Source organism: Ranitomeya imitator, chromosome 2 (genome assembly GCF_032444005.1).
Source record: "Ranitomeya imitator isolate aRanImi1 chromosome 2, aRanImi1.pri, whole genome shotgun sequence".
Lineage (NCBI taxonomy): Eukaryota > Metazoa > Chordata > Amphibia > Anura > Dendrobatidae > Ranitomeya > Ranitomeya imitator.
The window spans coordinates 565,163,040-565,235,128 of record NC_091283.1 but is presented as its reverse complement, the minus strand read 5'-3'; positions in this window follow the sequence as shown (position 1 = coordinate 565,235,128).

Sequence of the window (72,089 nt, the reverse complement as noted above, 5' to 3'; positions counted from 1 at the left end):
TACCGTGCACTTGGGGGTTAAAGGGCCAGCAGCTGGCAAAATACGGCTGCTGCCCGAGCATTGCGGATTCGGGGGACCTGCCCACAGGCCGCATGAAAAGTAAATACATTTGAACATCGGAAGGGAGTGGAGTGTGTGTGGCAGCAGACCTGACTTGCGTGCCCACAGATAGGGCTCAGCGTGCCATATGTTCGCCATTACTGGACTATAATGTGAGGTGTAACCTGACACCTCACTATGCTGGTAGTCTGTCTTTTCTAAAGCAAGACGATGTTAAAGGGAACCTGTCATGTCTCCAAACAATATTAATCTGCAGATATGGCATTATTCTGCAGGTAATGTCATTCTAAGGTTATGTTCCCACGGTCAATGAACGCTGCGGGTTGGATGCTGCGTACATCTGCAGCATCCAACCACAGCGGCCAGATGTTACAGCATAATGGATGGGATTTCAAGAAATCCCATCTCCACTATGCATGTATGAATGCCTCTGGCTTCCCCGTGGAGACGGACATGCGATGTATCTTTCCAGACCACAGCATGTCTATTTATTATTATTATTATTTATTTATACAGCACCATTGATTTCTTGGTGCTGAACATGAGAAGGGGTTACATAAAAATTACAGACATCACTCACAGTAAGCAAACTAGCAATGACAGATTGATACAGAAGGGTGAGGACCCTGCCCTTGCGAGCTTGCATTCTACAGAGGGGAAGGAGGCTTTCTTGAAGAGGTGGGTTTTCAGGTTCCGTCTGAAGGATCTGAATGTGGTTGATAGTCAGACTTGTTGGGGCACAGAATTTCAGAGGATGGGGGATATTCGGGAGAAGTCTTGGAGGCAATTAGGTGAGGAGCGAATAAGTGTGGAGGGGAGAAGGAGGTCTTGGAGGACCGGAGATTACGTGAGGGAAGATATCAGGGGATTAGGTCAGAGATATATGTCAGAGACAGGTTGTGGATGGCTTTGTAGGTCATTATTAGTAATTTGAACTGGATACGCTGAGGGATTTGCAGAGGGGAAAAGGGGTGGAGCAGCGAGGTGAAAGATAAATTAGTCGGGCAGCAGAATTGAGGATGGACTGGAGAGGTGCGAGAGTGTTAGCAGGGAGGCCACATAAAAGGATATTGCAGTAGTCAAGTCAGGAGATGATGAGGCTATGCACAAGCATTTTAGTAGATTGAGGGTTGAGGAAAGGATGGATTCTGGAGATATTTTTGAGCTGGAGGCGACAGGACGTGGAAAGAGCTTGGATGTGCGGTTAGAAGGACAGGGCTCAAGGGTTACTCTGAGGCAGCGGACTTCCGGTATGGGGGAAAGCGTGATGTTATTAATGGTGATAGATAGATCAGGTAAGGAAGATCTGTGAGATGGAGGAAGGAAGATGAGTTCAGATTTGTCCACTTTAAGTTGAGGAAGCGAGAGGAGAAGAAGGAGGATATGGCTGATAGACACTCTGGGATTCTGGACAGCAGAGAGGTGATGTCTGGGCCAGAGAGGTAGATCTGAATGTCATCAGCATACAGGTAGTACTCGAATCCATGGAACTTTATGAGTTGTCTCAGGCCAAGTGTATAGATTGAGAAGAGTAAGGGACCTAGAACAGAGCCTTGGGGGACTCCAACAGAGAGAGGGCTGGATAAGGAGGTAGTGTGGGAGTGGGAGACGCTGTATGTGCGGTTAGAAAAGCATGAGGAGATCCAGGATAGGGCGAGGTCTTTGATGCCAGGGGGATGGGATCTGTTGTAGGAGCGGAGGCAGTGGTCAACTGTGTCAAAAGCAGAGGACAGGTCTAGAAGGGGGTGTATAGAGTATTGTCAGTTAGCTTTGGCTGTAAGTAGGTCATTAGTAATTTTGGTCAGGGCAGTCTCAGTGGAATGAGAGGGACGGAAACCAGATTGTAGATTGTCAAAGAGCAAGTTAGAAGAGCGGTGGGAGGAAAGTTTAGTGTGGACATGCTGCTCCAGGAGTTTGAAAGCGAAAGGGAGCAGCGATATTTGGCGATAGCTGGACGTAGAGGTTGGGTCTAGGGTTGGCTTTTTAAGGATAGGCGGTGTGACTGTGGCATGTTTGAAAGCAGAAGGGAAGGTACCGAAGTTAATGATAGTTTGAAGAGATGTGTAAGTGATGGGATAAGTGTGGTGGTGAGGTTGGGGAGGGGGTGGGATGAGATGGAGTGTAGTGCACAAGTGGTGAGGTGTGATTTGGAGAGGAGACAATTAAACTCCCATTCAGTGATGTTCGACAGGCAAGTTATGGGGTTTGGGCATTGGTCTGGTATACAAAGGGGTTGTGGAGGTTGAACAATAAAAACTTGCCTTGTTTGGAGCGAGCGCCGTGGGAAAATTTGTCATGGGGCTTGTGCTGACGACACATAGGTGAAGTGAGTTTACTGGCCGTGAACTTGCGGGACCTGTCAGACGGCACCGTGAGCAGGAGAACTTTCTCATGCTCGCAGTGCCCTCAGACAGGGAATAGCAGTTCACACAGAGACACTGAGCACACGGTGTTCAGTGTGTTTGCTGGATGACAGGCTGCATGGTCGCATCATGCAGCCTGCCATCTAGATGTAGCAGAGCTGGACCTGTCGAGGGACAAATGAATTAAAAGCATCTCTGCAGAAAGGTGAGGAATACTGTTGTATGCTTTTTTACTGCTTATGCAGATGACGAGGGCATTGGGGCAATGGGCGAGCGTCTTATTGAAGCCTCACCATTACTAACCTCTGGGCTTGATGTCACCTGACAATACAAAGGTGACATCAATCCCACAACTATCACCCCACTTGTCACCGCTACAGGATAAGTGGGAAGAGAGAGGCTAAGTGCCATAATTGGGGCATCTTAGAGATGCGCCTCTTAAGGGATGGCTGAGAGCTGATGTTTTTAGCCTGGGGGGCGGTATCCATGGCCCCTTCCTAGGCTATTAATAACAACCTGCAGCTGTCTGCATAGCCTTTGCTGGTTATTAATTATAGGGGGACCCTACGTCATTTTTTAAGGTCCCCCATTCCAATTATGAAACAGTTGTAAAACGCTGCAGAGTCCGCACAAAGAATTGACATGCTGCGGAGAATAAAAGGCAGCATGGGCACTGCGGATTTGGTTTTCCATAGATTTACATGGTATTGTAAACAGCAATTAAAACTGCTGCGAAGCCGCAGTGTCAAATCTGCTGCGGATCCTCAGCCAAATCCACAACAGGTGCACATAGCCTCAAGCAGTTTTTTTTAGAGGGATTAAGTTGAATTGCTGGTGGAAAGGTAGAAGGGTCTCATAAGTAGAGAATGAATATGAACTCTTTGATAAGGTATATCACACAATTTAGAATATTTTCATGTAATATTGATTAATGCAAAGTTTGTTAAAAGTTAATTTCTCACTTAAAAGAGGTGTCGCTAACATCACTGCACCAGATACCACTGCCTGCACAATATAAAGCAGGTGGATCTAATGTTAGGTTTCCTGTACAATAATAGACTTACCTGCATAAGCAGCAGAAGACGTTTCCAAATGAGATCAGTTGGTTTTATATGGCAATAAGCCAGGATACAGCAATCGTAAAGATCCCTTTAAAGCCTTTCAGTCCCAGTGGAGATCAACTACAATATTCAGTGCTTGTGAGTTTATTCTTGGAAGATATGGGATGTGGGCCACTCTGTAGGCACTGTTTACCTGACAAATGTTCCTTCTACTTCGTTTCAGTATTCATTGCCTGCAAACTTTACAATTCATATTTTTCAGGCCTTACAGAGAATATAGAGTAATAGAGTATACGTGCTGATGTGTGTTGGTACCTGCCACTGGTGCAAATCCGTTTGGCTCTTAGGAACTGCTGTATCTCTATTAAAGTGCTCATGCGTGACTGTGTATAATTAGATCTAGACTTATTAATTGTGTGTTTCCATGACTATATAATGAAGTATGCATGAAGATGTAAAAGTCACAAATATTTCCATATTTATATGCATTGGCATGTAAGCTTTCAGCTTATTACATGGTAAATGAAAATTTTATATGGTTGTTCTAATAACTCGAGACTTAGATCAAATTGCAGCTTTGGGCAGATTTTTTTTTACATTTATCTAGTTTTATGGAAATACAAAAAAACACGAGTGAGCCCTAGAAGTGTAAGGGAAAGATATATCTATATCTTTTCTATTTTATTTTTTAATCCATATTACAAAAAAAAAGCAAATGAACCTTTTGTCTGAGTGTTCACAGTTTTAGCCCGTGTTCATTTTTTAAACCATTTTTACTGAGATACATCTAAAATAGAAAATGAAGCAACCTGGATTTTAAATGTCCTGCTGTTTGTTGTATGCAGATCTTATTAAGATTTATGTTTCTCCATAGTTAGAAACTACCAACAGACCATTACATAATTTCTCTTTGAGAAACAACTCAAGGAACAAAATTGGGTAAAAAAATGGGCTCCGTCTGACTGTATATGTAGTTTATGCCACTATTGAGTTAATCTAAACAATTTTTATGTGCATTTGTGTTCATTATTGTATTGTACTGTTAATGTCACCATCATTGTATAGCAGTGGGTACCAAGTTTGGCACCAAGAACAGACACCAAACTTTGCGCTGCATGGGCCCTGTCCTATGTGACTCCAAACAGTAAAATGAAGTTCTAAGGGCACTTTGTGGTCCCTCTGGAGGCAACAATGTGATAGTTCAGACAAAGAATGTTTGTGAGTGTTTGAAATGCATTACCTGGATCACTTATTTGGATTTAATGTTTAAATAAAAAAATTGGAATAAATTTTGGAATGTTAGGAGCCGGAATTTTTTTCTTTTTTGTTTGCATCTACACGTGTGGTCACACGGTTTTCCCTGCTCCTGCATGCCTAAGACCGATGAGATGAGTTAGTTTCAAAACTTTTTTCATTCACAAGATGGGTATGATTGTCTTCTGATTACTGAATGGTCATCAGTGGATTTTGTGTCAGCCCTTAGAACTACTCATTTATTAATGATTGCATATTTTGAAGTTAGATTTCTAAACATCCAAAGTCACTATCCCATTATTATGACATGGTGTCATCTGCAAGCATAGAAACTGTGACATTAATCCATTCTGAATCTAATATAAAAGTGAAATGAGCAAATACCCTGTAGAAAGTAAGTGCATAGCAATCGTGCATAAAAATAACATATACTTAGTTAACACGGTTTTGAGGAAAAAAGAGTAAAAGCCATCCCAGTGCGACAAGGTGTAGCCAACTGGCAGTACCTAACTCTTGTAGTTCACCTTACTATGTGTCAGCAGATGGCCACAGTGTGAAAGCACACCTATGTATTGCACTTATGGCAACATATGCTATGGCTCATTTTTTGGGTTTTGATTCAGTTTTTTTGCATTTTGCACATACAGGGGTGTGGCTCCCCTTTTGTTTATATAGCTTTACACAGTTGGGACTGTCCTCCTCTGCCCTTATATTATGACAGCCAAACTACATTCATACAGGTTCAAAGCAGGAAGATTAATAGGACAAATACCCAAACCTGACAGGTCCCTGTTCAGACAAGGAAAAAAACTTCTCTGATCCTGGTCTGTCCTGTTGTGAATTCTGTTGTCGGGCTCCCTCCTGTTGTCATGAATGGTACTTCGGCTGGTTCTGTCCATGGACTTCCTCTGGTGGGTGTTTCTGAGTTTCACAGGTGACGAGGTTAATTTGTTAGCTGCTGCTCTATTTAACTCCACTTAGATCTTTGCTCCATGCCACCTGTCAATGTTCCAGTATTGGTCTAGTTCACTCCTGGATCGTTCTTGTGACCTGTCTTCCCATCAGAAGCTAAGTTCCAGCTTGTATTTCTTTGGTGTGCTATTTTTCTGTCCAGCTTGCTTTTTAATTTGTTATCTTGCTTGCTGGAAGCTCTGGGACGCAGAGGGAGCGCCTCCGCACCGTGAGTCGGTGCGGAGGGTCTTTTTGCACCCTTTGCGTGGTCTTTTTGTAGGTTTTTGTGCTGACCACAAAGTAACCTTTCCTATCCTCGGTCTGTTCAGTAAGTCGGGCCTCACTTTGCTAAATCTATTTCATCTCTGTGTTTGTATTTTCATCTTTACTCACAGTCATTATATGTGGGGGGCTGCCTTTTCCTTTGGGGAATTTCTCTGAGGCAAGGTAGGCTTTATTTTTCTATCTTCAGGGCTAGCTAGTTTCTTAGGCTGTGCCGAGTTGCATAGGGAGCATTAGGCACAATCCACGGCTATTTCTAGTGTGTTTGATAGGATTAGGGATTGCGGTCAGCAGAGTTCCCACGTCCCAGAGCTCGTCCTTATTATCAGTAACTATCAGGTCATTCCGTGTGCTCTTAACCACCAGGTCCAAAGTACTAATGCATTTCAATAGAGGGATAAGAGAAGTTCTGAGACCATTTTTTTTTCTTTGCAGTGTGTTTTGTCTCTATTTTCCCCTTTACCTCTGGGTGGTTCAGGACACTGGTGTAAACATGGACATTCAAGGTCTGTCCTCTTGGATGGATAATCTCACTACAAGGATACAAAACATTCAAGATTTTGTGGTTCAGAATCCGATGTCAGAGCCTAGGATTCCAATTCCTGATTTGTTTTTTGGTGATAGATCTAAGTTCTTGAATTTCAAAAATAATTGTAAATTGTTTCTTGCCTTGAAACCTCGCTCCTCAGGTGACCCTGTTCAACAAGTAAAGATCATTATTTCTTTGTTACGTGGTGACCCTCAAGACTGGGCATTTTCCCTTGCGCCAGGAGATCCGGCATTGCGTGATGTTGATGCGTTTTTCCTGGCGCTTGGATTGCTTTATGACGAACCTAATTCAGTGGATCAGGCAGAGAAAATCTTGCTGGCTCTGTGTCAGGGTCAGGATGAAGCGGAGATATATTGTCAGAAGTTTAGAAAGTGGTCTGTGCTCACTCAGTGGAATGAATGTGCCCTGGCAGCAATCTTCAGAAAGGGTCTCTCTGAAGCCCTTAAGGATGTCATGGTGGGGTTTCCCATGCCTGCTGGTCTGAATGAGTCTATGTCCTTGGCCATTCAGATCGATCGACGCTTGCGTGAGCGTAAAGCTGTGCACCATTTGGCGGTACTATCTGAGCATGGGCCTGAGCCTATGCAATGTGATAGGGCTTTGACCAGAGCTGAACGGCAAGAACACAGACGTCGGAATAGGCTATGTTTTTACTGTGGTGATTCCACTCATGCTATCTCCGATTGTCCTAAGCGCACTAAGCGTTTCGCTAGGTCTGCCACCATTGGTACGGTACAGTCTAAATTTCTATTGTCTGTTACTCTGATTTGCTCTTTGTCATCCTATTCTGTTATGGCATTTGTGGATTCAGGCGCTGCCCTGAATTTGATGGACTTGGAGTATGCTAGGCGCTGTGGTTTTTTCTTGGAGCCCTTGCAGTATCCTATTCCATTGAGAGGAATTGGTGCTACACCTTTGGCCAAGAATAAGCCTCAGTATTGGACCCAATTGACCATGTGCATGGCTCCTGCACATCAGGAGGATATCCGCTTTCTGGTGTTGCATAATCTGCATGATGTGGTCGTTTTGGGGTTGCCATGGCTACAGGTTCATAATCCAGTATTGGACTGGAAATCTATGTCTGTGTCCAGCTGGGGTTGCCAGGGGGTATATGGTGATGTTCCATTTTTGTCTATTTCGTCTTCCACTCCTTCTGAAGTTCCAGAGTTTTTGTCGGATTATCGGGATGTATTTGATGAGCCCAAAGCCAGTGCCCTACCTCCTCATAGGGATTGCGATTGTGCAATTAATTTGATTCCTGGTAGTAAGTTTCCTAAGGGCCGATTGTTCAATTTATCTGTGCCAGAGCACGCCGCTATGCGGAGTTATGTAAAGGAATCCTTGGAGAAAGGCCATATTCGCCCATCGTCATCACCGTTAGGAGCAGGGTTCTTTTTTGTGGCCAAGAAGGATGGTTCTTTGAGACCTTGTATTGATTACCGCCTTCTTAATAAAATTTCAGTCAAATTTCAGTATCCTTTGCCGTTGCTGTCTGATTTGTTTGCTCGTATTAAAGGGGCTAGTTGGTTCACCAAGATAGATCTTCGAGGGGCGTATAATCTTGTGCGTATTAAACAAGGCGATGAATGGAAAACAGCATTTAATACGCCCGAGGGCCATTTTGAGTACCTGGTTATGCCATTCGGGCTTTCCAATGCTCCATCAGTATTTCAGTCCTTTATGCATGACATCTTCCGAGAGTACCTGGATAAATTCCTGATTGTGTATTTGGATGATATTTTAGTCTTTTCGGATGATTGGGAGTCTCATGTGAAGCAGGTCAGAATGGTGTTCCAGGTCCTTCGTGCAAATTCCTTGTTTGTGAAGGGGTCAAAGTGTCTCTTTGGAGTTCAGAAGGTTTCATTTTTGGGGTTCATTTTTCCCCTTCTACTATCGAGATGGACCCTGTTAAAGTCCAGGCCATTTACGATTGGACTCAGCCGACATCTGTGAAGAGCCTGCAAAAGTTCCTGGGCTTTGCTAATTTTTATCGGCGCTTCATCGCTAATTTTTCTACTGTTGCTAAACCGTTGACTGATTTGACCAAGAAGGGTGCTGATGTGGTCAATTGGTCTTCTGCGGCTGTAGAGGCTTTTCAGGAGTTGAAGCATCGTTTTTCTTCTGCCCCTGTTTTGTGCCAGCCAGATGTTTCGCTTCCGTTTCAGGTTGAGGTTGATGCTTCTGAGATTGGAGCAGGGGCTGTTTTGTCGCAGAGAAGTTCTGATGGCTCGGTGATGAAGCCATGTGCTTTCTTTTCTAGAAAGTTTTCGCCTGCTGAGCGTAACTATGATGTTGGTAATCGTGAATTGTTGGCCATGAAGTGGGCATTCGAGGAGTGGCGTCATTGGCTGGAACTAGCCAAGCATCGCGTGGTGGTCTTGACAGATCACAAGAATTTGACTTATCTTGAGTCTGCCAAATGGTTGAATCCGAGACAGGCTCGATGGTCGTTATTTTTCTCCCGTTTTGATTTTGTGGTTTCGTACCTTCCGGGCTCTAAGAATGTGAAGGCTGATGCCCTGTCAAGGAGTTTTGTGCCTGACTCTCCGGGTGTTCCTGAGCCGGCGGGTATTCTCAAAGAGGGGGTAATTTTGTCTGCCATCTCCCCTGATTTGCAGCGGATGCTGCAAAAATTTCAGGCTGATAGACCTGACCGTTGCCCAGCGGAGAAACTGTTTGTCCCTGATAGATGGACTAGTAGAGTTTCTCTGAGATTCATTGTTCAGTGTTGGCTGGGCATCCTGGAATCTTTGGTACCAGAGATTTGGTGGCTAGATCCTTCTGGTGGCCGTCTTTGTCGCGGGATGTGCGTTCTTTTGTGCAGTCCTGTGGGACTTGTGCTCGGGCTAAGCCCTGCTGTTCTCGTGCCAGTGGGTTGCTTTTGCCCTTGCCGGTCCCGAAGAGGCCCTGGACGCATATTTCTATGGATTTTGTTTCGGAACTCCCCATCTCTCAAAAGATGTCGGTCATTTGGGTGGTTTGTGATCGCTTTTCTAAGATGGTCCATTTGGTACCTTTGTCTAAATTGCCTTCCTCCTCTGATTTGGTGCCATTATTTTTCCAGCATGTGGTTCGTTTACATGGTATCCCGGAGAACATCGTTTCTGACAGAGGTTCCCAGTTTGTTTCAAGGTTTTGGCGATCCTTTTGTACTAGGATGGGCATTGATTTGTCTTTTTCCTCGGCTTTCCATCCTCAGACAAATGGCCAAACCGAACGAACTAATCAAACTTTGGAAACATATCTGAGATGCTTTGTTTCTGCTGATCAGGATGATTGGGTGTCCTTTTTGCCGTTGGCTGAGTTCGCCCTTAATAATCGGGCCAGCTCGGCTAGTTTGGTTTCGCCGTTTTTCTGCAATTCTGGTTTCCATCCTCGTTTCTCTTCAGGGCAGGTTGAGTCTTCAGACTGTCCTGGTGTAGATACTGTGGTGGATAGGTTGCAGCAGATTTGGACTCATGTGGTGGACAATTTGACATTGTCCCAGGAGAAGGCTCAACGTTTCGCTAACCGCCGGCGCTGTGTGGGTCCCCGACTTCGTGTTGGGGATTTGGTTTGGTTGTCGTCTCGTTATGTTCCTATGAAGGTTTCCTCTCCTAAGTTTAAGCCTCGTTTCATTGGTCCGTATAAGATTTCTGAGGTTATCAATCCTGTGTCATTTCATTTGGCCCTTCCTGCTTCTTTTGCCATCCATAATGTGTTCCATAGGTCGTTATTGCGGAGATACGTGGCGCCTGTGGTTCCATCCGTTGATCCTCCTGCCCCGGTGTTAGTTGAGGGGGAGTTGGAGTATGTGGTGGAGAAGATTTTGGATTCTCGTGTTTCAAGACGGAAACTCCAGTACCTGGTCAAGTGGAAGGGTTATGGTCAGGAAGATAATTCCTGGGTTTTTGCCTCTGATGTTCATGCTGCCGATCTAGTTCGTGCCTTTCATTTGGCTCATCCTGGTCGGCCTGGGGGCTCTGGTGAGGGTTCGGTGACCCCTCCTCAAGGGGGGGTACTGTTGTGAATTCTGTTGTCGGGCTCCCTCCTGTGGTCATGAATGGTACTTCGGCTGGTTCTGTCCATGGACTTCCTCTGGTGGGTGTTTCTGAGTTTCACAGGTGACGAGGTTAATTCGTTAGCTGCTGCTCTATTTAACTCCACTTAGATCTTTGCTCCATGCCACCTGTCAATGTTCCAGTATTGGTCTAGTTCACTCCTGGATCGTTCTTGTGACCTGTCTTCCCATCAGAAGCTAAGTTCCAGCTTGTATTTCTTTGGTTTGCTATTTTTCTGTCCAGCTTGCTTTTTAATTTGTTGTCTTGCTTGCTGGAAGCTCTGGGACGCAGAGGGAGCGCCTCCGCACCGTGAGTCGGTGCGGAGGGTCTTTTTGCACCCTCTGCGTGATCTTTTTGTAGGTTTTTGTGCTGACCACAAAGTAACCTTTCCTATCCTCGGTCTGTTCAGTAAGTCGGGCCTCACTTTGCTAAATCTATTTCATCTTTGTGTTTGTATTTTCATCTTTACTCACAGTCATTATATGTGGGGGGCTGCCTTTTCCTTTGGGGATTTTCTCTGAGGCAAGGTAGGCTTTATTTTTCTATCTTCAGGGCTAGCTAGTTTCTTAGGCTGTGCCGAGTTGCATAGGGAGCGTTAGGCGCAATCCACGGCTATTTCTAGTGTGTTTGATAGGTTTAGGGATTGCGGTCAGTAGAGTTCCCACGTCCCAGAGCTCGTCCTTATTATCAGTAACTATCAGGTCATTCCGTGTGCTCTTAACCACCAGGTCCATTATTGTCCTGACCACCAGGTCATAACACTGTCCCTTAGCAGCTCCTAGGATCGCTAGAGTAGCTGTTCTCTAAGGAATACAGGAATCACACACAAAACTACTGCAAGCAACACAAACTACAGCACAGTGAATGAATCCAACAAAGTCTATCACCAGCAGGAAACATTAGTAGGGGAATGTATTTAAAGCTGCACTTGAAAGGTGATAGGACAGACAAACAGGTAAATGAAAAACACCTGATACCCAAAGATAGATAACAGAACTAAAACCCCCAAAGAAAAGGTGTATATGTCGTGGATCAGCAGAAAGAGACAACGACCACAGAATCAAGGGTTTGAATCCAGAAGCATGACAACTTATCAATTTGGATATCTGCCCACACATAGTGAGGTAAACTACAAGAGTTAAGTACTGTCTCGATTGGGTACACCTTGTCATACTGGTATAGCTTTTACGCTGTTTTTAACACAATAGTGTTAGCTAAATACCCTATTTTATTTACATGTAATATTACTTTTCACTTACTACAGTGTATTTGCTCATTTTGTTTATACCTTAGGTTCTGTCCGGTAAATGGTGAATGCACACCTATGCATTGCAATTACACCAATATATGCTTTGGCTCGTTTTTTTTAAATTTTATTAATCCATTCTGGTCCATGAGTTTCACCACAAGTGAAACTTAAACCAAGTTTTGAGATGACTTATGCAAAAACCCAGTTTAGAAATTGGGCAAGAACTAGTCTAAGCAACTCTGATAGACTCTCTGATCCATCTTTGGCACAAAACACTGAGAATTTCATCATGATTGCAATGCTAGTCATTAAATCTTAGAGTCTTCGAGATCTCTTAAATAGACGAGAAATGGGAGCCATAATGCATTTGAATGATGCATTTTCTGTGAAGCTGGACATAACTCTAGAGATCTATAGTTAAAAGTCGCAATGCCTAAAGAAACTTGTTGGAAACAATTATTATAACAAAATGAAAGAGTGGAAGCCACGGACTAGCTGTATGGAGTGTTCTTCAGTGAATATAATTTCTCATGTTCCTTTTTATAACATCAAAAGGGCGTGTGACCGATAAACTTGAGAAAAGCAATTCAGATCTCAGATAATGTAGGAAACAGAGATATAAATGACTGTGATTTCCTTTTTCCACTCAGGGATGGTAGCAGTTTGAGAGATAATCTAACATTTGCCGAGACTGATCAGTCCATTACCGACATACACATTGAAGATTCTATTGGGAAAGATAACCTGAGGGTTAGTTAAAAAGAACACAGGTAAGGAATACAAAACACTACAGCAAATGCAAGTGATGTGTGTGGTATGTGTGTGATGTGTGGTGCGTGTGTGTATGTATATGGTGTGTTGTGTGTAAGGTGTGTGTATATGTGTGTGGTGAGGTGTGTGTGTGTCTCCCTATCATCATGCATGCCTATGTCAGATCTGTGTGGGTGCATCCAGAGCCCTGTCTGTCTGTGCAGTTGAATATTTATAGCTGTGTGGGTGGCAGTCCTTCTGCTTTATCACTCATGTGTGACTAGGTATAATTAGATTTTTGCTTATTAATTTGTGTTTTTCGCCTTCAGTTGTGTAAGGGAATGCAATCTGGACCACACTATAAATGAAGGGAAAGAAAAAATCTGCAAAACGAATCATGCATTTTTCATGAAAAAAATAAACCCAAAAATATAGTAGAATAAAGTTCTCTTCTCTTGAGACTTTTAAACTTTTGTTAGTTTCCTACTTTCCTTAGTGAAAGCAGCAGACATTATGACTGTAATAATTATATATTAGTAAGATATTTCATGAGGCCCCCGCCAGGACGGTAGGGTACTCGGTACTGGGTCCGGTACTTAAAGGGGAAGTCACAGTGGCAGCGACCCGGTCCATGGCCAAATAATGGTAAAGGTCTTTAAAGGGGTTTGTGGAATAAAGTTTGTGTTCGTGACCCCACCTGTGGTATTCGGTCAGTGGGGACCGATGCTGCTTAACGGGGTCCTCTGGGGTGATGTTATAGCAGCTAGATGGTATAACTTTCCACAGCTGAAGTTGGGTCCCCAGGGCTCCCGGTGTGTAGGTGAAGATGATGGGTGGTGCGGTAAGAAACAGAGGACACAGGTTTGCAGTCTCTTTACCTGGTTTACTGAAGGCTTCAGGCAACCGCCGTCCAGGGCACCAGATCACAGGTACAGGTAGGGTCTGGCCAGCTTGGAAGCAAGTTCAGAGTCCCCTTTACCGGGTGGAGTTACAAGCCTTCCTACCAGCACTTTGGTGAAGTCCCTTGCTGCCTGTGGCTTCTAACAAGGTCCTCACAATTCTCTCTGTCTCCTTAAAGGTGGGACACAAACCCGTATGACAGGTGACTTGAGCCTTTTTACAGGGTCTCTGTCATGACCCAGGCTCTATGTGCCACTGTGCCTCCTGGGTGTTAGAGCAGACAGGTTACATGTAGTCATACTGTCCTGCCGGTTTCTGCTATGCCTCTTAGAGTCAGACACAACCTATCTGATTGTTGGTTGTTGTGGTAGCAAATTCTGGAGAACTGGTGGAGCATAACAAGTCTGAAGAACTAGATATTTGGATGATGAAAGTCTTAGGTTGACATAGAACATGGGTAGGGTAGTAGACAGAAAAAAATGGGAGATATATGAAATATGGAAGTTCAGCATAGGCGAGAGCTTTATGAGTGAGAGTAATAAATTTAAAGTGAATGGGCAACGAGTGCAGTGAGCGTCACAGGCTAGCAGCATTGGTATGGCAAAGGAGATTTTAATGCAGAGAACACCGATAGAAATCAGTTACAATAATAAATTAATGAACACGTTTTAGCTGTAACCAAACTAAGGAAAGGGGGAACTTTTGGAGATTTTTTTTCGATGTAGGTGCAGCGCCCCAGAGTCCTGGTCGTTGCAGTAATGTCGTTCTTCCACCAGGGGGAGCGATGTTACGTCTGATGGCACGAAAGGAGCTCACCCTGCCAGGTATCACAGCCACACACACACTTCCCACGCCGGCCACCAGGGGGAGCTAAGGGTTCTATCTATTAGGCCACTCCTCACACTTGGGTAAAACTGGGGGTTTGGTTAGGAAGTGAGGTCAGTTGGAGTTGGAGGAGAAGCTGACTGGAGGGAGAAGGAGATAGTCAGTAGGAGAGGAGAGGAGCAGACTGGGCTCGGCCCAGGAAGGAAAGAAGGACACAGAGCTGCACCTGCAACCCATGCGGCAGCCTCCTAAGAAAGGACAAGAAAGGAAGTGTGCCGTAGTGAGTGAGCACAGAAGTCGTAGCAACAGGAGTAAAACACCAGTGGGAGACCAGCTAGAAGCAGGCTGCCTCCCACTGAGCGCAGATCCAGTAGCCGGAACACCGAGGGAGTAATAGACTCTACGCTTTAGTTCAGAGACCGGCAGGACAGTCAATTCCAAGTTGGCTGCCCGACCTAAGAACCTAAGCAGACAAGGTGGCAACGCATAGGAGGGGTGACGCTAGGGTCCCTATAAAATAGCCTCAGGCCACCACCATCATACGGGTTGGTCCTATCCATCTGGGGGACCGAGAGAAGAGTTACAAGAGTGAGGACCCTATGGGAACTAATGCACGCAGGGACCTACTACGTTACTGTGTGCAAGGGGAAGGCTACTGATTTCCACCTGGATAAGGGGACTCTGGAATTGCCATTAGACCGGCCGGACTCTGCCTACCCTGTCATCCGGCACTCTTGACTGTGGATGCTGAAGCCTTCAGTAAAGGTAAAGAGACTGTACCCATTGTGTCCTCATTATTCACCGCACCTTGCACCACCCACCATCAACATCTACACTTCTGGGAAGCCCTAGGGATATACTTTACCTGTGGAAAGGTATACCATCTTGCTGCCATTCCATCACCCCAGCGGACCCCTAAGCAGCGTCGGTCACCCTGACCGAATACTACAGGTGGCGTCACGAACACTACCACCATCTACAAACTATTTGAACTCTATTTAATTTGGGCGCCCCTCATAGGGCCACGGTCCGGGTCGGGCCACTGTGACATCCCAGCTGAGGGAACTGAAGGACCCGGTACCGAGTACCCCATTGCCCTTTCACGTGGGGCGATCCATAGGTGATATGAGCGTACTATGAGAATGTAGGGTGTCAAAGACAGATCTGAGTTGAAAAGAGCCCAAAACAGTGAACTTACTGTCTAGGAGTTAAGAAGAACAAGCACTGAAATGGAAATAACTGGAAATATCAGTAGAATGTAAGTTAGTAGATAGCTGAAACAATAGAAATTATTTTTTTTTCAAAAGATTCAATTTCAGATAAAGAGGAGATGCGATATTAGACACAGGGGACAGACAATCACTGGTGTTTTTAGTATTATTTGGGTGATATCACAAAAGAAAATTATATGATTCAGTGTGGTTAGCTTAGAGATTCTAATGAAAGTTAAATTTTATATTTATCCAGTGGGGGCTATGTACAAAAAAAAAATAGGAAATCCGTGGACTGAATCCTGAAGAACCTCAACACCAAGAGTAGAAGAAGCAGGCAACAAACTGTAAATGAACAATCAGAGAGGTTTAAAGGGAACCTGTCACCCCCAAAATCGAAGGTGAGCTAAGCCCACAGGCATCAGGGGTTTATCTATAGCATTTTGTAATGCTGTAGATAAGCCCCCGATGTATCCTGAAAGATGAGAAAAAGAGGTTAGATTATACTCACCTGGGCAGGCGGTCCAATCCGGGGCCTCCCATCTTCATAGGATGACGTCCTCTTCTTGTCTTCACGCTGCGGTGCAGGCGTACTTTGTCAGCCCTGTTGAGGGCAGAGCAAAGTACTGCAGTGCGCAGATGCCAGGCCTCTCTGACCTTTTCCGGCGCCTGCGCACTGCAGTACTTTGCTCTGCCCTCAACAGGACAGACAAAATACACCTGTGCCGGAGCCGCAGCGTGAAGACAAGAAGAGGACGTCATTGTAAGAAGATGGGAGGCCCCGGACCGCGACGCCCATTGGACCAGACCGCAGCATCACAGAATGCTGTAGATAAGCCCCTGATGCCGGTGGGCTTAGCTCACCTCTGATTTTGGGGGTGACAGGTTCCCTTTAAAGTAGAATGAGGGAGAGAGCCTTTCACCAGTTAGTTTAAGCATGTTAAAGTGGCCACCACATTATGGAATAATGGCCTGCACAGCTAGGTAAATATATATATATTTTTTAACTTCTCTTCGTTGCAGAGATATTAGTTTTTATATTTTCGATTATAATTTATGATAATTGTGAGCAAAAATTGCTGGAAGAGCAAAAGAAGCGTAGGTTATACAAAACAGTTGTCGCTTACTTATCTCTTTAGGTCTTCTCTCCTCATGTCACAACCCCAGTGAAGTGCTGCTTTATTTAGAGACCAGTGGTGAGTGAGTTTTTTCCTCACAATTTTGTTCTGCTTTATCTAAAGCTGAGCACCAGTACCTATGGTAATCTGCAATAAATGTTTGCCTGAATGTATTACTGGAGGGTGTGTTAGCAGTGCCAGAATTTCTGCCTTTTATTTCTTATCATCAATGAAAAGCCCAACTGAGTGCTACCAATGGTTTCTCCCTGGGGCGTGTACTTTGTCCCTTGTAATAGGCTGATCAATCATAAACTAGCAGCAATACACAGGGGAAAAAGGAGCACCCATGCAAATGCTTAGACCAGGTTTCTCTGTGTGAGACATGTAATGACATGCAGTCTGATCACCTCAATGATCTCTCTGCAGAGTTGAGTGTGACTACAAAGTGGCAGAATAGCACTGATTACTAACACCTTTAGCTTTCATCTCAAAGCAGTCAGTGTGTTGGGAGAGGCTGTACAGCAGAGCTAAGTCTCATTACAAACATGTCTGCAGCTGCATGCCTCCTCTCACAGTGCTGACAACTCTGCAGTATGCCTCCTCTCCATACTGACTGCTAGGAGTTGAAAGCTGAAAAGTGTTTGCAATTTCTGCTTAATCCAGCCAGTTTTCAATCACACACAGAGCTCTGCAGTGAAACCAGTCAGGAAAGCAGACTGTCATTACAAGTCTCAAACTGGGAAATCACTTCTAAGCTATTTTGAATGAGTATTTTTTTCCTTGCCTGTTGCTGCTTGCTTATGATTGGTCAACCCCAAGCAGGTGGAAAAGTACACGCCCCAGAGACAAATCTCTGGTAATGCCCAGTTGAGCTTACTTAAATTATAAACTAAATTTTACAAGCTAATATCTCCACAATGTTGAGGAGAAATAAAAAATAAAAACTATGTTTTCCTCAGCTATGCAGCCACAATTCCATGATGATGTTTAACATGCTTTGCAATGCCAATACAGCGAAGCATACTGACTGAGTACCTGAATTTGTGGTCTACAGACTTAAATGCCGAAGAAGAGAAATCCAGAAGAATCAATTGGAATTAGTCACCAACTTGTTTCAATAAAGTGAATTCACATTACACATAAAATATTGTATCAGCAACATACGTTGCCTTTATTTTCCTGTGGTTGTGATCTACTTTTATACAAATTTGAAGAGAAAAATAGAAATAAACTGACACTGGCAAACTGTGCTATTATGCCCAGTGCTGGGTATGAGGGAGTGGTGCTTGACACAGCAATTCCCTCTTTAGTGTTGTGTGAACTCATATGCCATGTATCACCCCCTCAAGCAATGCACTGACATCATGCTGTGCATTGGCTTTGCCTACATTGTTCATTTATTCTTACAGAAAGATTTAAAGCAACATAAGCAGATTTCGCAATACTAATGTGAACAGATAAGTAATATTTAATGTGAAATTATCATAGTTATAATCATCATAGCAAAGCTCATAAAGTTTTTACTGAACTAATAAAATGTTAACACTAGTGCTCATAAAATGTAGAACTAAACTTTGTACCAGAAATGGTGTCGAAATCAACACAGTACTAGAAATGGTACCAATCATAGTACCAATAAAATATAGTAGTATGCAGATTATAATCTATTGGGCCCATAAAAATGTATTACCAGACACTTTACCAATTGTAGTGCCTATGATATATGGTCTCAGGCATGATACCAACTGTGGTGCTCATAAAATAAAAAAACAAAAGAATAGCTCAATGCGTAGATTACATCAGAGCCAGAGAATTGAAGTGATTGATTACCAATTATATATGAAAGTTAAAAAAAACTTTATTTTTATTGGTAAAGAAACACATTAAATCAGAACAAAGTGCTGGAATAGAAAAGACAGAGCTCACTTTTTTGAATAGTTAAACAGGTATAAAGGCAAAAAGCTACAGAGCAAATGGAAAAATAGACCTATAATTTTATATAGTCCCTTGTCTACTCAAAGCTCCATATAGCTATTTGGGATACAGAAAAAATGCTGCAATAGAGAGTTGGGCTCCAATATTATATCAGGGAGATATGGCCTGCTCATATGGGTTGTACCAATATTAAGCAATTAACAAATAAATAACTGACTTTGTTAACCGTGGTCAGTTCTGCAAGTGCACATATGACCGGTGGCAATTTGTGCACACGTCTCACCATATTAAAAGACTGTGCCACTGCCAACAAACTATGCAGATGATCAGATAATCAATTCATAGTTGGTAAAACCAATGGAACTCACTGTTCAATTCACTCCCATTAAAGTGCATATTTATATACAATTATATTAAACCATAGGAAGATGTAAAAGGTTTTATTATACTTGTGCAGTGAATTGTCGTATAACAAATGAGGAGCTGCTGCCTTCTGCCCTGACGCGTACGTTTCGCCCTTCTTCTTCGGGGGGCATGCTAAAGTATGGGGAAAAGCAGTTTAAAGAGCCCAATGTACCAATAGAAAAATATCTAACCAGTGACATCACTTGTAACTAGGTACCACGGTGCACGCGCTCGCTACAGGGTAGCTTCTGCCACAAGTGAATCTAAATCACGACCACTCATCATGTGACATATTCAACAATGCCCTAACCGATTACATCATTCATAACTAGTAAGCACGGCGCATGCGGCAGCTGAAACTAGCTCGTACTAAGGATAATTCAGAGTCGCGGTCACATGTCATGTCGACGCCATTAGCTACGCCCAAAAGCAGGCCAGTAGGTACAGCATAACACATAGCACAAATGACTGCACAATCGAAATCATAACAAAGCCAGCAGCCCACATTTGATCAATGTTTAGCCAGTGAAGCAGTGGGGGACATTATAGATGTTCTCAGCTACTAATATCCTCACCTATTCACCTCTTACTAAACAAACATTGTGACTGAATCCAGTACAAAACTATTACCCTCATCCACAAAGCACTCCATGGCTCAGCACCACCCTACATCTCCTCTCTGGTCTCAGTCTACCACCCTACCCGTGCCCTCCGCTCCGCTAATGACCTCAGGTTAGCATCCTCAATGATCAGAACCTCCCACTCCCATCTCCAAGACTTATTACGTGCTTCGCCAATTCTTTGGAATGCACTACCCAGGTTATTAAGATTAACCCCCATAGCTTTAAGCGTGCCCTAAAAACATATTTGTTCAGACTGGCCTACTGCCTTAACGCATTAACCTAACTATCCCTGTGTGGCCCATTCAAAAAAAAAAACAAAAAAGCAAAAAAAAAACCTTAAACCTTAACCACTTTCTGACCTCGGACGGGATAGTACGTCCGAGGTCAGAAGCTCCGCTTTGATGCGGGCTCCGGCGGTGAGCCCGCATCAAAGCTGGGACATGTCAGCCCGATCTGCCCGCGCCTATTAACTAGTTAAATGCCGCTGTCAAACGCAGACAGCGGCATTTAACTACCGCATCCGGGCGGGCGGCCGGAAATGATGTCATCGCCGACCCCCGTCACATGATCGGAGGTCGGCGATGCTTCAGAATTGTAACCATAGAGGTCCTTGAGACCTCTATGGTTACTGATCGCCGGTAGCTCTGAGCGCCACCCTGTGGTCGGCGCTCACAGCACACCTGATTTTCTGCTACATAGCAGCGAACAGCAGATCGCTGCTATGTAGCAGAGCCGACCGTGCTGTGCCAGCTTCTAGCCTCCCATGGAGGCTATTGAAGCATGGCAAAAGTAAAAAAAAAAGTGAAAAAAAGTGAAAAAAATAAAAAAAATATAAAAGTTTAAATCACCCCCCTTTCGCCCCAATCAAAATAAATCAATAAAAAAAAATCAAATCTACACATATTTGGTATCGTCGCGTTCAGAATCGCCCGATCTATCAATTAAAAAAAAGTATTAACCTGATGGCTAAACGGCGTAGCGATAAAAAAATTCAAAACACCAGAATTACATTTTTTTGGTCGCCGCGACATTGCATTAAAGTGCAATAACGGGCGATCAAAAGAACGTATCTGCACCAAAATTCTATCGTTAAAAACGTCATCTCGGCACGCAAAAAATAAGCCCTCACCCGACCCCAGATCATGAAAATTGGAGACGCTACGAGTATCGGAAAATGGCACAATTTTTTTTTTCTAGCAAAGTTTGGAATTTTTTTCACCACTTAGGTAAAAAATAACCTAGTCATGTTAGGTGTCTATGAACTCGTACTGACCTGTAGAATCATAATGTCAGGTCAGTTTTAGCATTTAGTGAACCTAGCAAAAAAAGCCAAACAAAAAACACGTGGGGGATTGCACTTTTTTTGCAATTTCACCGCACTTGGAATTTTTTTCCCGTTTTCTAGTGCACGACATGCTAAAACCAATGATGTCGTTCAAAAGTACAACTCGTCCCGCAAAAAATAAGCCCTCACATGGCCAAATTGACGGAAAAATAAAAAAGTTATGGCTCTGGGAAGGAGGGGAGTGAAAAACGAACACGGAAAAACGAAAAATCCCAAGGTCATGAAGGGGTTAATCAGGTTCCTCGCATCATGTTCTCATACATTTCATGCAGTTAATAGCCCTCTGTTTCTGTACTGCTACATACTTAGGCAGTTATCTGGTTCATGCAGCTTTACATGAACACCCGAGCCTTACACTGTGGCTGATCCGACTAACTAAAGCAATTGTTACCATCCACCTCTCGTGTCTCCCCTTTTCCTCATAGTTTGTAAGCTTGCGAGCTGGGCCCTCATTCCTATTGGTATCTATTTTGAACTGTGATTTTTATTATGCTGTAATGTCTGTTGTCTGTACAAATCCCCTCTATAATTAGTAAAGCGCTGCGGAATATGTTGGCGCTATATAAATAAAATTATTATTATTATTATTTATTATTGATTGAAAGAACTATTCAAATCTATTCTTAAGAAAATAAATGAATGAAATACTAAGTTCATACAGTGTATTGTGATGTTATTATGTTTATATAAAAGTAATATCTACTAAAAACTTAAAAAAAATAATAGTGATAGAAGTGAATTAATATTAAAAGGCATGATCCATATATTAATCACGAATTATGAGTACAATTAATAAAGGAAATGACCTATGTGAAAAGAATCGTGTTGATTACATATAATATTTATATGACATTGTATGACAATAAATGATGAAAAAACATATATGTATTAATCTGAATGAAAGTACATAATATTACCTAAAACTTTGTGCTATAACTACCAATATAAAAAGGTGACCATGTAAAAAAGATAAAATAGATTAAAAGACGTATTAAAATACATATGTAATGCTAATAAGCAAAATTTATAACAGTAAATTTGTTTGAAAACTCTTTCAACTATTAAACCACCAGAGGTGGAGAATAGATGGGGATGTTTAGAAGAAACAAAAGGCTGCCACTTTTTAAGGAAAGAACAAGGGCTCGGGAGGATCCCCCAGATTAAATATAGTTTTGAATATTCAAATCCCCCAGATCCCCAGATTCAATACAGTAGTTGTTTTCCAGGAGGAACAGTCTAGCCGGTAGACAGATCTCCACAACTCCAGGGTCGAATCAGCCTCAGTACATCAAAAAAACAGACAGTCTAGGTAAGTCAAAGATGATGAATCATCACGGTGATTATAGAAGGACTACCTTCAACCAGTGAACTTTCAGAAAAATTTAGACGTAAAAGACAAGAAGATAAAATATTAAAATCATAAAAACACTAAAATACATTTGAATTTTATATTGTTTCCATTATTCAAAGCACGAGGGGGAAACTATACCATCACTACAGAAATGCCCTAAACCCAACATTTTCATTTAAACCTTATGGTGCTGAGGTTCCAACCTATATATCCATTTACTTTCCTGTTTGGCTAATACTTTTCCAACATCTCCTCCTCTAAAGCCCATATTTATGGCATCAATCCCTTTGATTTAAAAAAAAATGAGGATTACATTTGTGAAATAACTTAAAATGTTTTGGGAGGCTAAAAAGGTGGAATCGTCAGTTACATTTTTTGCTTTCTCAATACCAAGGTAATGCTCACTCACGCTAATTTTTAATTCCCTGTTTGTCAAGATGAAGTATATTTTTTTGCATGAACACTCCGTATGGTAAACAATACCTTTGATAGAAGATGTAATTTCCTAATTTCATAACTGTTGGACCCGTCATGATTTTTATAGCATTTTGTTTTCGTTAAATTAGCGAAAGCCTTGCACAAACTGCAAGGAAAAAAACTTTATTTTCATTACTTTTAGAATAATCTTGTTTGGTGGGGTCATAACGGCTATGCACTAAATTATGTGAACATTTAGCTACAATGAACAGGGTAGGTAATAAAACCTTTTTTAATATAAGGTCTATAAACAAGATATTCCAATGTTTTTTGACAATTTCTTTGAAGCCATACCATTGGTTGTGAAAATTTGTTACCAATCGAACCTGATCATCTTTCACCGATTGTTTATTTGGGAAGTTTGTTCTTATACAATAGATGATCCCTAGATGCATTTTTGGCTCTATGGTAACCTTCCAGAGACTTGCCATGTTCCTCAAAATGTTTGGACAATTCTCTTGTAATTCAAATTGTTCTCTCTGAGAGAATTCTCTTTGCACTCAAAAATTGTCCAATAGGAATCCCTTGAATGGTTGCACGGGGTTACGAGTAGGTTGCATGGAGAATAGAATTTGTTGAATTTGGTAATCGAAACAAAGTTGAAGAGAGTTGTCCTTTTGGACTGGCTGCGATCTTGATGTCAGGAAACTCTACCAATCTAGCAAAATAATAAGTTAATTTCATGCTATATATCTATTATTATTGAGTTGGGCCATTATAATTTTTAGTTCTTCCATAGATCCTTCCCATATAAACATAACGTCATCAAAGTAACAGATCCAAATTTCTCAACACCTTGAATGTCATCATCTTGAAAAATGTCCCTTTCCCAAAATCCGAGAAAAAAGATTGTCATATGAGGGAACACACGCTGCCCCCATAGCCGTTACTTGTATCTCCGAGTAAATCTTTTTGTTGAATGTAAACACATTATGTGTTAATACAAATTCCAACAACTATATTATGAGTTTGGCCATTGGTTTCTCGACGTTCCTCGATTGTAAGAACCACTACACAACTTTTAATTTATCAACAAGCCGATTGAAGGTATATAATGCCTCTACATCTGCAGTCACAAATTCCATTTTATAATTTAGATGAATGTGGTCTAAATGAGCTATCGCAGCAGTTGTATCTTTTATATACGATAGTAGCTCTGACACCAAAGTCTTTAAATAATAAATAATCAATAATCTCACAAAGACCTTAATTTCTGGAAACAATTGGTCTTCCAGGTGGATTAAGGTCATTTTATGCATTTTTGGGATAAGATATGAAGTCGTCAATTTAGGATGAATGCTTTTATAGACATCCAATAGCCTTTTAGGATTTAAATGCCTCAGAGAGGATATCCATGAGCTCTCCATGAAATTTTGTTGCAACGTTTAATGTCATCTGTTTGTAGCAGTTAGCATTGTTCAACAACTGGTTGGCTTGACTTTCATACATATTATTTAGCCATACAACAATACTTCCTCCTTTATCTGCAATTTTGAAAACCACATCATTCCATTGTCCCAATGCTTTGAGAGCATTTCTGTCACTGAAATTTAAATTTCCATCTCTTCTAAAATTGGTTGCCAAAGCCTCTACATCCTTTGCAACCACTTTAGTAAAAATATCAACTGCTGGAACCAATGGTAAAGATTGGAACTTTTTGCACTTAGTAATTAGATGTATAGGAAAGGTACTTATCTCAGGTGAATTCTCATCCATCAAAGATTGTACAATTTCCAAGGCTTCTTGTTCTTCTTAACATATCAAAACTATTGGATTTATAATGAAGTTTTTTTAGTATCAATTTTCTTGAAAAAAGGTTTAGGTCTTTTATGCCTGTAGCAGAGACATTTATGTGTCTGTCAATACATGAGATGAAAAGTTAATTACCTTTAATAAGTTTTATCTATAGGTTTTGTAGTTATAGGTTTCATGAGCCTTTTTCTTCTTGTACTTGCTCTTGGGTCACGTTCAGATTCTACATTGGGGCTATTTCCATCACTCAAAGAGGAACATGAATGGATAGATGAACTTCTAGAGATGGTCCACTTAAGGGCAGATTTTTTAATTGCCAATGAAAAATGTTTTCTGTTTCAAAATCATTGAGGTCTCGTTCATATTTTTGTAATTTATCAGTGCTTATAGATTTCTCCCATTTTTCAAAATCTTTCTCCAAGTTAGAAAGTGCTTCTTGAAAAACCTCAGCTTTCATTTCCCGCTGTAGTACTTTCTGAAGGGTTTCAATATCATCTTCAAATTTTTCATAGATAACATAATCCTCTTAATTACCGTATTTGAATAAACTCAAAAGAACAGGTGTTAGCTGCCTTAATCCATGTATGTATTAGTCCATTATCTTCTAAATCAAATGGCGGGTATACCCTATACCTGTATTCTAAGGCCTCTTGGTACAATTTTTTGATCAAGTTAATTCTACAATTAAGCTTTAGTCCACCACATTTCATTTTTATTTTTTGTATAACATGTTTTCATACTTTTTTTGATTTTCTTGATTTACAACGGAAACATTATTCTCAACTGATCCAGCACTTTTTCTGAATATATCAGTAGCTTTTGCCAGCCAATAATTTTCTTTAGCCCTAAAATCCATTGGGTCACACTCGTCTGTTCAAACAATAGAAGAGATTAATACTTATAACAAATATAGTCCTTAAATCCATAAACCATTCATTGGTGGGTATCACTTCTTTAGATAATATTAAAAACCAAAAAATCAGCTCAATACATAGATTACATCAGAGCCGGAGAATTGAAGTGATTGATTATCAATTATATATTTATTTTTAATATTTATAATTTATTTATTTATAATATTATACAGTATATTATATTTTGGATATTTTGGACACCTGGCCAATACAACACCAATTTCATGACTTTCATGATTGTGAATTTAGAGATGATCCATAGTCACTGGAAAAGCCTCTACTCAAGGGATTCAAAAGGAAACCTGCACTTCTTCCCGTGTTTTATGAAGGCTATCGGGTAAGAACTATATACTGTATAGATTATATTATCAAACCTAAAAGACTAAAAACAAATCAGTGCATTATTCAGCTATTTCTATTAAAGGTAAGCTTCCAGCATGTTTTTACTATTTAATCTGAGACTAAAATGATGTAGGGGCAGAGAACATGATTCCAGTGGTGTGTCACTCACTAGGCATACAGCTCTGACAAAAAATTAAGAGACCACCACATCAATACCCTGTCATGGGCAGCCCAATCTCCAGACCTGAACATCATTGAAAACCTCTGGAATGTAATCAAGTGGCTGATGGATAGTCACAAGCCTTCAACAAAGAAGAACTGCTTAATTTTTGTGCCAGAAGCAGTGTGAAAGACTGGTGGAAAGCATGCCAAGACGGATGAGAGCTGTCATTAAAAATCATGGTTATTCCACAAAATATTGATTTCTGAACTCTTCCTGAGTTAAAACATTTGTATTCCTGTTTCTAAATAATTATGAACTTGTTTTTTTTGCATTATTTGAGGCCACAAATAGTTCTTTGAAGGTCATGCAGATTTTGCTAGATGAAGAACGTGTGATCCTCAATAAGTCTAATGAGGTTTTAAGAGAACAAGTTGAAATTACTAAAAAGTTCTCAAGTGAACCTGAATTTGCTGCTAAGGAATTAAACCTACAAGACAGTATTGAGCGTTTTCAATTTAATTTAAAAGAAAGGAAGCATAAACAATTTATTAGAGATCTGCAGGACTTCAGAGACAATAAGGCCTATCTTTACCCAAATAGAGACTCGAGGGTACCTGAGGTGGATTACACGTCAACAGATACTGAGGTGTCGGACGTAGAAGGTCATCATAAGACACAAAGAGGGAGACAAAGGGGACGTGGGAGTAACCGTGGTAAGGGTAGAGATCGCAAACAACAACTCCCCCCTATTCCTTTTTTAGATCAGACTTACACCTTGCAGAACAGGCTGAACCCAGGGGGGACACAGAGTTTGAGCGTAAACCCCAAGTCCTGAATTTATCATCTAGGATTTTGACAACAAATGAAAAGAGTGTTTTAAGCAAGGGTTTGTCATTTGTTCCATCAAATGATTTCAATACATTTGAGGCCATTAAGGATCTCCATTTGTTTATTCGTAAACTTAAATGGAGGAAATTCCATATTCAGGAGGATAAAAAAGTATGAGCTTGGGGGTTTCTGATTCAATGTTGGAGGACATTAGACTGCTCTATGGCCTAGCCGATGAGGACCTCACTACTAGGGGTGAAGGCCCTTTCACAGATCTTAGGTCAAAGAGCAAAAAAATGCCCCCACCTCAAATAGATTTAACATCTATGGATATCTTCCTTAATTTGGTTTCAAAGGATATTGAACATTTCGAGAAGGTCCCTTTCAATGCACATTTTAATTTAACATGTTATGAAATGTTGGCATTGGGTTGTCTTGAGAAGGACCACAGAGTTACAATTAAACCTTCAGAGAAAGGTGGTAACGTTGTGGTCATGGACTCCTCTGATTATAAACAAATGTGTCTACGCATTTTTCGTGACAAAAATTGTTACAATGTACTCTTATCAAATCCCACTGAGATTTTTCTTTGTGAGTTAAGAAATATTATTACACATGGTCTCTCCCAGATGGTCATTGATAAAACTGAAATGGAATTCATTACACCAAAATTTCCTGTCACAGCCACATTTTACTGCCTGCCCAGGGTCCATAAGGGTCTGTCTCCTTTGAAGGGGAGACCAATCGTGTCAGGTATGGGGAGTCTAACAAAAAATCTAGGGGTTTCTTTGGATAAAATTCTTAACCCCTTTGTTTTAGCTCTTAGTTCATATACGCGAGACACGACGGACCTATTGCGAAAGATTGAGGGCCTTATTTTGGATAGTGACACCATCCTTGGCAGCATTGATGTAGAAGCCCTCTACTCATCCATCCCTCATCAAAAGGGACTAGTGGCGGTTGACTCTTATCTAAAGAGTAGGGGGTGCCACAACAACTTTGTGATAGAGTGTTTGGAAATTTTATTGACACACAACTACTACACCTTTGACAGAAAGTACTTCCACCAGCTCAGGGGCACAGCAATGGGGAGTACATGTGCCCCGTCGTATGCTAATTTGCTCCTGGGCTGGTGGGAGGAAACTGTAGTCTTTGGTGAGAGTGGCATGGCAGACAATGATAGGACCTTATTGTGGCTCAGAATTATCGATGATGTGTTTGTCATATGGAGAGTGTTAGGGGTCGAGTTCCCGCCTCTGCACAGGGGGAATCTCAGGCCATCTCCGCTGCGGTCTCCCATTCTTCTCCTGCCGCAGTGGAGTTTGCTCAGCGGAGACGTCGGTCCCATCTTCTCGCTCAGTCTGACTCTGTGCAATGGGTTATTGATGCCTTTCCAGCTTCTGCCATTGTAGCCAGTACTGGGCAGCGGCGAGCAGACATTTTTTGGACTAAGTCCTGCTTTTCCCCTTCTGAGCATGCCCAGGGTAAGATCTCTCGTTGGAGATCAAGGGTCACATGCTTAGATACTGCAGCTAATCCCATTGGTCCTCTAGGAAGGTCCTGAAGGTGCTTAACTTCTGTGGCAGCATCCCATTGGTCCTTCTGGGAAGGTCCTGTACTTGCTGCAGCTATAAAAGGTTCGCATGACCGCACGGCCATGCGCTAGTATCAATCCAAGTTATGTGCTTTGCGCCAGTGTGGTTATGTGTGATTGTATTCAGGGACCCGGCTGAAATAAGCCCCTAGAATACCGGCACCTCCGGTGGGGAGATTGTGTGATTGTATTCAGGGACCCGGCAGAGATAAGCCCCTAGAATACCGGCACCTCCGGTGAGGAGATTGTGTGCTTGCAGGACCACTGACTGCTATCAGTTCAGCAGTTAGCTTGTGCTCCTGTGAATCTAACAGGGTGCAGTGCTTTCCTTTCATGGCTACTCTGTGAAGTAACAGAGCTAGCCTATACTACCAAATAGTGCCACCATTCACTAGCAGCAGGTTCCATCTGCACGGTGGACCCCGGGCTGCGAATGCACCAATAATAATAAACATCTATATTTACCCGGTGCGTTCTGCTAGCCCTAACAGAATATTAGCACCAGGGTCTGGCTAGTAAATGGCGGATGATCAGTGTCTACAGCGGTACATCCAGCAGCTGGAGGGTAGGTTGGCGGCTCTAGAACACACAACCTCAGCTGTGGATGTTACCGCAGTCGCTGTTCAGGCTGCGAGTGTAGCTGCAGCCAGTTTGTCCTCTGCCACCCCTGCTCCGACTTTATCCCGTCTCCCACTTCCAGACAAGTTTGCTGGTGACAGTAAGCTATGTCGGGGATTTGTGAGTCAGTGCTCCATACATCTAGAGCTCCTGGCTGCACGTGTTCCGACGGAATGGGCGAAAGTGGGATTTATTTTATCCCTTTTGTCGGCAGGGCACTGGAGTGGGCAACGCCGCTGTGGGAGTGTGATGATCGTGTGGTGCAGAGTGCTCCTCTCCTCCAGGACGCTCTGAAACAGGTCTTTTTAGGACCTCGTGTCACCCACGATACCGCGCTCCAATTGTTGGCAATTACACAGGGTTCGTCCATGGTCAGCCAGTTCGCCGTCCAATTCCGGACTCTGGCCTCTGAGCTGGAGTGGCCGGATAAAGTCCTTATTCCAGTGTTCTGGAAAGGACTGGCAGACCATGTGAAGGACGCCTTGGCCACCACGGAGATTCCCGCCACACTGGAGGAGCTCATTTCAATATCTACCCGCATCGACCTCCGTTTTACCGAGCGGAGGTTAGAGCGGACCCAGTGTAGGCAGAGGTTTCGGCTGGCTCCCACCTTCGCCAGACCTCTAGAATCTTCCGTTCTGGCGTCCGTCTCCCATGAGGCCATGGAGGTTTCTCGAGCGGGACCAAAGTCTCGGACCACTTGAGTACCCGTGGTTTGTAAAAATTGCCAACAGCTAGGACATCATGCCAATAAATGTCCACGGCGGTTGGGAAAACGATCGCATCTAGCAACCATTGGCGGAGGTTCACTAGACACAGCGGCATTTTCCTCCAAGCTGTCCTTTAAAGGGACAATCACATTAGGTTCATCCACTCTAACAGTCGAGCTTTGTGTGGACTCTGGAGCAGAGGGGAATTTCATGTCCTCTGCTTTTACTCTGCGCCATGCAATACCTCTGGTGATGCTCGCCAAACTGGTGACTGTTAGAGTAGTGAATGGATCAACACTTCCCTCACAAATCACATGCCAGACTGTCTCTTTCACGTTATCCATGTCCCCTTCCCTCCAGGAGATTATTTCCCTTCTTGTCCTTCCCGAGGGAATGGACGAGACTCTGCTGGGAATACCCTGGCTCCGTTTCCACTCCCCACATATTGAGTGGACCTCTGGGAGGATATTGGGTTGGAGTGAATCATGTAAGGGCAGATGTGTGAGGGAGTGCGTTCAGGTTTCCACTACCGAGATACCCGCAGATCTTTCTTCCCTTCCCAAGTGCTATTGGTCCTATGCAGACATGTTCTCCAAAAAGGCTGCGGAGACCCTTCCGCCTCACTGCCCCTATGACTGTCCTATTGATCTCATACCTGGAGCAGAACCTCCTCGGGTCTATCCCCTCTCTCTCCCGGAAACGGAGGCTATGTCCCAATACATCCAGGAGAATTTGGCAAGAGGGTTCATTAGGAAGTTAGTGTCACCTGCATGGGCGGGGTTCTTCTTTGTGAAGAAGAAGAACGGAGAATTACGTCCATGTATAGATTACAGGGATCTTAACACCATCACCTTTAAGAATAAGTACCCGTTGCCCCTGATTTCTGAGCTCTTTGATAGGCTACGGGGAGCAAGGGTATTTACCAAATTAGATGTGCGGGGTGCTTATAACCTGATTCGCATCCGTGAGGGGGACGAATGGAAGACGGCTTTTAATATCAGGGATGGGCACTATGAGTATCTGGTGATGCCCTTCGGGCTCTGTAATGCCCCAACTATTTTCCAAGGCTTTGTTAATGATATCTTCCCGGGATATGCTCTCCACCTCGGTCATAGTCTATCTGGATGATATTCTCATCTTCTCTCCAGATATTGACTCCCACCGGAGAGATGTTGGCAGAGTCTTCGACCTCTTACGGGCAAACTCCCTCTATGCAAAGTTGGAGAAGTGTATGTTTGAGCAGGAGTCTTTACCTTTCCTGGGCTATATCATCTCCGCCCAGGGATTGGCTATGGATCCTGCCAAACTACAGGCTGTAATGGACTGGCGAGAACCCCATTCTCTTCTGTGGCAGCCTCCCATTGGTCCTTCTGGGAAGGTCCTGTACTTGCTGCAGCTATAAAAGGTTTGCATGACTGCACGGCCATGCGCTACTATCAATCCAAGTTATGTGCTTTGCACTAGTGTGTTATGTGTGATTGTATTCAGGGACCTGATTGAAATAAGCCCCTAGAATACCGGCACCTCCGGTGAGGAGATTGTGTGCTTGCATGACCACTGACTGCTATCAGTTCGGCAGTTAGCTTGTGCTCCTGTGAGTCTAACAGAGTGCAGTGCTTTCCTTTCACGGCTACTCTGTGAAGTAACAGAGCTAGCCTATACCGCCAAATAGTGCCACCATTAACTAGCACCAGGTTCCTCCTGCACGGTGGACCCCGGGCTGCGAACGCACCAATACTACTAAGCATCTATATTTACTCGGTGCGTTCCGCTAGCCCTAACAGAGAGGGACGGGGGAGTCTTTCTCTAAATTTGTTGGTAAATTGAATTCCAATGACCTTGGACTTACCTTCACATTTGAATGGGATCCTTTAAAACTTCCCTTTTTGGACGTGATGATTGAGAGGATGCCCGATGGTTCTCTGGGCACCAGTATCCACAGGAAATCTACCGCCACAAATTCCCTTCTCAGATGGGAGAGTGGACACCCTTTGGCCTTAAAAAAGGGTATCCTAAAGGGGATGACCTTCGGAGCAGATTCCGGGAAAGGGTATACCCAGATCGCATTTTGAAATCAGCTTTCAGTGAGGTTAAAAAGAAGGAGAGAACTGAACTGCTGACACCAGTTCCAACTAGGAAAGATATATATTCTGACTTGCACTTTATAACTACGTTCAACAATGGCGCAATGGATTTGAGACAAATTTTGAATAAACATTGGTCTATATTGAAAATGGACCAAGACATTGGAGAAGTTTTACCACTGTTCCCCCAGATTACATTTCAGAGAGGGAAGTCTATTAAAGATCGGCTAGTACATAGCCATTTTGTTGAGCCACCACAAAATTTGTGGTTAACTTCCAATGTGACTGGATGCTATAGATGTAGTGGGTGTGTAACCTGCAAAAATATTGAAGTAGGCATGTCTTTCTTTTCAACTAACAAGCAAGACAAATTTGAGATCAGGTCCTTTATTAACTGTAAAAGTGAGGGTGTCATTTCAAGAGCAATTTGTGATTGTGAACTCATTTATGTTGGTAAGACGATTAGAGAACTGAGGAGGAGGGTTGGAGAACACCTTAGGACATCGTGAGGAAGAGAGACACCCCAGTAGCAAGACATATAAACTCTGTCCAAGGAGGTGATTTGACGGCGGTGAAATTTATGGGCATTGAGAAGGTTACAAAACCATAACGGATGGAGATTTGGACAAACGGATCCTTCAACATGAGACCAGATGGATATATAAAATGGGCTCTATCCACCCAGCGGGGTTAAATAAACAACTCTCCTTTGTCTCTTTCCTTTAAATAGTGGTTGAGGGTGTCTGTAGGGTGTTCTAGTGAGGGTGAGCCGCCGTTGAGTGGGGGCGCTACTGCGCAGGTTTAGGGTGCCAACCTCCGCTGTCAGGTAGGGCGCATTAAGTTTAGAAAAAATACCAGGGTAAACTGTAGGCTTTTTTGTCTCTTTGACCATCTTTTTTCTGTTTTCAATAGTGGCGGTATGATAAAATTCTGTGGGAGCTTTTGCCCAGGTTTCCTCAATTTAAATACACTGTATGAACCCTCCCACTCAGGTGTCCTTGTTTTTCTGTGGCCAATTTTGCTTGTTCATGTTATATATGTAAGACCCGTCAAAAATACTCCAATTAATCCCTTCACCCCGAAGCCTGTTTTCAACTTCCTGACCAGGCCATTTTTTTCAATTCTGACCACTGTCACTTTATGAGGTCATAACTCTGAAATGCTTCAATGGATCCTGGTGATTCTGAGATTGTTTTCTCGTGACATATTGTACTTTATGATAGTGGTAAAATTTCTTCGATTTGACTTGCGCTTATTTGTGAAAAAAATTAAAATTTTGAAAATTTTGCAATTTTTAAACTTTTAGTTTTTATGCCCTTAAATTAGAGAGTCATATCATACAAAATAGTAATAAATAACATTACCCACATGTCTGCTTTACATTACCACAATTTTGGAAGCATATTTTTTTTTTGTTAGGAAGTTATAAGGGTTAAAAATTGACTAGCGATTTCTCATTTTTACAACAAAATTTGCAAAACCATTTTTTTAGGGAACACCTCACACTTGAAGTGACTTTGAGGGGTCTATATGACAGAAAATGCCCAAATGTGACACCATCCTAAAAGCTGCACCCCTCAAGGTACTCAAAACCACATTCAAAAAGTTTATTAAGCCTTCAAGTGCTTCACAGGAATTTTTGGAATGTTTAAAAAAAATTGAACATTTAACTTTTTTCACAAAATTTTTAATTCAGATCCAATTTGTTTTATTTTACCAAGGGTAACATGAGACATTGGACCACAAAAGTCATTGTACAATTTGTCCTGAGTACGCTGATACCCCATATGTTGGGGTAAACCATTGTTTGGGCACATGGCAGAGCTCGGAAGCAAAGGAGCGCCATTTGACTTTTCAATGCAAAATTGACTGGAATTGAGATCGGACACCATATCGCGTTTGGAGAGCCCCTGATGTGCCTAAACAGTGGAAACCCCCACAAGTGACACCATTTTGGAAAGTAGACCCCCTAAGGAACTAATCTAGATGTGTGGTGAGCACTTTGAACCTCCAAGTGCTTCATAGAAGTTTATAGTGTAGAGCCGTAAAAAAAATCATATTGTTTTTTACAAAAAAATGATCTGTTCGCCCCAAATGTTTTATTTTCCCAAGGGTAACAGGACAAATTGGACCCCAAAATTTGTTGAGCAATTTGTCCTGAGTACGCTGATATCCCACATGTGATGGTAAACCACTGTTTGGGCGCATGGCATAGCTCAGAAGGGAAGGAGCGCTGTTTGACTTTTCAATGCAAAATTAGCTGGAATTGAGATCGGACACCATGTCGCGTTTGGAGAGCCCCTGAAGTTCCTAAACAGTGGAAACCCCCACAAGTGACACCATTTTGGAAAGTAGACCCCCTAGGGAACTAATCTAGATGTGTGGTGAGCACTTTGAACCCCCAAGTACTTCACAGAAGTTTATAATGTAGAGCCGTAAAAAAAAAACATTTTTTTTTTCACAAAAATGATTTTTCGCCCCCAATTTTTAATTTTCCCAAGGATAACAGGACAAATTGGACCCCAAAAGTTGATGATCAATTTGTCCTGAGTATGCTGATACCCCATATATGGGGGTAAACCACTGATTGAGCACATGGCAGAGCTCGGAAGGGAAGGAGCGCCGTTTGACTTTTCAATGCTAAATTGGCTGGAATTGAGATCTTAACCCATGTCGCGTTTTTAGAGTCCCTGATATGCCTAAACAGTGGAAACCCCCACACGTGACCCCATTTTGGAAAGAAGACCCCCTAAGGAACTTATCTAGATGTGTGGTGAGCACTTTTAACCCCAATTGTTTCACTAAATATTAGAATGTAGAGCCGTGAAAATGAAAAAATCATTTTTTCTTTCCACAAAATGATCTTTTAGCCCGCAATTTTTTTCCCAAGGGTAACAGGAGAAATTGGACAGCTAAAGTTGTTGTCCAATTTGTCCTGAGTACGCTGATACCCCGTATGTGGGGGGAACCACTGTTTGGGCGCACGGCAGAGCTCGGAAGGTAAGGAGCGCCGTTTGGAATGCAGACCCCATATTGGAAACTAGACCCCCCAAGGAACTTATCTAGATGTGTTGTAAGAACTTTGATCCCCCAAGTATTTCACTACAGTTTATAACGCAGAGCCGTGAAAATAAAAACTCTTTTTTTTCCATGAAAATGATATTTTAGCCCCCAAATTTTTATTTTTCCAAGGGTATCAGGACAAATTGGACCCCAAAAGTTGTTGTCCAATTTGTCCTGAGTACGCTGATACCCCATATGTGGGGTGGATCCACTGTTTGGGCGCACGGCAGAGCTCGGAAGGCAAGGTGCGCCATTTGGAAGGCAGACTTACTGTAGATGGATTGGTCTGCAGGCATCACGTTGCATTTGCAGAGCCCCTGATGTACCTAAGCAGTAGAAATCCCCCACAAGTGACTCCATATTGGAAACTAGATCCCCCCGAGGAACTTATCTAGATGTGTTGTGAGAACTTTGAACCCCCAAGTGTTTCACTACAGTTTATAGCGCAGAGCCGTGAAAATAAAAAATCTTTTTTTTTAACCACAAAAATGATAATTTAGCTCCCGGTTATGTATTTTCCCAAGGGTAACAGGACAAATTGGACCCCAAAATTTGTTGTCCAATTTGTCCTGAGTACGCTGATACTCCATATGTGCACACGGGAGAGCTCGGAAGGGAAGGAGCACTTTAGTTTTTCAACGCAGAATTGGCTGGAATTGAGATCGGACGCCATGTCGCATTTAGAAAGCCCCTGATGTGCCTAAAGAGTGGGAACCCCCCAATTCTAACTGAAACCCTAACCCAAACACACCCCCAACCCTAATCCCAACCGTAAATGTAATCCAAACTCTAACTTTAGCCCCAACCCTAACCCTAAGCCCCAACCCTAACCCTAACTTTAGCCCCAACCCTAACTTTAGCCCCAACCCTAACCCCAACCCTAAAAATAGCCGTAATCCTAGCCCTAACCCTAACCCTAGCCCTAACCCTAACCCTAATGGGGAAAATGGAAATACATTTTTTTTAATTGTATTATTTTTCCCTAACTAAGGGGGTGATGAAGGGGGGTTTGATTTACCTTTATAGCGTTTTTTTTTTGGTGGATTTTTATGACTGGCAGCCGTCACACAGTAAAAGACGCTTTTTATTGCAAAAAACAGTTTTTGCATCACCATATTTTGAGAGGTAGAATTTATCCATATTTTGGCCCACAGAGTCATGTGAGGTCTTGTTTTTTGTGGGACGAGTTGACATTTTTCTTGGTACCATTTTCGGGCACATTACATTTTTTGATCGCTTTTTATTCCGATTTTTAGGAGGCAGAATGAACAAAACCAGCAATTCCTGAATTTTTTTTAGGGGGGGCGTTTATACCGTTCCACGTGTGGTAAAATTGATAAAGCAACTTTATTCTTCAGGTCAGTACGATTACAGCGATACCTCATTTATATATTTTTTTATGTTTTGCCGCTTTTACACAATAAAAACTATTTTACATAAAAAATAATTGTTTTTGCATCGCTTTATTCTGAGAGCTATAACTTTTTTATTTTTCTGCTGATGATGCTGTATGGTGGCTTTTTTTTGTGGAACAAGATGACGTTTTCAGCGATATCATGTTTATTTATATACGTCTTTTTGATCGCGTGTTATTCCACTTTTTGTTCGCGGGTATGATAATAAAGCGTTGTTTTTTGCCTTGTTTTTTATTTATATTTTTTGCGGAGTTCACTGAAGAGGTTAACTAGTGGGATAGTTTTATAGAGCGGGTGATTATGGACGCGGCGATACCAAATATGTGTACTTTTATTGGTTTTTTTATTTACATAAATAAATGGATTTATTGGGAAATATTTTTTTTCTTTATTTGGGGATTTATTTATTTTTTGTACATTCTATTTTTTTTTTTACTTTCTAACATTGTCCCAGGGTGTGACACCACTATATTAGATCAGATCGCTGATCTGACAGGCAGTGCAGGAGGCTTTCCGGCACCTGCTCTGAGCAGGCGCCGGCTAGACACCTCACTTCATGACCCGGAAGGAGTCCCTCGGCCATCTTGGATCCAGGGACTCCTTCCGGATCACCGGGACAACGCGTTCGCATCGCGTTGTTCCGGTGGGAGAGCACAGGAAGCCCCCGTCCCTGCGCGATGCCCCTCTATGTCACTGTCACTACTGACAGCGGCATCAGAGGGGTAAACCCATAGTTTGTAAGCTTGCGAGCAGGGCCCTCACTCCTCCTGGTATCTGTTTTGAACTGTATTTCTGTTATGCTGTAATGTCTATTGTCTGTACAAGTCCCCTCTATAATTTGTAAAGCGCTGCGGAATATGTTGGCGCTATATAAATAAAAATTATTATTATTATTATTATTAAATGCCCACGATCGGCACTAGCGCCGATCGTGGGCATTGCTGCGGGATGTCAGCTGTCATATACAGATGACACCCGCACGCGAACGCCGCGGCGCTCACTGTGAGACTGCGCGATCGTGCCGCCGTACTACTACTGCAGTTTGCGGGAACTCAGTTCCCACAGAGCAGTACTAGTACAGTGCATGTCGGGAAGGGGTTAAACACTGTTTCAATCAGTGTTTTCTATATTCTGCGGTCTATTCATATTTTGGATGACTCCAGAGTATGTTTTTTATGGCACAACTATCTAATACCTCTCATTAACAGCATGGTATTGCTCTTTCCTCATAAATTTAAGTCATTATTTGAGTATAAAGCTATTAATATGCTTGAACATGACCAAGTATGGATGAAGTGTATAGGTTTGAGTGAATAATGTTCTCATTCTCTTAAGGTGTTATTTTCAGATACATTTTGCTCTAATGTTGTGCGGAGCACGCAGTTGGAGTTAATATGGAGCATACGGAAAATATATGAGCAACAGATTTGTCATGCGGCTGTAAGATGCATTATGTGCTAGTATATACAGTCGGACATGAATACAATGTTTAGTATATTACTCCCTATACCTTCTATTATATGGCGCAAATGTGTGTGAGCAATATGTAGAAATGTGAGGGGCCACAGTCATGTCATCTGTCATGCGCCTTGAATCTATGTAAAATAAAATACATTGGCATAAACTGGCTTTCACTCCAATAGTGAACAGTGCTGTGCGCGCATGCGCGGTTGGGTACTTTGTGTGCAGCATGTGGGTGATGTGATAAAAGCAGTGTGTGCTGTGATGCCTTGAAGCCTGTCAGGTGGCTGCGCTGCGTGCGCATGCGCAATTGAGCTCTTCATGCACGGGACATTTGTGAAGCGCTGTGATGCCTGAATTCCTGAGTTCTGAGCCAAAAAACAGGAAATAGTAATAGATAGGGTATACGCCCCTTCCGGTTGTGGCCCAGGACGATCATCATGCGTTCCAATGACGTAGGTCTTTGAGTCAATGTGAGAGCTGAGTGGTAACCCGGAAGTACTGTGCGCGCCTTCCTGTGGCGTGTGCTTCATTCTACACACAGCGTGTCAGTGAATCGATTCTCTGAGCCACCAATGTGGTGAGAGTAATTACTGGGCACCGGCTGGGACGCCAAGCGGTGATAGGTTGTGGACCAGCTGGTGCTTGATGAGTGAGTATTACCCCGGCATGAGTTCTTTATTTAAGAGACGTTTTTGTGGGAACTGTATTAGAGGCTCTATGGAGATGCCTGAGATGGCGGAGCACTCTATTACTAAGACCACAGACTGACTGCCCTGTCCCCTGATGATTCCCCTTTGGGATGAAACGCGGGGAGGTGGTCCTGATTATGAACAGTCTATGGAATTCATTATGATCCATTGTTTTTTCGGTCTAAACACAATAAAAGGGTACAGCCTCCATGTTGCAATTTCATCAACTGGTGAGATCGTGTTAATTTTTATGTAGCCTTATTTGTGTTAGCATACTTGGAGTAATCTTCAGTGGTACTGATATCTTTTTATGTATGCTGGTATTTAACAGTAGCATGAATATCGTTATGGATTTATGCAATTGGTTTGTCTGCTATACCTGAGCAAGAATTCTTTTGTTCAAAGACTGCTAGGGGAGTGCAGTGAACTAGTCTGTTTAAAATTGATATCTTTTGGCTCTTGGCTTCTAGTCAGATAAATGTTTGATTAATTGTTGGTTAATATACATGTTTTGTCTTTTATGTTGTGCTGTGTCGTTTTAATGGCTCTGTTAAATGTTATGTTTTATGTCCCTTCTTGCTATTTTATACTTTTGTATCACCATGAACTGAACCATTTGGTGAGAAGTGTAATATCCGTTGCAACCTTCCACCCCTATTTTTCAAGAAACTGATGCAGCTAAAAATTGCTTTCTGGTTTTATATTTTTATTACTATGGAGTGAAAAATTTTAAAAGATTTACATAAGCTAAGCAGATTGGTCGTTTTTCACTTACAGTAATAAATCTGTATAATTACCGCTTGTCTGGTAGAGATTTCCATATCGTCCTGTAAACACCAAGGCGAGCTCAGGCTAGATGACTGCATTAATATCCTTCTGAATCTGAATCTCTCCTCCTCCTGGCAGTCTCGTCTCTGGTATCCCCATGTGTGAAGAGGTTACTCTATATCTGAGCTCCTCTCTATACCTCTCCTTTCCCTACGGAACCATTTCATTTTCTTTCTTTCAGGTAGCGAATCATGACTAATTCAGTCACTTTCCAGCCATTTCTCTTAATTAATCCAAAAGGAATTCAGCCCAGAGAATGTGGATTTTTCTAATGAAATATTTTTCACATTATCAATTCCATAGATGTGTCTTAGCATAGAATATAATGTTGACGATACATACACATGAGGGTATTTATGAGTGATATGTGTAGAAACGATGTAATAGTTAACTAATGTTTTCTATATCCACTATGCCTGAAAGTGGAGGTCTTAGAGCTCACATTAGCGTTTGAGTCCGCAGCGTGGTGCTGCCGACTTCTTGCCTTAAGCTCTGCCTACTTGCGCATGTGTCCTGCGTACCTATCTTTAACATTGGGTACGCAGGGACATGTGTTGTATGTAGATGCGTCCACTTGCGCCGTTGTGATGTGCACGTCGAACGCAAGAAAATGCAACATGTTGCATTCGGCGGGCATGTCAAGACGACGCATGTGGACCCATCCGCATACAACGCATGTCCCTGCGTACTCAATGTTAAAGATAGGTACGCAGGACACATGTGGAAGTAGGCGGAGCTAAGAAAAGAAGTCCACAGCACCACGCTGCGCACTCAAACGCTAATGTGAACCTGGCCTTAATCCCCTTTCCTATAGGCTTTGTGAATCTATATAGGGCCTTTTCTGTTCTGTTAGCTGATGTGTGATGGTATGAAGGATCGTCAACCAAGGACTCCATTTTGGATCTTACTGTATGGACTCTACGTTCTGTAAATAATAGTCTTGAGTTGACATAAGCACAAAGTCATCAAATTTAGCCTGCTTGTGCTATACTGTACTATACCGTATTGTGCTGAGTAAGAGAAAGATAAAACACAACTATTGTGAGGTAGATGCCAATTTATCTTCATGTCATGAGAAAAAAATCTTCTTGACAGCAGGAATAAATCTGTGATTCAATAACTTCTAGGATAGCAATCTAATACAAAAGATTCAGTCATATGCAAGGTATTTGCAAACAACAAGAGAGAATGATTCTACAGAAATGACATATGTGACATACATTGCAGCGTGTTATTCATCATGATCGCTGAATGACAAGATACTGTATATATGATGCATCAGGATCACAAGAATAGACATTAGTCACAGTGATGTTCCAGCCATGCTAGAATAAAGTGTTATAGCACAGAAAGAAAGTGTTTCATCACTTGACTGACTGGCTGATGCTATCAGTGATGAACGAATGTCGTCGGATAAGGTGTTATCCGTGTGCTTTCCAAGTGTTTTTTCGGCGTGCTCGAAAAATATGTTTGAGTCCCCGAACCTGCATGTCTCGTGGCTGTTCAATAGCCGCAACACATGCAGGGATTGCCTGCTGGTTAGACAGCCGCAACACATGCCTAACAGCCACTATGCATGCAGCCTTGGGGACTTTTCACATATTTTTCGAGCACGCCGAAGACACTCGGTTAGCACACAATCATTCTCGGATAACACCTTATCCAAGTACGTTTGCTCATTATTAATCACTATTCTAGTAGATCTGTTCACTTAGCTGACTGTTATGAACTGGTGATTTAGAACCACAATGGACCTGGTGATTAAGAGCACTGAAAATGACCTGATAGTTACTAATAACATAGGACGAGCTCTGAGACGTGGGAACTCTGCTGACCGCAATCCCTAATCCTATCACACCACACTAGAGGTAGCCGTGGAGCGCTCCTCACCAGACATAGGCGCCTCGGGCACAGCCTGAGAAACTAGCTAGCCCTGAAGATAGAAACATAAGCCTACCTTGCCTCAGAGAAATTCCCCAAAGGAAAAGGCAGCCCCCCACATATAATAACTGTGAGTAAAGATGAAAATACAAACACAGAGATGAAATAGATTTTAGCAAAGTGAGGCCCAACTTACTGAATAGACCGAGGATAGGAAAGATAGCTTTGCGGTCAGCACAAAAACCTACAAACAACCACGCAGAGGGCGCAAAAAGATCCTCCGTACCGACTAACGGCACGGAGGTGCTCCCTCTGCGTCCCAGAGCTTCCAGCAAGCAAGACAAACCAATATAGCAAGCTGGACAGAAAAAATAGCAAATAAAAGTAACACAAGCAGAACTTAGCTTATGCAGAGTAGACAGGTGACAAGAACGATCCAGGAGAGAGCAAGACCAATACTGGAACATTGACTGGAGGCCAGGAACAAAGAACTAGGTGGAGTTAAATAGAGCAGCACCTAACGACTTAACCTCGTCACCTGAGGAAGGAAACTCAGAAGCCGCAGCCCCACTCACATCCACCAGAGGAAGCTCATGGACAGAACCAGCCGAAGTACCACTCATGACCACAGGAGGGAGCTTGACCACAGAATTCACAACAGTACCCCCACCTTGAGGAGGGGTCACCGAACCCTCACCAGAGCCCCCAGGCCGACCAGGATGAGCCAAATGAAAGGCACGAACCAGATCGGCAGCATGAACATCAGAGGCAAAGACCCAGGAATTATCTTCCTGACCATAACCCTTCCACTTAACCAGGTACTGGAGTTTCCGTCTCGAAATACGAGAATCCAAAATCTTCTCCACTATATACTCCAACTCCCCCTCAACCAAAACCGGGGCAGGAGGATCAACGGATGGAACCACAGGTGCCACGTATCTCCGCAACAATGACCTATGGAATACATTATGGATGGAAAAAGAAGCTGGAAGGGTCAAACGAAAAGACACAGGATTAAGAACCTCAGAAATCCTATACGGACCAATAAAACGAGGCTTAAACTTAGGAGAGGAAACTTTCATAGGAATATAATGAGACGACAACCAAACCAAATCCCTAACACGAAGTCGGGGACCCACACAGCGCCTGCGGTTAGCGAAACGTTGAGCCTTCTCCTGGGACAATGTCAAATTGTCCACTACATGAGTCCAAATCTGCTGCAACCTATCCACCACAGAATCCACACCAGGACAGTCCGGAGACTCAACCTGCCCTGAAGAGAAACGAGGATGGAAACCAGAATTGCAGAAAAACGGGGAAACCAAAGTAGCCGAGCTGGCCCGATTATTAAGGGCAAACTCAGCCAAAGGCAAAAAGGACAACCAATCATCCTGATCAGCAGAAACAAAACATCTCAGATATGTTTCCAAGGTCTGATTTGTTCGTTCAGTTTGGCCATTTGTCTGAGGATGGAAAGCCGAGGAAAAAGACAAATCAATGCCCATCCTAGCACAAAAGGCTCGCCAAAACCTCGAAACAAACTGGGAACCTCTGTCAGAAATGATGTTCTCCGGAATGCCATGTAAACGAACCACATGCTGGAAAAACAATGGCACCAAATCAGAGGAAGAAGGCAATTTAGACAAGGGTACCAAATGGACCATCTTAGAGAAGCGATCACAAACCACCCAAATGACCGACATCTTTTGAGAGACAGGGAGATCCGAAATAAAATCCATAGAAATATGTGTCCAGGGCCTCTTCGGGACCGGCAAGGGCAAAAGCAACCCACTGGCACGAGAACAGCAGGGCTTAGCCCGAGCACAAGTCCCACAGGACTACACAAACGAACGCCCATCCCGCGACAGAGATGGCCACCAAAAGGATCTAGCCACCAAATCTCTGGTACCAAAGATTCCAGGATGACCAGCCAACACCGAACAATGAACCTCAGAGATAACTCTACTCGTCCATTTATCAGGGACAAACAGTTTCTCCGCTGGGCAACGGTCAGGTCTATTAGCCTGAAATTTTTGCAGCACCCGCCGCAAATCAGGGGAGATGGCAGACAAAATTACCCCCTCTTTGAGAATACCCGCCGGCTCAGGCAAACCCGGAGAGTCAGACACAAAACTCCTAGACAGGGCATCCGCCTTCACATTCTTAGAGCCCGGAAGGTACGAAACCACAAAGTCAAAACGGGAGAAAAACAGCGACCAACGAGCCTGTCTAGGATTCAACCGTTTGGCAGACTCGAGATAAGTCAAGTTCTTGTGATCAGTCAAGACCACCACGCGATGCTTAGCTCCTTCAAGCCAATGACGCCACTCCTCGAATGCCCACTTCATGGCCAACAACTCTCGATTGCCAACATCATAATTACGCTCAGCAGGCGAAAACTTCCTGGAAAAGAAGGCACATGGTTTCATCACCGAGCCATCAGAACTTCTTTGTGACAAAACAGCCCCTGCTCCAATCTCAGAAGCATCAACCTCGACCTGGAACGGGAGCGAAACATCTGGCTGGCACAATACAGGGGCAGAAGAAAAACGACGCTTCAACTCCTGAAAAGCTTCCACAGCAGCAGAAGACCAATTGACCACATCAGCACCCTTCTTGGTTAAATCAGTCAACGGTTTAGCAATACTAGAAAAGTTATTGATGAAGCGACGATAAAAATTAGCAAAGCCCAGAAACTTTTGCAGACTCTTCAGAGATGTCGGCTGAGTCCAATCATAAATGGCCTGAACTTTAACAGGGTCCATCTCGATAGTAGAAGGGGAAAAAATGAAACCCAAAAATGAAACCTTCTGAACACCAAAGAGACACTTTGACCCCTTCACAAACAAAGAATTCGCACGCAGGACCTGGAACACCATTCTAACCTGCTTCACGTGAGACTCCCAATCATCCGAGAAGACCAAAATATCATCCAAGTATACAATCAGGAATTTATCCAGGTACTCTCGGAAGATGTCATGCATAAAGGACTGAAATACTGATGGAGCATTGGAAAGCCCGAATGGCATAACCAGGTACTCAAAATGGCCCTCGGGCGTATTAAATGCTGTTTTCCATTCATCGCCCTGTTTAATACGCACAAGATTATACGCACCATGAAGATCTATCTTGGTGAACCAACTAGCCCCCTTAATCCGAGCAAACAAATCAGACAGCAGCGGCAAGGGGTACTGAAATTTGACTGTGATTTTATTTAGAAGGCGGTAATCAATACAAGGTCTCAACGAACCATCCTTCTTGGCCACAAAAAAAGAACCCTGCTCCCAATGGCGACGATGACGGGCGAATATGACCCTTCTCCAAGGATTCCTTTACGTAACTCCGCATAGCGGCGTGCTCAGGCACAGACAAATTAAACAGTCGACGTTTAGGAAACTTACTACCAGGAATCAAATCGATAGCACAATCGCAATCCCTATGCGGAGGTAGGGCACTGGACTTGGGCTCTTCAAATACATCCCGGTAATCCGACAAGAACTCTGGGACCTCAGAAGGGGTGGATGATGAAATAGACAGAAATGGAACATCACCATGTACCCCCTGACAACCCCAGCTGGACACAGACATAGATCTCCAATCCAATACTGGATTATGGACTTGTAGCCATGGCAACCCCAACACGACCACATCATGCAGATTATGCAACACCAAAAAGCGAATATCCTCCTGATGCGCAGGAGCCATGCACATGGTCAATTGGGTCCAGTACTGAGGCTTATTCTTGGCCAAAGGCGTAGCATCAAATCCTCTCAATGGAATAGGATGCTGCAAGGGCTCCAAGAAAAACCCACAGCGCCTAGCAAACTCCAAGTCCATCAAATTCAGGGCAGCGCCTGAATCCACAAATGCCATGACAGAATAGGATGACAAAGAGCAGATCAAAGTAACGGACAAAAGAAATTTCGACTGTACCGTACCAATCGTGGCAGACCTAGCGAACCGCTTAGTGCTCTTAGGACAATCGGAGATAGCATGAGTGGAATCACCACAGTAAAAACACAGCCCATTCCGACGTCTGTGTTCTTGCCGTTCAGCTCTGGTCAAAGTCCTATCACATTGCATAGGTTCAGGTTTATGCTCAGATAATACCGCCAAATGGTGCACAGTTTTACGCTCACGTAAGCGTCGATCGATCTGAATGGCCAAAGACATAGACTCATTCAGACCAGCAGGCATAGGAAATCCCACCATGACATCCTTAAGGGCTTCAGAGAGACCCTTTATGAAAATTGCTGTCAGCGCACATTCATTCCATTGAGTGAGCACAGACCACTTCCTAAACTTCTGACAATATATCTCTACCTCATCCTGACCCTGACACAGAGCCAGCAAATTTTTCTCTGCCTGATCCACTGAATTAGGTTCATCATAAAGCAATCCGAGCGCCAGAAAAAACACATCAATATCACATAATGCAGGATCTCCTGGCGCAAGGGAAAATGCCCAGTCTTGAGGGTCGCCACGTAATAAAGAAATAATGATCTTAACTTGTTGAACTGGGTCACCAGAGGAGCGGGGTTTCAAAGCCAGAAACAGTTTGCAATTATTTTTGAAATTCAGAAACTTAGCTCTATCTCCAGAAAATAACTCAGGAATAGGAATTTTAGGTTCTAACATAGGATTCTGAACCACTAAATCTTGAATGTTCTGTACACTTATAGTGTGATTATCCATCAAAGAGGACAGACCTTGAATGTCCATGTCTACACCTGTGTTCTGAACCACCCAGATGTAAAGGGGAAAAGAAAGACAAAACACAGTGCAAAGAGAAAAAAATGGTCTCAGAACTTCTCTTTTCCCTCTATTGAGAAGCATTAGTACTTTGGGCCTCCAGTACTGTTATGAACTGGTGATTTAGAACCACAATGGACCTGGTGATTAAGAGCACTGAAAATGACCTGATAGTTAATAATAACATAGGACGAGCTCTGAGACGTGGGAACTCTGCTGACCGCAATCCCTAATCCTATCACACCACACTATAGGTAGCCGTGGAGCGCTCCTGACCAGACCTAGGCGCCTCGGGCACAGCCTGAGAAACTAGCTAGCCCTGAAGATAGAAACATAAGCCTACCTTGCCTCAGAGAAATTCCCCAAAGGAAAAGGCAGCCCCCCACATATAATGACTGTGAGTAAAGATGAAAATACAAACACAGAGATGAAATAGATTTTAGCAAAGTGAGGCCCGACTTACTGAATAGACCGAGGATAGGAAAGATAGCTTTGCGGTCAGCACAAAAACCTACAAACAACCACGCAGAGGGCGCAAAAAGACCCTCCGTACCGACTAACGGCACGGAGGTGCTCCCTCTGCGTCCCAGAGCTTCCAGCAAGCAAGACAAACCAATATAGCAAGCTGGACAGAAAAGATAGCAAACAAAAGTAACACAAGCAGAACTTAGCTTATGCAGGGTAGACAGGTCACAAGAACGATCCAGGAGAGAGCAAGACCAATACTGGAACATTGACTACATAGTAACATAGTAACATAGTTAGTAAGGCCGAAAAAAGACATTTGTCCATCCAGTTCAGCCTATATTCCATCATAATAAATACCCAGATCTACGTCCTTCTACAGAACCTAATAATTGTATGATACAATATTGTTCTGCTCCAGGAAGACATCCAGGCCTCTCTTGAACCCCTCGACTGAGTTCGCCATCACCACCTCCTCAGGCAAGCAATTCCAGATTCTCACTGCCCTAACAGTAAAGAATCCTCTTCTATGTTGGTGGAAAAACCTTCTCTCCTCCAGACGCAAAGAATGCCCCCTTGTGCCCGTCACCTTCCTTGGTATAAACAGATCCTCAGCGAGATATTTGTATTGTCCCCTTATATACTTATACATGGTTATTAGATCGCCCCTCAGTCGTCTTTTTTCTAGACTAAATAATCCTAATTTCGCTAATCTATCTGGGTATTGTAGTTCTCCCATCCCCTTTATTAATTTTGTTGCCCTCCTTTGTACTCTCTCTAGTTCCATTATATCCTTCCTGAGCACCGGTGCCCAAAACTGGACACAGTACTCCATGTGCGGTCTAACTAGGGATTTGTACAGAGGCAGTATAATGCTCTCATCATGTGTATCCAGACCTCTTTTAATGCACCCCATGATCCTGTTTGCCTTGGCAGCTGCTGCCTGGCACTGGCTGCTCCAGGTAAGTTTATCATTAACTAGGATCCCCAAGTCCTTCTCCCTGTCAGATTTACCCAGTGGTTTCCCGTTCAGTGTGTAATGGTGATATTGATTCCCTCTTCCCATGTGTATAACCTTACATTTATCATTGTTAAACCTCATCTGCCACCTTTCAGCCCAAGTTTCCAACTTATCCAGATCCATCTGTAGCAGAATACTATCTTCTCTTGTATTAACTGCTTTACATAGTTTTGTATCATCTGCAAATATCGATATTTTACTGTGTAAACCTTCTACCAGATCATTAATGAATATGTTGAAGAGAACAGGTCCCAATACTGACCCCTGCGGTACCCCACTGGTCACAGCGACCCAGTTAGAGACTATACCATTTATAACCACCCTCTGCTTTCTATCACTAAGCCAGTTACTAACCCATTTACACACATTTTCCCCCAGACCAAGCATTCTCATTTTGTGTACCAACCTCTTGTGCGGCACGGTATCAAACGCTTTGGAAAAATCGAGATATACCACGTCCAATGACTCACCGTGGTCCAGTCTATAGCTTACCTCTTCATAAAAACTGATTAGATTGGTTTGACAGGAGCGATTTCTCATAAACCCATGCTGATATGGAGTTAAACAGTTATTCTCATTGAGATAATCCAGAATAACATCCCTCAGAAACCCTTCAAATATTTTACCAACAATAGAGGTTAGACTTACTGGCCTATAATTTCCAGGTTCACTTTTAGAGCCCTTTTTGAATATTGGCACCACATTTGCTATGCGCCAGTCCTGCGGAACAGACCCTGTCGCTATAGAGTCACTAAAAATAAGAAATAATGGTTTATCTATTACATTACTTAGTTCTCTTAGTACTCGTGGGTGTATGCCATCCGGACCCGGAGATTTATCTATTTTAATCTTATTTAGCCGGTTTCGCACCTCTTCTTGGGTTAGATTGGTGACCCTTAATATAGGGTTTTCATTGTTTCTTGGGATTTCACCTAGCATTTCATTTTCCACCGTGAATACCGTGGAGAAGAAGGTGTTTAATATGTTAGCTTTTTCCTCGTCATCTACAACCATTCTTTCCTCACTATTTTTTAAGGGGCCTACATTTTCAGTTTTTATTCTTTTACTATTGATATAGTTGAAGAACAGTTTGGGATTAGTTTTACTCTCCTTAGCAATGTGCTTCTCTGTTTCCTTTTTGGCAGCTTTAATTAGTTTTTTAGATAAAGTATTTTTCTCCCTATAGTTTTTTAGAGCTTCAATGGTGCCATCCTGCTTTAGTAGTGCAAATGCTTTCTTTTTACTGTTAATTGCCTGTCTTACTTCTTTGTTTAGCCACATTGGGTTTTTCCTATTTCTAGTCCTTTTATTCCCACAAGGTATAAACCGCTTACACTGCCTATTTAGGATGTTCTTAAACATTTCCCATTTATTATCTGTATTCTCATTTCTGAGGATATTGTCCCAGTCTACCAGATTAAGGGCATCTCTAAGCTGTTCAAACTTTGCCTTCCTAAAGTTCAATGTTTTTGTGACTCCCTGACAAGTCCCCCTAGTGAAAGACAGGTGAAACTGCACAATATTGTGGTCGCTATTTCCTAAATGCCCAACCACCTGCAGATTTGTTATTCTGTCAGGTCTATTAGATAGTATTAGGTCTAAAAGTGCTGCTCCTCTGGTTGGATTCTGCACCAATTGTGAAAGATAATTTTTCTTGGTTATTAGCAGAAACCTGTTGCCTTTATGGGTTTCACAGGTTTCTGTTTCCCAGTTAATATCCGGGTAGTTAAAGTCCCCCATAACCAGGACCTCATTATGGGTTGCAGCTTCATCTATCTGCTTTAGAAGTAGACTTTCCATGGTTTCTGTTATATTTGGGGGTTTGTAACAGACCCCAATGAGAATTTTGTTACCATTTTTCCCTCCATGAATTGGAGGCTGGAGGCCAGGATCAAAGAACTAGGTGGAGTTAAATAGAGCAGCACCTAACGACTTAACCTCGTCACCTGAGGAAGGAAACTCAGAAGCCGCAGCCCCACTCACATCCACCAGAGGAAGCTCATGGACAGAACCAGCCGAAGTACCACTCATGACCACAGGAGGGAGCTTGACCACAGAATTCACAATAGCTGACACAGAGGTAGGCACTGGAACATTGTCTCTTTTAAGTCCTTCACGAGTTAACTATGAACATAAACCATGGTGAGAAAAAAATAAAAATGGCCCTGAGGGCAAAACAGGAGAATAAAACAAAATGGTATATCTCAGTCCATACATCTGCAAGGATCCACCAGCTCAGGAAAATTCAGCATCCAAAAGTTCAGCTTTCCTTCATAGGATACCAAGCACTGAAACTCCACTCTCCAGGCCTACTGAACACTGAATGCCTCTGGAGGCTGACTATTTAAGCCCCAGACCACACCCAAAATTCCAGCCCTTAAAAAATGGCTTATAAACCCCTCTCAACACTTAGTGTGTTGGAACAAAACTTCTGGGTTTCAAATTATTGAAGCCAATAGCCTGAACAAAACATATCTCCCCTCCAGCACTTTGCCAGTAACTTTGTCACACTACGAGGGGCGATCCAAAAGTAATGATAATCGGTTATTTCTATTGCACACAGAAATTAAAATAAAATGTTTTCTTCTCTCTTAGGTACCCACTAGTCCAGGAAAAAAAAATTACTTAAATAGACCACGATTCCCGGGAGTTACATTCATTTGAATATGAACTGCCGAGGAGTAAACATCAAAATGGAAAAAAACGAGCTCAGAGCTGTCATCAAATACCTCTGCTTGAAAAAAATGACTACCAAAGACATACCCAGCGACTTGGTGGAAACATTGGGGGACTCTTCTCCTCCTTATTCCACAGTTGCACTCTGGGCCAAGGAATTTAAGCTGGGAAGAACATCGACGGAAAATGAACATCGTGAAGGACGCCCATCCACGTCCCTCAATGAAGAAAACGTGAAAAAAGTTGAAGAAGTTGTATTGGCAGATCGAAGAGTGACTATCAGGCATGTAGCTGAGGTCACAGGGATCTCATATGGCAGTATTCAAAGAATCCTTGCAAAAGAATTGCATATGAGAAAGGTCTCCGCGCGTTGGGTGCCAAAAATGTTAACGAACAAAAGAAGAAACGAGTTGACATTTCAATAGCAAATCTCGAAAAGTTCTAAGCAGACAAGGAAAATTTTTTGTCACGTTTTTTGACCATGGACGAGACCTGGATCCACCACTTTGATCCCGAAACTAAACAACAATCGATGACATGGAAACGAGCCGACGAACCGACGCTGAAGAAATTCAAAGTGTCAAGCTCAGCAGGGAAGGTTATGGCATCCGTTTTTTGGGACGCTGAAGGAATTATTATGGTGGACTATTTGGAGAAGGGAGCCACTATTACGGGCTCCTACTACGCAGAACAAATAAGAAGATTGCGGGAGGCTATCAAGGAGAAAAGGCGCGGCAAACTGCGGGCTGGAGTGTTGTTTCACCAAGATAACGCGCCGGCTCACAAAGCTGCTGTTGCCACGACTACCATTCAAGAAGTGGGCTTTGAACTGGTGGAACTCCCCACCTATTCACCAGATCTAGCCCCCAGTGACTTCTTTCTCTTTCCTCGGCTCAAGGAACACCTCCGGGGCAAGAAATTTGACGACAATAGCGACGTGATAACCGCTGTTGGGGATTTTTTTGAGGGTCAAGATCAAGAATTTTTTTCGAAGGGAATTCTAAGTTTAGAAAAGAGATGGACTAAATGTATAGACTTGTTAGGAGACTATGTAGAAAAATAAATTTATTTTTTGACTATATTCATTGTGTATAGTATTGATTATCATTACTTTTGGATCGCCCCTCGTATACACACAGTAGTAACACTGCCATGTTAACAAAGTCATTAAATCACAAGAATGGAGATAGCTATCTCCATCGCTTCCATTACAGTTAATGAAGTTTTTGTATGTGTGTGAGGGTTTTCTATGATCATGTGCCCCTTTAAATAATATTTAAGATGTAGTGCTCCTAGGTGGTTCCCATCTCAGGAAAGTTAGAAATACATAGGAGACAGTCCAAGAACAGCTTTATTCAAAAGCAGGCAATATGCTTATTGGTTACATATTCTCTCTACATACAATTTGTTTGGTTGTTGCAATAATCTCAGTAGCTGAGTTCAAACAGAGATAGATATTATTTAAAAAAAATAGTGGATTTGCACTTGTCACACTTGTAGAGACACAGGGTTAGTGGATGCTCTCGTTCGCTGGCACGGCTGTCTTTAGAAAGATTGCATGGACCAGGGCTCTCTCTCACTGTGGGCAGTACAGTACACAGACAACACAGGGTGAGGGTAAAACAGTGTGGCAATAATTTATTGAACCACTGAGACAGAATAGCATATAGAACAGTCCCAGCAAATACCCAAGATGGTGCATATTACAGTGTCTCACCCTTCTGCTGACTTGCCAGGATTAGAGCTGCTTCCAGGGCCGACTACCCCCCACCAGTGGCTCCACGCTTTTGGCGGGTCGCCACAGAGAGGAGGTAATGGCAAGCTTAGGAAACTGACAGTCCATTGATGAATGAGTCCAGGTGACTTGACTGTCCCAACCTGGATTCTCTAAATGTCTTTGAGGATTCATGGATAGTCAGTGAAGCAGCTCTGTATTTCTTCAGTTGGGGCCATGATGCCATGGCTACTGCATTGTAGAGTCTCTCTAAACACAGGCACGTCGGGTTCTGCGGGTTTTTGAGCCGCCCAAACAGGTCATGTATTATTCCTATATTTAGCTTTCTTTAACTCCTGTCTGCACAGTGCACTTTTGCACCTATTACTTAGCTGCTACTGCGTCTTGGCACATGGCACTTTCTCTCTGAACTTCAGTGGTATAGATATTAATTTGAAGCTCTACCCTGGATAGCACTATGCACTTTTGCATTAACCATTTAGCTGCTATATATTTTTTTGGCATATGGCACTTTCCTTCGCTACCTCAGTACTAAGGGCATTCATTCGAATATCTTTTCTAATGGAAATCTTTCCTTTATATCTAGCATTTTGCACTTTGCTAATTATGTATTAAGAATCTCTTGTCCTCATAATTTTATATACATTAAGATTCTCTGTATAGTGCTATAGTGTGGTGTCATGATATAGGTTGCAGCTCAGTGTTTTGTTTCATTTGGATATATGATATAATATTTATTATGGTTTTATATTATTTATTAGTACAATTTATATTCATTTTTGGAACTTACACTGTGACTGTTGGAGTGAGTAAGAGTAGCATAGGATGTATATTATCTAAATATCCCCTTTAGCACTTTGGAGTGCATTATATTTTAGGGATTGCGGCTATTTTGTGTTGTTTTTTCCCCCCCTTCTTTTTTTGTTTGATTTCTGTAGTGTACGCATATATGTAATAAAATGACATTTTAAATCTTCTACTATGGCATTACTTCCGTGGTCTTTGTAGGATTTCTGTATTTCTTCAGTTGGGGCCATGATGCCATGGCTACTGCATTGTAGAGTCTCTCTAAACACAGGCAGATCCTCATTTTTATAGGTCACAACTTCTCATTCTGGCATTCCACCACAGGCTATGGGGAAGGTGGAAGGAGGCCATCCCTCACTGCTGGAGTGTTCAAACAATATGCATAGATTGTTCTACATATGTTCAGAGCACCAATCATCAACATATTAACAAACATTGTGCCTTTGCTTCCCAAAGATAGTATACTAGGACAGATACAAAAGTTAGTCAGCAGCCAGTCAACAAATGGCAGCCATTGAACATTAATTCAATGGCAATAAGAGTAAACATTCATTCTTACACAAACTCTAGCTCATGTACCTGGGCCTACTGAAATAAAATGCCTGGATAATTCATATTAAATGCTGCATCGCCACAATATTTTATACAGTTTGCAGGCAATCTCCTCAACAGTTACATTGGCCAGAGACATAGATAAGGGTTCAGCACAGGAAGGGCAAAAGATATGAGTGGGCCCATAGCCTTGGTAACCATGTTCATCCTGTGACCTTTGAGCTTTCCCACATAATATACCTGGCTGGAGAGAGCCTGTGCTGCCCAGTGATGTTATGAATGAATATGGTGGATGTTGCTGAAGCAGGTCCAGATACAGATGTACCTTACTAGAGAACCTTTGGCCATTATGACCTGCTGCAAACATGATGCATAGCCAAACATCAGCTTCTTGCAGCGGTTCTAAGGAATCTTAGCCCATTTCTGATGGACTGTCATAAGTGTGTCACGCTAACCTGGGAGATCTGGGGGTAGAAGATCACTGCTTATTATGAATCGCAGATCTTCCGTTTAGCCTGTGTTTTTGGATCCCATAATAAATGAATTTGGTTTCCTTTGCTGCTGAAGAGGTTAACGACCCTTTCTATGCTGGTCAGAAACATGCAGCTCCATTTCAGCTGCTTCTGATCTGGTCATTATTAACTCTTGCCAGTAATTATGTGTTACTAGAATAACTAGTGAAGGCTGCAGCTGAAACTCTACTCAAAACTAGAAAATTCAGGCATTACAACAGTTAATGTCCAACTAGGGCAGTTGTGTTACACGACTAAGGTTACGTTCACATTAGCGTCATGCGACGCAGCGTCGCCGATGCAACGCACGACGCTTTGGAAACGCACGCAAAAACGCACCTTTTTTGACGCAAGCGTCGGGCGGATGCGTCGTAAAACGCAGCGTTTTTGGTGCGTTTATACAAAAAACGCAGCGTTTTACGACGCATGCGTTGTCAAACACTGATTAGATCTTTACACACAATTTAGTGTCTAGACACTAGATAACACCACCAATGAATAGAAGAGGGTGGGTTTAGTGTCTAGACAATCGATAATGCCACCAATGGGTAGATGGGGGTGGGTATTAATGTAATAGTGGTATATATACCCCGGCATACATTATTTCCAACCATAGAGCATCAAGATGGATCGTCCCATGGAGAGTATCTACCTCACTTTTCAGCTGGAATTAGCCCTTGCTATAGCTTATGCTTTTGCCTGTCATGAACAGAGGAGAAGAGACAAACTACGGAGAAGGATTCGTCGGCGTTTTTGGCTACACCCTATAGTGGAAGTCCGAGAGAGTAGTGGAGCCTACCATTGTCTGTTTGGCGAATTAAATGAGAACCAGGACAAATACTTCGAATACACCAGGATGTCAAAAGACAGCTTCCGATATCTGCTGCGTCTGGTGGAAGGAACCATTTCCAGGCAGGACACGCAGCTCCGTAAATCGATTTCCCCTGAGGAACGTCTGCTGGTGACTCTACGGTACGTAATGGAATATGAAGGATTTATATGTTCTTGCCATTTTTTAAAGTAACGTGTTTTGTTTTTGTGGGGTGGGGGATTGTAATTAAAAATGAAAAATTCTTTCATACCAATTTAATTAATTATATTTATTTATTTATCTTCTTGTCAGTTTCCTGGCTACCGGAGAGACATTGAGATCACTGCATTTCCAGTTTCGGATTGGAGTCTCCACACTGTCTGGGATTATTGCCGACACTTGCCGCGCATTGTGGGACAACCTCCGGGAGGAATTTTTACCCATCCCTACAAGAGAAATCTGGCTTGCCAACGCCCAAAAATTTGAACAAGTGTGTTCTTTCCCTAACTGTATTGGAGCCGTGGACGGGAAGCACATTAGGATTACCAAGCCTTCAAGAAGTGGATCTCTTTTTTTTAATTATAAAAAATACTTTTCCACCGTGCTGATGGCAATTGCAGGTGCGGACTGCAGGTTTATCGCTGTGGACATTGGAGCTTTTGGTCGTGCAAATGATTCACGGACATTTAAGGAGTCTGATATGGGCCGAAGATTGTACAATAACAATTTTAATTTCCCCCAGCCACGACCTCTTCCCAACACCGACGGCCCGGCCCTGCCATTTGTTGTTGTTGGTGATGAGGCTTTTCAAATGAGTGGCAACCTACTTAAAGGGAACCTGTCACCCCGTTTTTTGAGATTGAGCTATAAATACTGTTAAATAGGGCCTGCGCTGTGTGTTCCTATAGTGTATGTAGTGTACCCCGATTCCCCATGTATGCTGAGAAATAACTTACCAAAGTCGCCGTTTTCGCCTGTCAATCAGGCTGGTCAGGTCGGGAGGGCGTGGTGACATCGCTGGTTCTTCCTCAGCTTTACGTTGGTGGCGTAGTGGCGTAGTGGTGAAGACACAGATGCAAACTCGGCTTTGGGAAAATGGCCGCCGCGATCTCTAATGCGCACGCGCGGCATCCCGCGGCCATTTTCCTGAAGCCCCGTGCAGCAGAGCACTCGATCTGCGCACGCGCGGCCCCAGGAAGATGGCCGCCCCCACCGACGAAAGGGATGACAGCGCAGATCGCGCGCTGTGTCTTCACCACTACGCCACTACGCCACCAACGTAAAGCTGAGGAAGAACCAGCGATGTCACCACGCCCTCCCGACCTGACCAGCCTGATTGACAGGCGAAAACGGCGACTTTGGTAAGTTATTTCTCAGCATACATGGGGAATCGGGGTACACTACATACACTATAGGAACACACAGCGCAGGCCCTATTTAACAGTATTTATAGCTCAATCTCAAAAAACGGGGTGACAGGTTCCCTTTAAACCTTACTCAAGTCGTGGGTTGGACCGCACCAAAACTATATTTAATTACAGACTGTCCAGGGCCAGAAGAACTGTGGAGTGCGCCTTTGGCATCCTGGTCTCCAAATGGCGTATCTTAGGATCCGCCATAAATTTGAAAATTGAGACAGTGGATGAGGTGGTGAAGGCGTGTGTGGTTCTCCACAATTTTATTATTGATAAAGAGAGAGTCAACGTGGAACTTGATGAACCCATTCCAAATCCATTGCCTGATTACCAAGCTCATCCTCTGCGGACAACTGTGGAGATTGCTCATATGAGGGACCAATTTGCTGCATACTTTGTTTCAGATGTTGGGCGTGTTTCATGGCAAGATCAAATGGTTTAATTCTTCGTGTTATGATGTCATGTAAACACCGTGTAGTCCATGTCATTTAACCATCCTATGTTTGGTTATTGTTATAATGTCCCCTGATTTTCTAATGCGTTGTGTTTTGAAATAAAGTTCTTGTGCCTTTCCGTTTTCACCAAACAAATCTCCTATACGTTTTTTCATAGTAATAATAGAATTGTAAAATCCAATATTGAAAGTAATGTGTGTCACACAAAATTTGTGTGTTCCATAGTTTTGACGTATAATAACATGATCGGCTCCCACCTTGTCAAGCATTTTTAATCCTGCAGACTATTTGCATATGGAATCTGGCTTGACAAGGAGGGAGACGATCATGTTTGCAAAACTCTACAGAGTTAACACTATTGTACTCAGGATGGTAGAAATCGTCCTGAGTCAAATAGTGGCGACACTGTGAACATTGCTTCCACCTCACCTGACCAATAATCTTAAGGTACATTAATAAAAGTATTATCCAACGATACCGACCAGTGATACGACTGGATCGAGATCGTTGTTTAGTTGTCGCGTGGTTGCTGGAGAGCTGTCACACAGACAGCTCTCCAGCGACCAAAAAAGAGCAAGTCCCGTGTAATCTGGGTAAAAGCGCTTTGCCACACTCACGATGTTTACCATTGTAAATGCAATTTTAAAAATTACAAAAAAACCTTACACTCCGGTGTGTGAAACGTCCATCGCCGTCAACTTCCCGTACTGTGGCAGCCCTAAAGCACAGCACAGCGTTTATTATTAAGTCAACGGTGTGCTCAGCTTTACGGGCGTTAATCACAGTGTCAGTGCGGAAAGATGACGGCGAGGGACGTGGTAGACACCTTTTTATATTTGTGGGGTATTGTTCACTTTTTATTTGAGTGTTTAAAACAGTGCGCTAGTAACCCAATATTCCCTTGTTTAAAACAAAGACATCGCTGGATCGGTCTAAACTCGCCGATCCAACAATGACAGCGTCTGATCAGTCCAAAAAAAATTCCAAATCATTCGCTGACACCAAAAAACTCACAGCAGGGGCTCAATCGTTTTACGATTTCAGAAAAGATAACGTTGGTTACACAGAAGAAACCAACTTTATCTATACTGAAATCGTTGTGTGATGGTACATTGTAAAAAACTTGACATATTGAGCAATGCTGTTTGTGTTTGTAACATCTGAGTACAATGAGCGACAGCCCTATAAAAAAAGGAAATAACAAAGTGATACAATATTGTCACACATTGCACATCAGGTGTTACAAAGACAAGATTTGTGTGTACGGCGCAAGGTGTGATTTGGTGCAAACTTTATTTGAGACAAGAAAAACCAAATTTTTTTTGAAAAAATATAACAAATTTATTTAGGGTACAGAAATAAAATTGGGGAAAATGTTTTTATGGGGTACCAATATCCGCAACTAAAGGGGATTCATATCCCACAGTTTTTTGGGGTGTAAAGGAGACCGAGGAGGAGGAGGAGGACGAGGGGGAGGAAGCAGCATACTCTATCACACTAGACGGGATGCCGACATCAATCCAGGAAGTGGATGGTGGTGAGACGTGGAAAGTAGCAGGTGAGGGAGGAGGAGGGACGACCAGTGTCCTTGGCTGGCTACTCCGGCTCCGGGTCGACCCAGGCTGTGTTGATGGTGTACTCCTCGTTGACCCAGGCTGGGTACTGGGTGTGCTCCGTGTAGACCCAGCCTGGGTACTTGGTGTGCTCCGGGTCGACCCGGGGTGTTTTCTGGTGGTACTTAGGGGAGCAGCCATAGCCAAGGACGTACTGGTTGTTGTTGTCGTCGTTCGCTTCTTCTTCTTTTTCCTCCTCTCTCCCTCTGGGTGTGGGTCGGCACCCCGTCTGTGTCCCCTTGAAGGCCTGTCAGGCTCAGAACTTTGGGGCTCTGTTCTGTGGTGGCGGTGGCGGTGGCCCTCAGCACGCGAAGCTCTGTGGTGGTTCTCTGCAGCAGGAGTCGGAGTCATGGCAGCCAGCGATGGTACTGCGGGCATATTTGTCGCTGACTGCATGACCCGAGCCTGCTGCAGAGCACTGACATATAAATTGTTGCAGCCCTGCATGAACGAAATCTGGAGTTCCGGCGTAAGATGTTCAACCATGCCGTTGTGAATGGCACTAAAAAAATGTTTGGCCGGCCTCGAGAGATCCGTTTCGATGTTTTCAAGACGCCGTTCGATATTGCACATTTTATCGCACAGCGCCTTGAAACCATTCTGAAATACGGTGCTCAGATGTAAAAATTCGGACATGGGCGCCCTGTCCGAGGCCCGCTGACGCTGTCGGGAAGACCCGAAGGAAGGAACGCCAGAGGCCTCGGCCAGGGGAACATCTGATGGACCGGCTGCCGGTTCGCCAGATTGTGTTGGTGCAGACCTGCTCTCGCTCTGGGATGGCTGCGACAGTTCAGATAGCGCTTCACAAAGGACCGCTCCAGAGGGTCGGACAGTCTCGCGGGTGCTGCTGTGTGTTCTGTGAAAACATAAGGAAACCATTAGTATACAAAATATCACATTTCACATGCATCATTAAACTTTACTGATAGGTATCCATTGCCGCCATAAATATTAAACTATTTTTAATATTGACACTGCATATGCACCATCAATATTAAAAAAAAGGTATTTCTAAATAGTCAACCAAGGTTGTGGTTTGCAACGCCAGACAATTATGCTTACGTTGGAACTGCCATGACGTCACGGTCATGTGACCGAGACGTCATCACAGGTCCTGCGAGCTGAGCAACCATGGGAACATAACCTGCCTTGCAGTAGAATGTATGCCGTATCTATTATATTTTACTTTTTTGTGTATAAAAAATCGTGGATACACCTGGATGGGCAATATACTACTCCACTATGAAATATTGGCTGGGCTTGGACAATCTACTATTTTTATGTATACTTCAGATTTTAGTGAAATTGCTAAAAGTCAAGCTCACCATTGCAGTAATCCCAGAAGGGAGCCGCTGTGTCAAGTGTGAGAAGACCAGAAATGAATTACAAATTCAAGGTCAACGAGGTGTGAAAAGTAAAAACAAAATTCACTTTAATCAAAAGCAGAGGATGAAACATCTGCACAATACAATAAAAACACTATCTACGCGTTTCAGGTCTGATGTTCCCTGTCACCTGAAACGCGTAGATAGTGTCTATTGCATTGTGCTGATGTTTCATCCTCTGCTTATGATTGAAGTGGATAAAAGTATGTATTTTTTACTTTTCACACCTCGGTGAACTTGCCTTTTTTTCTTCATTTCTATACTTGGGACTTGCCAAAATAAATGGCTGGGCAATAAGCTACGTGGCTGGAATGTAGTATGTGAATATGCATGTTGTAAAAACTAGGTGTGTGCATAGGTACTATACTTACTCTCTGCTTTCAAGGACCGGTCGCAAGAACTGCAGTATACGGTTATACTTGTACACCGAGGTCCTTGAAGCGGCAGCACCACTACGAGTCTGTCCCTCCTTTTTCAGGCCCCTCCGGAAGCGGTCCTTCATGGAGCGCCATCTGGTCTTCAATTGTTTAACTGTGTATAAAGATAAAAAATAAAAAAGGTTTTAGATAATATATTGAAAACGATTACGCAACCGTGTGCAATCCCAATAGAAGACATCACAGACGGTTGTGTAATCCTGGCATGATGGGTCACAGCAGCATTTTGGAAATACTTACGGAAACTAGCTTTAGCCTTGGAGGAAGCGCTGTCGAAGCCATCCCACAGCGATTGTGCCACCTCCAACCACAGACGCCGCAATATGCCCTGGTCCGCGTGCTGGGGGTCACGGCTGTCCCACAACGGGCCCCGTGCTTCTATTGATGCCACCATAAGGTCGATATTAAGTGGCTCATCCAGGGCCCGTTGTGAAACCTAAAAAAAAATAGAAAATATTAATGTTTGAAAGATAAAAAAAATTGTCCCTACCTCCTCCACCGCCACCTACTACACACAACACCACAACCTCCCACCACCCCCCATACCCGCAAAAAATAAAAAAATAAAAAAATTATAGGTTTGAAAGAAATACTTACGCTCCGTCCTGCAACCACAGCTTGGCCCCGTGGTCCCTGCTGCTGCTCCCTCTCTTCCTCCTGGTTCTCCTCCTCACTTGAAGAAGCCTGCAAAATAGTTTACCAAAAAGTTGAGTGACCCATCTACAAATGACAGCGAATATAGTAAGCAATAGTAGATCATGTACTCACCGGACTCCTCAGCGGTGGGGTATTGCTGGAATCAGTGCCGCTGGCCATGACTAATAATGCAAATCTGAAATAAAGAACAAAATAACATTGATCCTATGCTCCTATGCACAATCCAGCAATATATAAAAAAAACTGAACTAACACTGAGCAAACAACACTGCCACATTGATTAGATTAAAGAAACAATGGCAGAGACAACCCAATGGCAGAGTACAAAAGCCTAAAGATAAGAAAACTAATCTACAACAGACCCTATGTAGTAATCCCAAAAAAGGTTTTTTTTTTTTTTTTTTTTAAAGTACAGAATGAACGGAGCAACACAAAAAACACAATATTTTTTTTTTAAGTAACAACACACAAAAAGTAAGGGCATAAACATTAATAACACACCGTACTTTACAATAAAACCGACAGGGACGGAGACAATAAAAGGGCATACAACGCCATACATCACAACCATAAACATACAACGATGTCTTTACACAACCACAGTGCAGAACATAATACACATCTTGCAATAAAAAATTAATAAATGTAATAAAAGGGCGCAGAATCATTCTATACTACCATACTTTAATATAAAACCGACAGGGCCGGAGACTATTAAACGCCATCATATAACGCAAGAATAAAACATCACAACTGAATTCAAAAAACACCACCAAACCAAAAAATGGAAACGAAAAATCTATCCTAGAAAGAACAATAATCTAGGCCGCAGACAATGAAACGCCATCCTATACAACGCCATACATCACAACCAGACTAAAAATACCACAATATCTTTAACCACAGTGCAGAATATAAAAACCCAACTTGCAAAAATAATTTTAAAAAACATGTAGAAAATGCAGAGAATCATTCTATACTTACATCTCTGGACAGCGGATGAGAAGACTGTAGTAGGAGTAGATGTACTCTGTAGTGTAGCCTGCAGCAGAAGTGACAAACAATCCAACATTTTCTTTATATATGGGGGATGTTTTTCTCACTGTTTGCACTGTCTAGACACTGTCTAGACACTTTTTTGTTTCTTTTTATCTAACGACGCATGCGTCGCACAATGCACGCAAAACGCACACCTGCGACGCGAGTGCGTCGTCAATACGTTTCAATGGGAAATTGTAATGCATTGACGACGCACGAGCGACGCAAGTGCGACGCGCGCGTTTTTTTGACGCTACAAAAATGCTACATGTAGCGTCTCCGACGCCACCCAGGTGCGGTGAAACGACGCATGCGTCGTGCGTTTTACCGAAAACGCACGACAATGCAACGCATGCGTCCCCAATGATAGAGATAGGGGCGCATGACGCATGCGTTGCCGTGCGTCGACGACGCAGCGTCGCATGACGCTAATGTGAACGTAGCCTAACAAAGGTATATTTCAGTGGAGCTAGTCAATCATCTAAAGCAATGCTCACATCCGACTTTACCTCTAAATGCAGTGTATGGTCCAAGAAATTCTTAGCATAGACTAACATTAGCCAGTCATATGCGAAGAGTGTCTTGCAAAGCTCTGGCAAAAATTAAGAGATCACCACATCAAAACCCTGTCATGGGCAGCCCAATCTCCAGACCTGAACCCCATTGAAAACCTCTGGAATGTAAACAAGAGGATGATGGATAGTCACAATCCATCAAACAAAGAAGAACTGCTTACATTTATGCACTAGAAGCAGTGTGAAGGACTGGTGGAAAGCATGCCAAGACACATGAAAGCTGTGATTAAAAATCATGGTTATTCCACAAAATATTGATTTCTGAACTCTTCCTGAGTTAAAATATTAGTATTGTTATTTCTAAATGATTATGAACTTGTTTTCTTTGCATTATTTGAGGTCTGAAAGCACTGTTGTTGTTTTTTAATTTTGACCATTTCTCCTTTTCAGAAAAAAAATACAAAATGTATTGCTTGGAAATTCGGAGACATGTTGTCAGAAGTTTATAGATTAAAAAACAATTTACATTTTACTAAAAAATGTTCCTATGAAGAGAAAAATCAGACAAACTGAACATTTTGCAGTGGTCTCTTAATTTTTGCCAGAGCTGTATTTCAGTGTACACGTGTGTATAGACTATCATTGTACTCAGCAGCACATGTCCTATTTACACAATGCAATGTGCTGCTGAGAACAATTTTTAAGCTTTCTTAAAGGGAAGGTGCCACCAGTTTTCTTGTATTTTGTTTTTTTGTGAAATTAAGCTTAAAATAGTAATTAAAATGTATTAATGCAATGTTTGCACTGTTTGCAAACATTTCTATATGAAAAATATTATATATTTTTCTACAAATATATATATTTACCACTAGGGGGAGCATTTTCCGTTTTAGACCTCAAGCAGCTATAGTAAGATTTAGCAGCTCTGCCCCAGGGATATTAGACCACCCAAAAGGGGAGGGAAATGGTGATGTCAGCAGTTACTGCCCCAACAGTAAGAATGAAGAGCAGCATCACAGGGCAGCACCATTTTGTGTGTGACTGCCCTGTGACCTGCTATCACCAGCAGTTACTGCATCAGAGTGACAGCTCGTATATGTGACAGCTCGTATATATATGCAGCATGTTGGTAGCATGTATGTAGCATGTATGTATGTAGCATGTATGTATGTAGCATGCATGTATGTAGCACGTATGTATGGAGTATATATGGAGTATGTATGGAGTATTTTTTTTTTTCATTCAACACATTAGCCGGATGATGGGACTATTACTGTCCCATAATTGGCTAATGTGTCAATCACTGTCATTGTAGCAGGCATCGTCCGATGGGACTTGTAGTCCCATTGGACGATGCTTGCACACACGCACAGAGACCCCCCCACGCTGCACAGAGACCCCCCCACGCCGCACAGAGACCCCACACACACCGCACAGAGACCCCCCCACGCCTCACAAAGACCCCCCCCCACGCCGCACAGAGAGGGAGAGCGACACAGGGGGAGAGTGCAGTTTACCGGAGATCACTGGGACTGTGTGCAAGTGGGGAGGCGGAGACAGAGCAGGGGGAAGCACACAGGGCAGCGTGTGAGAGCAGAGGATGTCTGCCCAGAACCTGCAGTGCCTGGAGTACAGAGGAGCAGTCAGTGCTTCTGTCCTGCGATAGAGAGTAAGTGGAGCTCAACAAATAGCACTGTACTATAATAAAATGGCAGCTAGTCACACCTACAGCAGTGAGTTGTGCAGCCCACAGAGGCGTGCCCAGCTCACTGCTAATGCTGCTGCAATGTTGCAGATAGGGTCCGTGCCGGTCTATTATCTCCTATGTCCATGGGGTGCTGTAATCTGACACTGATAGTGACGTGCTACTGCTGCAAAACCAAGATGTCAGCCCCCAGTGCATTCTTTCTACTCATATAACACACAGAATCTGTTTTACATGCATTCAAATCTGGGTTATAACAGCATGTTATGCTACATTACATTGATTAATTAATGATCTACAAACGCGGTACCTTCCCTTTAAAAGTAATTTCACCCAACAAACAAGCATTTTTCTTGTCCATTGGGTGATTGGCAACCTTTTCCCACAGGTTGATGATCAGGAAACGAGCATCCCTAGTTCACAATTATGATATTGTGTATGTAAATGCACTCTTATTTGAATTTTCTGGACCAGTTTTAAATTTCTCTACACTTTCTACAAGCCAATTAGCTAGCTTCCTGACATCAGACCAAGATCAAAAAGATCTGCTCTGTCAGGAAGTAATATTCAATTATAAATATATTATTATGCTGCATCTTATTTTTCATCAGTAGTAAGAAACGGCAGATGGATGAAGCTCTCAACAAGCTGTGTCAATAATCTGTCCATTGAGTATAGAACTGTCATATACTCACAGCCTTTGTGCTAAGTACATCACAAAGCTGACTATTTGCCCATTACCATTCCATGACTGCTGTGAATGGTCAGTGCCACATCTGTCCACAGGTCATAAATGACATTACAGCATAGCCATACATATACACACAAGATCGGTGATAGTGGTCCTGGACCAACAAAAATTGCTTGGGTGGCCCCTCCCTATTAGTAGTGAAATATAATGTTTGATAACTTAGCTCCGTATCTTCTCTGGAATCTAACCATGATACCATGACACCTGGCCCACCAGTGATCTAGTAGATTCTTCAGTGCGCCCACGCTCGGAGATCGTAATTGCCATTATTGTTCCAGCAAAAGACAAGCTGACTCTATGTTCTGCATTAATGATACAATAAAAAACAATGGTAAGGGTTCTCAGAATAATTCTTCCCTAAGTACCCCAACTTTGGTACTGTTTTGAAATAAACATAGCGAGAAGTATGGTTTGAAAAAAGGTTTTACTATATTTGTGAATTAGATCATATCACATGTCTTTATCCATGCCACAAAAATGCAAATACCGATTTCACTTTGCTATCCATTTCTTTATTGCATTCTGTAATAGTCTATAATATTAAACATCTACCTGAGGATACAATAACAGGGGCCACCTACTTCCGCTCGGAGGCTAAGAACTGCCGTAGCTCAAATGTTTATTATTAAATGCCATCAAGACAGTTGAGCCGCCTGGAGACCATACAAAACGCGTTTCTCCAGAATCTGCTGGCATCTGTTTAGGCTTGAAGGAATGTCTATGACATGTTCATGATTCCTGTGATAGCATCCATCCATCTTTGTTCTTTTCCCTTTAAGTCTTTGAGGCATAATTGTCTTTTCCGTTGAGTTGGTCAAAATAAGATAAAGCTTCAGTCTAGTTTTGTGTGTTCCTCAAATGTAAGAATAAGCGTGATTTAGTCTCCTGAATGAAATATTGGGATTTACATTTATTTTACAAATATTGCTCAGTTCATGCAAGAGTCTGACAGTTGATTGGGCGTATACAAAATATATGATCCTTTCTGTATCAGTAAAATAACTCTTATTAGAATGGTTAAATGGTTAATCCTTGCCCTTCCTCCTTGTGCAAGCACATATTAATCTTTATGATAGTGAAGACAGGCGTGACCAATGGGGTGTTTCCTGGGAGGAGGGGCGGTAGATGAAATATAGAATGTGTATATGGCTGGGTACATACCGTTGGCAAGTGGAGGATAACACTACCCTTCAGTCTACCTTATTCTAACATATACCGTACTTCTTAGACTGTTTCTGTAGAGACTTCTTTCTCCTTATACCTGCTGTGGGTTGCAGAAATGATGCTCCTTGTTTCCACAGTAACACAGTCAAAAACTGCATTGCCGGCTCTTCTGACAACATAAAACATCCTTGCAATTTTCTGGCAGATATTCTGAGCACGCGAAGAGGTGACAGTCGTTTGAATTCTGCATAAACCCTCGCAGTCAGCTTGCTTGCCAAAAAAAAGTTTATAGCTTTGTTGTGATGATGCAACTTTTTGATGAATAATTTGTTTACTGTATAGTCAGCAATTAATAATCAGCAAATCGACCACATGAAATAATAATATTATTTGGGCTTTGGTTTTATCTAAATTATCAGACCGGGTATATCTGTGGCGCCTACCTGTCTAAATGTGCCTCAATACAATTGCACTGACAGGGTGCAGCGGACCCAAGTAAAATGGAAACAATATCAAACAATACCTTACATATATTGATATGTTTTTTTTGCACGTTGTATTTTTTTCGGCGGGCAGTTGGGCCCAAATGGTTCTGTACACTGTGGCCTCTGTTCACACAGGATGCATTATAGTTAGCACCGAGCAGCCCGCCATAGGGCGTCATTAATAGGCTGAGAACCAGATGCTCTGCATTCCTTGTGTGAACACGCCACATACAGAGTACATATGTTAGTGCATTGGTGTGCCACACGGCTAATCCCTGATTGAAGATTGGCTGTTTCATTTGGTATTGCACCTGTGCAGTTGCCATTTTACTTGGGTCCGCTGCACCCTGTCAGTGCAATTGTATTGAGGCCCATTTAGACAGGTAAGCATCTCTGCCTGTTTTTGGTTTGCTTTCTTGAATATTGGAGGATTTTTCCTCTTTTTGTGGTTTTCATGTTAGAGTATGACTGGCAAACGTAAGGACCCTTGACGCGGGTTGCCAGCTTACATATTATGGCCAGAATATCAACCAATACCTTACATATATTGATATGTTTTTTTGCACGTTGTATTATTTTTGGGGTGCAGTTGGGCTCAAATGATTCTGTACACTGTGGCCTCTGTTCACACAGGATGCATTATAGTTAGCACTGGGCAGCCCGCCATAGGGCATCATTAATAGGCTGATAACCAGATGCTCTGCATTCCTTGTGTGAACATGCCACATACAGAGTATATATTTTAGTGCAGGGGTCCCCAACTCCAGTCCTCAAGGCCCACCAACAGGTCATGTTTTCAGGATTTCCTTTGCATTGCACAGGTGATGCAATTATTACCTGGGCAAGACTAAGGAAATCCTGAAAACATGACATGTTGGTGGGCCTTGAGGACTGGAGTTGGGGACCCCTGTTTTAGTGCATTGGTGTGCCACACGGCCAATCCCTGATTAAAGGCCGACTGTTTCATTTGGTATTGCACCTGTGCAGTTGCCATTTTACTTGGGTCCGCTGCACCCTCTCAGTGCAATTGTATTGAGGCCCATTTAGACAGGTAAGCATCTCTGCCTGTTTTGGGTTTGTTTTTTTGAATATTGAAGGATTTTTCCTCTCTTTGTGGTTTTCATGTTAGATTAGGACTGGCAAACGTAAGGACCCTTGACGCGGGTTGCCAGCTTACATGGCCAGAATATCAACCAATACCTTACATATATTGATATGTTTTTTTTGCACGTTGTATTTTTTTCGGCGGGCAGTTGGGCCCAAATGGTTCTGTATACTGTGGCCTCTGTTCACACAGGATGCATTATAGTTAGCACTGGGCAGCCCGCCATAGGGCGTCATTAATAGGCTGAGAACCAGATGCTCTGCATTCCTTGTGTGAACACGCCACATACAGAGTATATATTTTAGTGCATTGGTGTGCCACACGGCCAATCCCTGATTGAAGGTTGGCTGTTTCATTTGGTATTGCACCTGTGCAGTTGCCATTTTACTTGGGTCCGTTGCACTCTGTCAGTGCAATTGTATTGAGGCCCATTTAGACAGGTAAGCATCTCTGCCTGTTTTTGGTTTGCTTTCTTGAATATTGGAGGATTTTTCCTCTTTTTGTGGTTTTCATATATCTGTGGTGCCCCAGGGTCCTGGTCGTCACATTAGCATTGCTTTCCTCACGGGGAGAGTGATGTTACGTTTGGAAGCAATGAAGGATATCTTTTATCAGGTAACCACAATGCACACAACATGTTCACACTCCAGGCCACAAGGGGGAGCTTTTGATCCTATTCCTATGTGACTTCCCTGCATATGCATATATTATTATTATTATTATTATTATTATACATTTTTATAGCGCCATTTATTCTATGGCGCTTTACATGTGAATACGGGGCAAATATAGACAAGTAGATTAAACATGAGCAAATAACAAGGCACACAGGTACATAAGGAGGGAGGACCCTGCCCGCGAGGGCTCACAGTCTGCAGGGGATGGGTGATGAAACACTAGCAGAGGGTAGGGCAGGTTGTGCGGCGGTTCAGTAAGTTCAGGATCACTGCAGGCTGTAGGCTTGTAGAAAAGGTGAGTCTTCAGGGTTTTTTTGAAGGTTTCTATGGTAGGTGAGAGTCTGATGTGTTGGGGTAGAGAGTTCCAGAGTAAGGGGGAAGCACGGGAGAAGTCTTGGATGCGGTTGTGGGAAGAAGAGATGAGAAGGGAGTAGAGGAGGAGGTCTTGAGAGGATCAGAGGTTGCGTGTAGGTAGGTACCAGGAGACCATGTCACAGATGTATGGAGGACACAGGTTGTGGATGGCTTTGTATGTAATTGTGAGGGTTTTGAACTGGAGTCTCTGGGCGATAGGAAGCCAGTGAAGAGCTTGACATAGGGGAGAGGCTGGGGAATAGCGGGGAGACAGGTAGATTTGTCGGGCAGCAGAGTGTAGGATGGATTGGTGGGGTGCCAGAGTGCTAGAGGGGAGTCCAGAGAGTAGGAGGTTGCAGTAGTCGAGGTGGGAGATGATAAGGGCATGCACTAGCGTTTTTGTGGTGTCGCGGTCAAGGAAAGCATGGATCTGGGAAATATTTTTGAGTTTGAGATGGCAGGAGGAGGCAAGGGCTTGGATATGTGGCTTGAAAGAGAGGGCAGAGTCGAGCATCACCCCGAGGCACTGGGCGTGTGGGACTGGGGTAAGTGAGCAGCCATTGACATTGATGGATAGGTCTGTTGGAGGGGTAGAGTGAGATGGGGGAAAGATGATGAATTCTGTTTTGTCCATGTTCAGTTGTAGAAAGGGAGCAGAAAAGAAGGCCGAGATAGCAGACAGACAGTGTGAGATTTTTTTAAGTAAGGAGGTGAGGTCAGGTCCGGATAGGTAGATCTGCGGGTCATCAGCGTAGAGGTGGTACTGCATACCATGGGATTCTATGAGCTGTCTCAGGCCGAAAGTGTAGATGGAGAAAAGTAGGGGTCCTAGAACAGAGCCTTGAGGAACACCGACTTACAAGGGGCGAGGTGAGGAGGTGGTGTGGGGGAGGGAGACACTGAATGTTCGGTCTGTCAGATATGACGAGATCCAGGAAAGGGCCAAGTCTGTGATGCCAAGAGATGAGAGGATATGTAGCAGAAGGGAGTGGTCCACAGTGTCGAAGGCAGAAGACAGGTCCAGGAGAAGGAGGACAGAGTAGTGTCGCTTGCTTCTGGCAGTTAGTAGGTCATTGGTGACTTTAGTTAGGGCAGTTTCAGTTGAGTGATGGGAACGGAAGCCAGATTGTAACCGATCAAAGAGGGAGCAGGAACAGAGGTGGGAGGACAGTTCAAGATGGACGTGTTGCTCCAGCAATTTGGAGGCATAAGGGAGAAGAGATATCGGGCGATAGCTAGACACAGAGGATCGGTCGAGGGAGGGCTTTTTGAGGAGGGGTGTGATCTTGGCATGTTTGAAGGATGAGGGGAAGACACCTGTTGTGAGTGAGAGGTTGAAGAGGTGCGTTAGGGTTGGGATGAAGACCGTGGAAAGGTTAGGGATGAGGTGGGACGGGAGCGGGTCGAGCGTGCAGGTGGTGAGGTGTGATATATTGTGGTTTGGAGGGAAAGAGAGTCAGAAAGTGCCAGGAAGCAGACTGGAGCAGTCTGAGGCAGGAAGAACGTACGAAGGGGCTGTGTAGTCTGAAGTACTACAGCTCCCAAAAAAAGAGACATACAGAAAGCTGAACAAAGTTCAGTGAGCGTGCAGGAGAGCGAGGCACAGCAGAGGGACACCAGGGGGAGACAGCAGCGAGCAGACTGTCTCCCTGGCAAAGCGCAGATAACCGGCAGCCAGAACACCGAGGCATTTGTGGGATGCTAAGACACATAGCAGAGACCAGCAGGACAGCTGAACTGCAAGTTACCTGTCCACCACACACACCTGAAGACACAGTAACACATAGAGCCCAGAGCGTGATAGAGTCCCTGTAAAAAGGCTCGAGTTACCTGTCATACAGGTATTGTCCTATCCTATATGGGGGAAAGAGAGAGAAGAACTGTGAGGACCTTATCTGAAGCTATAAGCAGTAAGGGACTACAACACCACCATGCTAGAGGAAGGCTTTTAACTCCACCTGGTAAAGGGGACTCTCGATTCTCTTCCAAGCCAGCTGGACCCTGCCTGCCCTGTGATCTGGTACCCTGGACTGTGGCTGCCTGAAGTCTTCAGTAAACCAGGTAAAGAGACTGCAAACCTGTGTCCTCGTTCTTTTCTGCGCCATTCAACATCTTCCATCTACACACTGGGAGCCCTGGGGATACACTTCACCTGTGGGAAGTTATATCATCTAGCTGCCATAACATCACCACAGAGGACCCCTTAAAGCAGCGTCAGTCCCCACTGACCGAATACCACAGGTGGAGTCGCAACCATAAACTTTATTCAATTTCCCCTTTTACATGGGCGCCCAGGGCCATGGACCGGGTCACCACCGTGACATCCCCCTGTGAACACCGGACCCGGTACCCCACGGCCCTGGCGGACGACTCATATCTACAAACCTAAAATGAACTGGGTGTTAGTTTTCAGGTTGTGTGCCAAAATGCAGACCAGCCTTCATTAGGGATTGCTCACATCAGCAATGCATATATCAATTCGTGTGTTTTTTTTGTCTCTTGTTGGTATATCATGTTTTAACTAAAGCTGCCCATATGCCTCAGATCTTTCTTTGCACATAGAATATTATCATTTTTGGCAGCACATCTTCTGTTTACATGACATACATGCGGCAAGAATTATGATTTCAATGCTGGCATGAATTTAATCACCAGACAACTAGTGTTTTGGTTAGTTTGTTGGGTCATTGCCAGCATGTTTACACAAGCCAATAACTGGCTTTCACAATTTTTGGCTCATCTAAATGAAATTTTAGCCACAGCCAGAGATGTCTATAGCAGATTTTCTCCCTGACAAACAAAAGGATCAGGAATGGTGATTAAACATTCCCAATCCATTAATCCCCTGACATATAGTGTTAGGGGAGAGTAGGGTGGCTCCCGTACACATTAGGTCATCCAGTCCCAACCACCAAGTAAAAGTGTTTGGGTGACTTTAATCTAATGTGAATGGAAGACTTAAAAGATGAAAACTCATGTTGTCCGTATTTTCTAGGGATCTACTACTACTGTGGATTGTAGCCACATAATCATGGAATCAGAGAATATTAGAGTTGGAAGGGACCTCCAGGGTCATCGTGTCCAACCCCCTGCTCAACGCAGGGTTCACTAACCCATCGCAAACAGATGTCTATCCAGATTCTGTTTGAAGACTTCCATTGAATGAGAACTCACCACCTTTGTTCTAGCATTTCAGAGAAAATATACTTTAAAGATTCGACTAAGCTAGTCCTGCTCCACTCCTGACCAGCTATTCCCAGACCTGCTAGAAGTGTTGGACAAGTCTCTGCCTATGTACACGCGAGGGTGAGACCTGTCAATAAAATTGCAGCAGCACTGGAAAGAGCTGGCTTTGGCATTTCAGATAAAAATAAATCAGGCTCCAATCACTCAAAAAGGATGTGATTTATGCTGCCTGCAGTTTGGGCAGCATAAATCGCCTGACAGCTTCCTTTAAAGGTATAAAATCTGCACACTACAACTCTTTTCTGGTGTGAATTAGTCACCTTATGAATAGAAGAAATAAGATTATTTTCCATTAGTCTATTGGCAGTATTAGCACTATTATCATGGCAGACATCTTTGTTTAGAATTACAAATTAATCCTTAGAAAGACAGATCTTTTAAAAGGGTTGTATCAACATCAATAATGGTTAAAATTGCAGAATCCATCCAACTTTAGTGTCCCCTCCTCCAATCCTTCTCCTGTATTAGAGAACGTGCACAGTTAACCATGCTGCTGGTCCAAACTATTAATCCTCAGGAGTTAACCATCACCGGCAAACAGGAATCTGGGATGCGAAGCATTAATGCTCCCTAGTGATGATCGAATGTGCTCGGATAAGGTGTTAAACCGAATGACTTCAAAATGCTCGAAAAATATATTTGAGTCCACACGGCTGCATGT